The 70,782-nt window shown below is 41.1% G+C and overlaps 1 protein-coding gene and 1 pseudogene across 2 annotated transcripts; one reads left to right on the forward strand and one right to left on the reverse strand.

The window, feature by feature from the left end:
- Nucleotides 1-3,906: 3,906 nt before the first annotated feature.
- On the forward strand, nucleotides 3,907-9,072 carry TMEM215 (transmembrane protein 215). 2 transcript variants are annotated; one of them, XM_040481454.1, is made up of 2 exons: nucleotides 3,907-5,417; nucleotides 5,701-9,072. In XM_040481454.1, the coding sequence occupies exon 2, from the start codon at nucleotides 5,759-5,761 to the stop codon at nucleotides 6,464-6,466; it is 708 nt and encodes a 235-aa protein (XP_040337388.1). In that variant the 5' UTR covers nucleotides 3,907-5,417; nucleotides 5,701-5,758; the 3' UTR covers nucleotides 6,467-9,072. The 2 variants fall into 2 exon arrangements, with proteins under 2 accessions (XP_040337388.1, XP_040337389.1); XM_040481455.1 differs by lacking the exon at nucleotides 3,907-5,417 and adding an exon at nucleotides 5,431-5,590.
- Nucleotides 9,073-15,295: 6,223 nt separating this feature from the next.
- Nucleotides 15,296-60,213, reverse strand: LOC121034563 (microtubule-associated proteins 1A/1B light chain 3B-like; annotated as a pseudogene).
- Between the last annotated feature and the right edge of the window lie 10,569 nt (nucleotides 60,214-70,782).

Genomic DNA, 70,782 nt, shown 5'->3' on the forward strand with positions numbered 1-70,782 from the left:
TAGCCCTTTTCATATCTGACGTAGCAACAGAGTTGATGCAATCATTGCCCCTTCCTTGAAATGTTTTCTTCGTTTTTGTTTCTTGGACATCTCTTCATTTTCTCTCCTCACTGGTCAATTCTTCATAGTCTCTTGCTAGTTTGCTAGTTCCTCCTTATCTCCCCACCCTCAAAAAGTTGATGTTCCTTAGTAATTAGTATATGGACTTCTCAAACCTATCAATGTTTGATCCCTAAGTTATCTCATTAGCTCCAGGGCTTTAGATGCTAGCCATATCCCAGCAGCTCCAGAAATTATCTCCAGCTCAGATTTCTCTCCCAAAATCCAGACTTGCACACCAACTCTATCAACATTGTCAAGTTCGACATATCAGGTTAACATGTCCAAATCCAAGTTCTTGATTTCCCACTTCAAATCTCAAGTATTGGAATCATCCTTGATTGCTCAGTTTCCCTCACATCCCAAATCTATCAGTAAATACTGTCAGCTTAGGTTAAGATACATCCAGAATCTGACCCACTTCTTGCCACGTGCTATGACCCTGGTCTGAGTCACTATCATCTCTCACCTGGACAGATGTAAAGTATCCCAACCGGTCTCCCTGCTCTTGAACTGCCTTAAGTCTATTTTCTATGCACAGCTAAGGAGCCTGTCAAACAGTTGGGACTTCTCCTTCCTTTCCCCAAAACATCCAACCAGGCCTGTTTCTAACGTGTGTGAGTTTCTAGGCAAAAATAAAGTGAATGCTGCCTTTCTCTTCCCATCCCTGGTTCTATTCTAAACCATGAAAGGGCTGACAGGCAGAGTCTAGACATCCCATCTTGCATACCAGAGCTTTATCCATACTCAAAACACAGTGGTCCCTTAGCTATCCCACAGGCCTAGGGATGTGCACACCTTCACAACACTTGGGAGGATGGACTTAGCAAAGAACTATGCACAAGCTCTGGAAGCAAGTATAGACTGTTTGGGCAGGGGATTCTAGGTTTCCAGGTACCTATCACATGGTCTAGAAAGGGCAGGAAGGTGTGCAGGTATGGCACATCACTTTGGTCTATAAAGAAGGGCATAGCTAGAGGAGCCAAGGGAGTATCCACTACAGTGAAGGCCCAGTGCAGGGCCTCTAGCTGAGTTGCGTGGATTCAATGAATGGGGAATGTCCTAAATAGAGGCTACCTTATCAGCCTGGATCCCAGAGTGAAGACAACATGGAGCAAGGCTGCAGCTGACCCATCATAAACATGCAGTATGAGAATACAGCCCTTGAGGTCTGGAAGTCTTTCGTTGCCACGGCACAATCTATCCTGTCCTGCTAATACACCCATCTCAACTCTGTGAATGTGAGTTCTATAAAGGCAGACCATATCCTGTTTGACTTGTATCCACAGCACAGTGCCAAGCACATAATAGATACTCAAGTAATACTGCATAGACACAACCTTTCTGGATTTCACCTGAACGATAAAGGGGGTTAGAGTAGATATTTTACAAAGTATCTTCAAATTCCAGCATCCCATGATTTCTATAATTTCAGAAATAAAAGGTTCTGTATTTCCTTCTCAAATACCCACATGCCAAAGCCTCATTCTAACCTGAATTTCCTTTCTTTTCTGATGAAAAGCTTTTGTACATAGCTGTATATGGTTACAGCATTACAAGAACTGCTTAAGGCTTTAAAATCCTAGTCCAATCAGCCTGTACAGGCAAGGAATTAAATACTAGGAATGCTGTTTCTGGCTCTGACTATTGTGACCCTGAGTGATGTCACACACACACACACACACACACACACACACACACACACTCACTTTTGCTGCTGGGCTTGGGCAAGTATACCTGCTGTTCAAAGACCATCTGAAATTACCTCTAAGAAGGAACTGCTTCAAGAATCAGGCTTATAACTAAACAGTAATTGAAGTTTCCTGTGGTTTTATGCATGGCTCTTATCTAATGCTTAAGTAGATAAACTGCATGGCTTAAAAGTCAGAATGGAATTAGATGATTGTACAAGTGAATAGAGGTCTCTGTTCAGCAACATTGCTTATTTAAAATCCAACTTGGGGGGAGGGGCACCTGGGTGGTTCAGTTAGTTGAGCATCTGACTTTCGGCTCAGGTCATGATCTCACGGCTTATGGGTTCGAGACCCACGTCAGGTTCTGTGCTGACAGCTCAGAGCTTGAAGCCTGCTTGGGATTCTGTGTCTCCTTCTCTCTCTGCCCCTCCCCTGCTCATGCTATGTCTCTCAAAAATAAATAAATGTTAAAATAAAAAATAAAAAAAGTAAAATCCAACTGGCTTCCAGCACTATTGTCAGAGCACCTACACAACAAAGACATCAGTCCGACCCTGCAGAAGTGACTCTCAGAGAAGCATGGATTGGTAGAGCTGAAACGAACCTCAGCTAGCCCCTCATCCAAAGCCTTTGTTTCACAGGAAATTAAAACCCAGGGAGGTAAAGTGATTTGCGTCAGGCCACAGGTAGAAGAGGAGAAGATCAAGGGATTTAGGAGGTAAGACTATGATGACTTGGGTGACTTACAGGGTGCAGGTTGTTAGGGAGAGGAAGGAAGAGAGGACAGGTGCAAACATCTCAGCTGGGGTCAAATGAGAACAAGCAAGTTTCAAGGAAATTCGATGAGCTCAACTGGGGTCATGTTGAGTTTGAGGTGTCTGTGTACCATATAGACAGATATCAAGCAGACAGCTAGGTATTACAAATCTGAAACTTAAGAAAAAGGACAAAGTTAATGAGATAAATTTAGGGGTTGTCATCCTATCCACTTGGTGTTTAAAACTATTATAAAGTGGGAAAAGAAGTCAGGAAGGAAGCAACAGGGACATAGCCAGCAGAAGATCAGCATCCCAGGACTTTGTTAAAAATAAAAATAAATAAAATAAAGATGACATTACCAAGTAGCTGATGAATGAGTGGCCAAGAGGATAGAAGGGAAATTGGGATAGAATGGTGTCAGTAAAGGCAAGACAAGAAAGGGTTTCAAGAAGGTAAGTGTTCAATAACTGTGGCACACCCCGCAAGATGCTCCTTAATTAATATTCATTCTCCTCTTTTTCCTTGCAAACGAAATCCTTATTGTTTTTCAGAGTAGCAGTGAACCTGGTTAAAAATTAAACTGTGATCTCCCAAGCTCTTTTGCGTCTAGAGGTGGCCCATATGACATCCCTCTGGCCAAGGGATATAAGCAGATGTCTATCTACTTGGTAAGGCTGTCAAGAAAAAGTGATACAAATGGTCAAACAGTTGGCATCTCACTCTAACCCTTTGCCGTTTCCCCTTTCTTTCCCAAAATAATGATTCTATATCCACAGATACAGCAGCTATCGAATGAACATGAGTACAAAAGACACACACAATAGATGACATGGAAAATTATGAGTCTGATTCCTGATCTACTCAGCTGAATGAGTGAGAAACATGGGAGTCAACGCTGACTCCTACTACCATCTTACTTCCTCGGATCCAAGACACTTGACTCTCCCCTTAACTATGCTTCAAATTCACTTTCTTCTAACCTCCTCTAGTCCCACATTGTTCAGCCCCCTATCATGCCTTGCCTGGCTGACTGCACTGTCCTCCTGGGAGGTCTCCCTGCTTCTACCCTTACCCCTTGCAACCTGCCCTCTAATCGGCTGTCACCATGTCAAAAATGGAATACTTTTGTGTTGATCCTTGCTGAACATATTTCCATGGTTCTCATCGCCTACTGGGTAAAACTGAAGGTCCTTAGCCCCACAGTTAGGCCCTTTATGATTTGGCTCATGCCTTACATTGATTATGACATAATATGTAAATATATATTTCAACCACGTTGTGAATAAGGACCACTTACCAAGCATGTGCTAAGAGTTTTACATTTTCTTAGTCCTCATGATGCTTCCCCACATATTTGGTAGTACTATTCTCATTTTGCAGATGAGTCCACTGACTGTCAGGAAGGTTAAGTCACTTTCCCAAGAACACACAGCTTGTTTAAGCAGGGGAAGGCCTGGATGTCACAGCTCTTTCAAAGTTCTTTCCACCGCAGTGCCTTGACATGAAAGAGTATACACCCTTCTCTTTTCTCTTCCTTACTTACTATTCCCCGTCTAGCTTAAATGAACATCCTTGTTGAAGAACCACAGCCAAACCAGTCTTGCCACTGGGGCCAGAAGAATCCATCCCCCCCACTGCAGTGGGAACAGACAGGCAGCTTCAGCAAGGGAGGAGAGAATCCCCCAAAGCTGGAGCTGCAGGACGGACTGTTCGGCCTGACCTACCCAGTCAAGGCCCCTACTTCTCCTCGCTAGCTAGGTGTCAGGTGCCACTCGCAGGGATAGGGATCCGGGGTCAGAGAGCCCTTCTTCCTCAGCCCAGACAGCCTGGCTGGCACCACCGCAGTGTTGGAGTAGGATCCCAGCTCCAAAACCACTCCCACCAGGGTCCAGAGCTGGAAGACCAGGGGGAAAGGCTCTGCTGACTCCCCAGAAGTCTCGAGCAAGACCTGACACCCACTCCTCACCACTGTGTCAGCCTGGGCGTCCTGTGGGCTCCGGCGGCGGCGCAGCCCGCGCTGCTGCTGGAGCGCCTTTGCACGCCGCTGCCGCCCAGCGCCCGGACCCAGAGCAGCCCGCGGGCGGCGGGACCCTGGAGGAGTGCAGCCCTCTGAGCCCCGAGAGCCTCAGCCTCGAGGTTGAGAGACGGGCAGTCGGAGAACCTCTTGGGAGCTGCTGTCAGTCGGGTTGGATCACCTAGATTTGTGATTCGATAAAGATCCAGGTCCCCGAGGGATATCTCCAGCTAGCATCTCTGGCCCTCGGACGGTGAACTCGGAGTCCAGGCTGCCCCGTGGGCAAACCGACTGGAGTTCCGTTCTCCGGCCCCGCGACAGCCTCGCACCCCCCGGCCCTCCCCAAGCACGGAGGCCTTTGCAGCCGTCCGGCTCAGCCCTCCTGGGCAGCGGCGGAACGGACTCCAGCTGCTCCAACCGCCCCGACTGGGCTCTGGGCGACCTCGTCTGCCCGGGTGGCTCTCCCTGGGGTCTGAACCCCTCGCGCCCCCGCGCGTCCTTCTTTGTTTCTGAGCTTGCTCTGAAAGTGATGTAACGAGGCCAGACTCGCGCGCCGTTTTCCCTCTTTTCGCAGACTAAGTCCTTCCTCCCTCCAGCACCCGATGCTCTGCGCGCAGAGTCGGGCGCTGGGCTGTGCTGTCACTCCATTCCCAGAGCTCTGGAGACCGACGGGCACTGTTGGGAGAGACGCACTCTCACGTCCCACCTCCTGGATGCAGAGTCAGTGGGGAAAGCTAGGCTTTCCTTCCAGAAACAAGGGAGAGAGCCGAGGGGACAGCTGTTGTGGAGGTTTCTAAGGAGACTCAGACTGGCTTCTTTCCCTGCTCCTGGGAGACGGCAGGAAACCTCAGGTATCTCAGTGACCCCAGTGGGTGGATGTTTATATGAAAGAGACAGAAGCTGCAATAATAAGAGACAGATAGACTTAGAAAACGAGAGAGAGCAAGAGAGCATGCAACAGAAACAGAGGAAGAAATAGAGACCCAGAGACTGCGATTGACAGACAAGTGGAGAGAGACAAAGAGTATGAGAGATAGAGAGTTGGTGGGTGGGAAATTGACAGTTTTCTTTTCTTTTCTGTTTTTGGTTTTTTGTTTTTTGTTTTTTAACCCACTGTGGTTTTGCCTCTGACAGAAGGGAGGACCGCTGCTCCCTAGCCAGCAAGCAGCCCCCAACCTGGATGGAGTGAAAGATGCGGCCTGATGACATTAACCCAAGGACTGGGCTAGTGGTAGCCCTGGTCAGTGTCTTTCTGGTCTTTGGCTTCATGTTCACCGTCTCTGGGATGAAAGGAGAGACTCTGGGAAACATACCCCTCCTGGCCATCGGGCCAGCCATCTGCCTGCCAGGCATTGCAGCCATTGCCCTGGCCAGGAAAACTGAGGGATGCACTAAGTGGCCGGAAAATGAGCTGCTGTGGGCCCGCAAGTTGCCCTGCTTCCGGAAACCCAGGGACAAGGAGGTGGTGGAACTGCTGAGGACCCCTTCAGACCTGGAGTCAGGCAAGGGAAGCTCAGATGAGCTGGCTAAGAAGGTGGGCCTCAGAGGAAAGCCTCCCCGCCAGGGGCAGACCGAGGTGCCTGTGGCCAGTTCCATCACCACCCCCACACCCACGGAAGAAGGAGAATGCCAGAGCCTGGTCCACAGTGGGCATCAGGAAGAGACATCCAGATACCTGGACGGCTACTGTCCCTCAGGCAGTTCCTTAGCCTACAGTGCCTTGGATGCCAAATGCTCAGCCTGGGACAGATCTGAGTGCCCTGAGCCTGAGGACAGCATCTTCTTTGTGCCCCAGGACAGTATCATCGTTTGCTCCTACAAGCAGAACAGTCCCTATGACAGATACTGTTGTTACATCAATCAGAGTCAAGGCAGGTGGGACCACGAGACAATAGTCTGAGCTTTGCATACAAGAGTCGCTTTGTTGATAGAAACGTGGCTACACTCAGCTTCCAGGGGAAGGAAACTGCCCTGTTCCAACAGCCTTCACAGTTAGAAATTGACTTGGTATGTGATGGATATGCAAACCTGGGGTTCCGGAGAGCCATGTAAATAGGCATGTTGGGGACATATTTTAGGGAAGGGTGATAAGGGTTAAGGACACTGGAAGAGGCATCTGGTAGGAGAGGAAGCAATTCCAGTTGCTTTTTAACAACTAAATCATGCTGGATGTTTTGTAAACATCCAGAAAGTGGATGTTTCTGGTAACCCAGAAAGTGCTACCCAGCACCTGCTAAAAGGAAGAAAAATCTAGAGTGGGCTGCAGATATCAGCCATGAAACGATACACGGGCTTGCCATAGGGAAACTGAGCTGCTTTCAGTCTGAATAAATTGAAAGACAAAACAATTTAGTGCTTCATTATATGAAATGATTTTTCTCTGGTGAAAGCTCTTCACACTTAATATTTATTTGCTGAAGGAAAAAAAGTCAAGATAGAAAAGCTACATCCCTCTTTAGGTGGGGTGGATTTTGGAGAAAGGGGAGTTAAAAACAGTTGAATTATGTAATTGAGTTTTATGACATTATCCTCTGACAAGATCAGAGATTTCAAATAAAGTAAAATAAGTGTGAACCGCTAAGTAAAAAAACTAACAATTTTAGATGGCTATGTTAGTTCTCAAACTCTTCATTTAAATTGATTTACTGGGTCTTTATCTTAAGTGTTTTTTAACATTTACTATCATTCATGTATAATTTCCTCATCAGGTGCAAAATGACTTGACATAATATTTTCATAGATTAGAATTGTGTTCATCAAGTCAAAATGGGCTTTACATATGTATACAAGTGTCTTTAACCTTTCTGGGAGATATGTACTGGTAATTACTATTCTTATATGCCTTTTAAAACCTGGAAACTATGAAGTCAATACATTAGTCTTGAACTTTACGCAGAATTTACATAAAATGCCATGGTTAAACTTCTGGAAGTGTCATTATTTGTACATTTATTCAACATTCACAAAGACTATAAATGCCAATGAAACAAGAATTAATATACTAGATTTAACTAAAGCTCAGTTTTTATGAAGTTCATCTAATCAGTGAACATTGCATGACAAAGGTCTGTTTTATTTTACACTTAATTTTTTGCTACTGAGGAAAAAAAAATCACAATAGGATCCTAACATGTATTTTCTATTTCACTTGCATAATTGTAATAGACAAGAGGGCAATCAGCCAGAATACTATTTAGTCCCTGTTGAAATTATGTAGAGAAATCGTGGTATATTTCATCTTGAATATCAGAATATTTTACATCTTTCAAAGAACGATGATTTATTTTTAATGATCAGATAGTTTAAGCGACTTTCTCCTAAAAGGGAAATTGAGGACAAAAATTCTGGACAAAACTCTTTTGTGTATTTCAGGTCCAATTCTGCAAGTCTTTAAGTGTAGCAATTATTCAGTCTTAAGAATCATGGCTTTAAAAATCACAATTTCCAAATCAAGTGCAGCATCAAAAGTATATAATTTTTTTTTTTAAGTAGGGCTTAAATGTCAGAAAATGAGATGTGTGATCCTGGGCAAATTTTGTCTTCTTGTACTTCAGTTCCTGCTCCTCAGAAATCAAGGAGGAGTGGGACCGACTTACACTAGAGTGTGTCTGTCACTCCTTCCCAGTTTGAATATTCTGTGGCATTATGTCAATGACACTTTATATAATGCCAGGAAATGAGTTACAGCAAAATTCATGCCAAAGTTATGCAATTCATGATAAAAATTGTATGACATGGATTGAATTCTTGCTACTACTTAAAAGAATTTTGTAGATGTATGAAAGCAGATTTGTTTTATTACCAAATATTATTTATTCAACAAATACATTTCTGGAAACAAAATGAAGATGTTAATTAAGGGTAAAATTTTTTCAATATTGGTATAGCCCCAAATAATGTAATGCATACCTTTGCACTAAATGTAATTTACTTTGGATTTGGCATGGAGGGAAAAGAGTTTCCTAAAATCACAATACATCTTAATAATTCTAGTGCATTTTGAAAGATGGAAATCATGTTTCAATGAAGGTGAAAATTATTGGATAACTGTCTTAGGAATAAAAACTTCTAATTTGCTTGTTTTTTGTGGACACCTTTAGAGATGAAGAGATAGCAAGACATTGGAGAGAGATGTTCACAGACACTCAGCAAATCCTACACAGGGTCTGAAAAGAGATGATTATAGTGTTACGTATGGCTTAAGGAGTGGAAAAGTTACTTTTTGATTTCTTGGAATCAGCACAAACTCCTTGATATCACATACACATTCCAATGTCCACATCCAAAGTCAATTACTAGTTTAGAAATCTAAGATATTTTATCACATTTTCAAGTTCTTTTTCAGAAGAAACTTCCTTCAGTCTTCATCTTCTATCCACCTACTTAGGACACAGAAGGTATCTAAATATGCATTTGAGGGCATTTTCTGCAATGCTAAAACAATGGTTTGCAAATGTTAACTGGGTGACTGAACTTTGACCAGAGAGAATAAAATGTGTGATTGTGTGTGTGATTTATTTTTAACGTCTTCTATTAAGCAACCTTCTCCTAATATACAGCAAGGTAGCCTAGTGCCCCAAACCAATACCTGTTAAGTAGTATTCAGGAAAAACAGCCATTCTATTGAAAAGATTTGGAAGAAAAGGAAAGCAAGGTGAGAAAAGTGTCTGAGCTTGTTAGAGGAAACACAGCAGCTCATTCCAGTCAACTGTTTCAGCAAACTGTTAATATTAACTCAATAGACATGAGGATTGTTCCCTGTTCCCTTCAAGAGCTTTCAGAAAGACATAAATGTAAGTATGCACCAGTTATTTTTTTCACTCGTTGTTAATCCAAATAGTCATTTCAACTTGATTTAAATAGGCATTTTATTTTTGAAATGTTTTCTATTGACTTTTTCTTGTTCGACACTCTTATCTATTATGCACATGGGTTCTTTTTCCAAAATGTTTCTTGAATTTAAGTGTGAATTCAGCCAAGATACCCAAGCTGGAGCACGTTTAGACAACCGTTTCAAGATTTAGTTTCTATTACAATCACAGCAAACAAAATCCAGATATGGTGAAGCTGAGACTCTCTTCCAAACCCTACTAACCAGCTTCTTTGAAAATGTTTCCAATACTCAGTGGGTCTTATAACCCACTGAGCTGGCACATGTAGGGAAGGAAGATTCATTCTTTTAAATGTTTTGCACTTTTGTAATATCCAACCTCTATTTATTTATTGATATCTCCCCTCTGGACCTATAGCACCATTTACTTGGTGAATTCACTGTTACTATTACTTTATAACGTTAGAGGAAAAATAAATGTTCTTAATCCACAGCTCCACTATCCTAATAGAACTACTGTATTTCCATTTTATCATATTATCTTCTAGGACTCCCCTATATGCACCTTATGTATTATAATTGTGTGTTTTTCTTTTCTATTTGATTTATATCCTAAGTATGTTTTCATGTTTCTATGCAGTGTTCCTGATTACCATTTAACAATTGCATATTATGCCGTTTTTGAGAAGTACCATAATTTAACATGCCATTTCTTATTGCTAGCCAGATAGCATGCTTTATGGATGGTTTTGTATGTTTTTTTTTTTCCTATTTTTGGTAACACAACTACATTATTTGTACTTTTCCCAAAGAAGTCTACAGTCGAAAAGCTGCCTCCTTATAGATGAGAGTGAGGGGACAGAAATGTGTACAAGGATCAAACACTTGACATTGTTGGTTTTCTCTTGACTCATGGGCAAGACATAGGGCAAGAGACAAAATAATGCTTCTATAAAAAGGTCCCCCCATTGGGACCAGAGTCAGTATTTTTAAGAATGAGATGAGATGGGGCACCTGGGTGGCTCAGTCAGTTGAGCATCCAACTTCAGCTCAGGTCATGATCTTGTGGTCCATGAGTTAAAGCCCCACGTCCAGCTCTGTGCTGACAGCTCAGAACCTGGAGCCTGTTTCAGATTCTGTGTCTCCCTCCTTCTCTCTGTCTCTCTCTTTTGCTCTCTCTCTCTTCTCAAAAATAAATATACATTAAAAAAAATTAGAAAAAAAAAAAAAAAAGAATGAGATGAGATGGAGCCCATATTGTTAAGGGTAAGACGGGACATTTTCCCAGTTAAGATGCTGCTAGTGCATATCTCAAAATCAGATTACAATGGTGTCCATCTTCAAGAGCATAATGTTGAACAGGTAAAATAAAAACTAAATATATACAATAATTAGTTTGTAATATTTCAACAGCATATCTTTAAAGTATCTTACCATATATTTTATAATATATTTAACATGTGTGTATATATATATATATATATATATTGCTATCTATTAGTGACTTGCAAGTGAACTGGAATTTCAGGAATTCAATAGACTACTCATGAGTTTTCTGTTTCAATTCCTCAATGGAAAAATTGAACTGAAGACGGAGATATGGACAAGTGCTTGGCTCAAGCAGGTACCTCAATAAAGGACTAAATTCCATTCAGCCTCTTGTCTAGGTAATATGAAATCATGGAAACACCACTAAGTCAGACTTTGATTTCTCACCACCTACCACAGGTTCCTTACTCCATGAACACCCAAAAGAAAAATGTTTATACATGATGCTGTCCAGATACTCACAAACAGGTGGACATTGAAATAAGATCTCCACAATCTTTTGCAAGTTATTCCTGAGCCTGACCCTTCTTAGAGACCCTTTCTTTATTTTTCCCTCTACTTCTCCTCCTGACTGCATGTTAGAACCTGCAGACTTGGTATCCTCAACGACAGTGCAAGGCTTTACATGCTTTATCCATCACAAAGTACAGTGTTACAGAATGGACCAGTTACAAAACAGGACATAAGGCTATTAAAACATCTCTTGTGCTGCTCTTTGAAAAATCTATCCCAAGAAAGTTAAATACAACAAATGTTTTTGCAATTAATCACTTTCTTACTCTCTGTGGTAATAAATTATTATATATGAGACAACCCTTCGGGCTGAGGCCAGACCACATCTGTTTAGAAAAAATAGACTTTGGAACATCACCTGCCTGTAATTCAACATGAAAAGTGTGAACACACCTTCGGACCAACTCAAAAAGGCCACCTGCCCCTATGCTCTTCCCTCCCACTTCTGATACTCTGTGGCAGCTTCTTGGCTATGCCTTGATTTTGCCCTGCAGCTGACCATCCTGAGCCTTTGCCCAGTCCTTTCCTCTGCCTCAAACGTCCACCCTTTCCTCACCCTTCTGCTGTTTAACACCCTAACATCCTTCAAAGGGCAGCGGCCACATCTTCCACAATCTTTTAGATGTTCCCACCTAGAACTAATAATTCTACTGTTCTCTGGTGTGACATTACCTGCACCATTATCATTGCACATATTAGCTGAGTGTGTGTTTGTCTCTCCAACTACAGTGTGAGTTCTTTGAGGGCAGGGGTCACACTTTATTCATCTTTCCACTCCACCCTCCCCACACACACTTTGCCCTGCTCAATGAAAACTCTAAATTGCACCACTTGGGTCACTCTCACAGCCTTCCTTCTTCCCTATTCTCGCAGGGGAAAAAAAAAATCTACCTTCTTGATTTGAACTAAATTAAATTTAATATAGTCAGCAAAAACATGGGTTAAAATAGGCTTCTGTGGGTTGGGACCCTAACTTTTATTTAGCATATTGTTTCTTTGGGAAAACCACATCTTACATAACAAAGAGAAGAAAGAAATAAACCATTCCAGAATATTTTCTCCTCCCTCCATGCCTGACCTAACTCCCACTCCCTGTCTCCCTCCATGAGTCAGTGACCATACTACACATGCAACAAGAACTAGTGGTTCTAGAAGCACCTGACAACCAAGCTTTTGAATTCCTGACCAGAAAGAAGGTGAATCAATGTACTCGGGTTAATTCTGTAAGTAGGTCAACAAAATATAATTCCCCAGCCTGGCTATTGTCCTTCTATTATGCTTCCATCCAATAATCCTTAACAGGACTTTCTAGGCCACCTGGGTATTCTTTCAGGACACTCTCAGGGGGCTGAGTTGCAGACCCTCACTCCCCACCCTCAGTGAAGCTTTTCTTCTCCACAAAGACTGTGAGATGCTCAGAGACTGGTTTGTTGTTTAGAGAAGGCTCTGGTTTGTTCTGGAACAAGATGATGGCACTGCTCAGCAATTCCCCTGAGTAATAGTGAGGCCATTCTTAATAAACTTCCAACTCATATAACTTATCCTGTGAATTTCCCAAACTATCTGACTGGGTAAAAGTGGCATTTAATCTGAGTAAGTCTTTTTCTTGACCATGGCGATTATCCTTCAGCAACAGCAAAAAGGATCTCATTTGAGTATGAGTAGGGAAGGGTATAGCAAAAGAAGAATGTGTCTGTATGGAACTGTCAGCACAGGGAGAAGAGCCAACAATCCCTCATTAAGCCAGTCACTGTTGTGACATACTCCCCTGACATCACCACCTTAGCATCTCAAACTTAGCACCAAATGCTAGAAAATGGACTGAGAGGATAAACCAAACAGAAAAAATGTTTTAAAACTGAAAAGAATAAAAGGAAAATACTAGAGAATTTTGATACATTTTTTTAAATGGCTAAGAAGAGAAATATAAACAATTTAAGAGTATCTTCCAATAAGGGCAAAATTTAGCTAAAAATATCTTACTGGCTGGACAGAGTCAAAAGGAATGTAAAACAGCATCCACTAAATAAGATCAAACTGGCTTAAAAATTATTCAGTAGAGGGGTGCCTAGGTGGTTCAGTGGCTTATGCATCCTACTCTTGATCTCAGCTTAGGTCCTGATCAGGTGGTGAGTTCAAGCCCCAAGTTGGGCTTGAGCCTACTTTAAAAAAAAAAAAAAATTACTCAAAAGACTAAAAAGCACAATAAAAACTAGAAAGTTAAAGGAGTATAAGTAAATACTATTAGGAGAAGTATTCAAAGTTAAATCATTTAAATGCATAAATTCAACAAAAATGTCCCACTGAAAGAACAGGGTGTGAGATATGAGCAGTAATACCAAGACCAGGACCGACAGCCCATCAGTGTGTACCTGGCAGAGGCAAGGACAGACAAGGAACAGGGCTAGGCTGAGTTCTCCTCCCTGGAGATTCCCATCCCCCAAAAGGCTCTCACCCTTCAGGTAGGAAAAACATGGAGCCCAGAATTGTTGCTCCCCCACAAGCCTAAAGTCCCTCCAAAGCTCACCGCTCACCCTCCTGTGTTAGAATAGAGGCCAGCAGCAAACACTATGAAGGGCAATGTGCAATCATGGCCTCATGGAGGTCCTAACACAGGAGAAGAGTCATTGATTACACCTTTGTCAGCCTTGCCTGGTCTCTGTCCTCTGTATCCCCTCTTTCCACAAGCAGCCTAGCATGCATTCCTTCACTCAACAAGTCCTGGTTAAGCAGTGCTGGGTGTTGTGCTGGTCTGAGATACCACAACGAATAGACAAAGCTCCTGTTTTTATGGAGCTCACAGCCTAGCAGGGGGAGGCTACTGAGTAAAACAATGCGCCAGGGTGGCTCAGTTGGTTAAGTGTCCAACTTCAGCATAGTCTCACAGTTTGTGAGTTCCAGCCCCACATGGGGCTCTCTGCTGTCAACTCAGAGTCAGCTTTGGATCCTCTGTCCCCCTTTCTCTCTGCCCTTCCCCTGCTCGCACTTTATCTCTCTCTCCCTCTCTCTCAAAAATAAACGTTTAAAAATTAAAAAAAAAAAAAAAAAGGGACAGAGCTTCCATACCCTCTCAGATCACACCACTCTCACTGAATCTCAGCCTGTTCATCAACCTGAAAAGTCTCCTGGTCCAACCTCTTGGGTTTTTATAGAGAGGCCTCATCATATAGGCATAATTGATCAAATCATTGGCCACTGGTGACTGACTCAATCTCCAGCCCCACTCCCCTCCCCAGAGATCAGTGGGTGGGACTGAAATTTCCAACCCTCTAATCAAGAGGTTGATTCCCCTGGCAACCAGCCCCCATCTGGTGACCCAGGGGTTTTCCAAAAGTCACCTCACTGACATAACAAAAGACACCTTCATGGTGGTCACCACCTAGGAAATTTCTACAGTTTTAGGAGCTTTATGCCAGAAACTGGACAAAGACCAAATACACATTCCTTAATATGAATCACAATATCACAGTGTCATGGGAGAAAATGTCTGATATGAGACCTGAAGAATGCGTAGGAAGTAGCTGACTAAAGAGGGAAGAAAGTGTTCCAAGCCAAGAAAACACTGTTTATGAAGGCAAAGAAAGAAGAGAAAGCACAACACATATTTATTTGGAGAAATGCACAACATCATTAGATGGCTGGAGAGGGGGCCAGTTAGAGAAGGGCCAAGCCATGCCCTGAGCCTCTCCCCCCATCACATTTAGGCTTTGCTAGGCCAAGAGACCCTGTACCAGACTGTCAGAGATGGAAGGAAGCTTAGAAATAATCCCATTGGCCTCTTATTATACAGAGGAAGAAGGCCTGGCCAGCCTGCCTGTCTGCAGCACAACCATAAGGAAGGAAGATTAGACTCATCTTGACTAGAGTCCACAGGTTTAACAGAATTCTACTTTAAGAAGAATTGATTCAACAAGCAACTGTTTGATTTGGTTGCATTTCAGGGGCAAGGTTCCTTTCCACTTGGAGACAAATAACTAATCAAATTAAGCAGTCCACCTTTCAAACAATTGTTTTGCTCTTAGATGCACTAAAATAATTTGGAGCTCTTTTTTTTTATTATTGGCAACTTAGAATGCAAAGTATTTTATCTTCAAACTTCTAAATTTGAAAAAAAAAACACCCTCGGTTAAATAATAGTTTTCCAAAGCTGAATGTGCTCATTTGGAGCTCCGTTTTCCTGCCTGCAGTACAAAACAACTTCCTACAACTCCTAGGCAGGAACACTACTGTCTTGACGATCTGTGGTTGGATGAACGGATCAATCTCAGTTGGTAAAATCCCTTTTTTCCTTAGTAAGGGCTGAAAAAAATTCTATAACAGATGTACTTTTCTAGTCTTACACAGACACTTTGATTCCAAATGTCTCCTGAGTGTATACCATATACAGGAATCTATCTTCATCCTCCTCACTTTCATATACTTCAGAAATGTGCGTGGACACACTCACCACACTGTGTCCATTCACTAACAGGAAGAATGCTGTGCCTCCTAAAGATCTTGATGAGCTCACTCATGTTGACGTGATCAGGTACAAGAAACTTGGTTTTGTCCAGGACAGGAAGTAGCTCTCACCCTTGTACTGTTCTATTATCACTGGGATTTTCATAGGATGCGGGGGCTCTCGGATAAGTTGGACATCTTCTATTCTTTGTTGGAAGGTGTGGTGCTGCTTGAAGATCTTCTCCGAAGGCATGGTGAGGAAGGTGAGGCAGAGAGGCAAGGTCCCGTCTGTTCCAGGCAGCTGTGGGAGTGGCGGAGGCTCCGACTGTGTCTAAAATAATTTAGAGCTTGTGAAGCACCTGGCTGGTTCAGTCAGTTAAGCATCCGACCTTGGCTCAGGTCATGATCTCACTGTTTGTGGGTTGGAGCCCCACATTGGGCTCTGTGCTGACAGCTCAGAGCCCAGAGCCTGCTTCCAATTCTGTGTCTCCCTCCCCTGCCCTCTCTCTCTGCTCCCACACTTGCTCTCTGTCTCTCTCAAAAATAAATAAATACATAACATTAAAAAAAAAATAATGAAATAAAATAATTTAGAGCTCTTAAGTGATATTAAGAGATATTAAGTGAAAATATTTGATATAAACAGCTAAAATCACCATTACTGTGATACTTATAATTATTACAGACAGCTTGATATAAGGGAAAACTTTTTTCCATCATGGAGTAGCCAACAATGATTGTGAAATTAACTGGATATATATCTCTGTGGTCAACATTTTCTGTGTTTCAAAATGTCCCTAATTTCTCCCTTACTTCAGCTGCCTGGAACTCATGTCTCTTGTACAGATATATCTATTCCTGCACAGAAACATCTATCATTCTCAAAGAGTGTCCCGTGCTATGTTAGTTCCTTTATATGTGAATATATGTTACACAATAAAAAATTTTAACACTCAAATAAGTTTGGGAATTACTGGGCTAAACCAAGATAAACATATTTTTTTTTAACAGTATGTATCCCCAACATCCAGAACAGGACCTAGTACAGAGTATGCACTAAATAAGTACTTGTTGAATTAATAAATGTAGAATTCCATAAAGCCATTTATTTATTCACATGCTTTGTGATATACAAGAAGGGAACTGAGTTTGCAGCATTCTGTAGGGCTGTCCTCAGGACTAGCCTTGTGAAATCTTGCCCTAATCTCTAAATCTAGAAGCACTAATCATGAAAAAGAAGACAAATTTTCAGAAATCAAAATAAAGAGTCAAAGGAAAGAGAAGGAAGTTACATAATCTCCAGAATTACCCTCATGTTCATGGCCCTTGCCATTTACCCAAGAACAGTCCTCTAACAAACTACTCTTCCCTTAGCAGGGAGAATTTGGGTGACCAGAGCAAAGATATATCTGCCAGACATATTTTGCCTCCAGACGCTAATTTCCTAGGTATCCAAGTTTTGCTCAAAAAAGGTTGCCAGGTCCTGCCTTCAACTCAGAAATTAAATTAGTCCTAGATACCAGAAATTGGTGAGGAGTGTTTATAAGAGTTCTAAGAAGCTTTATGATACAGAAGAAGTAAGTTATGGCACCAGCAACCCATGGGAAATTGGAATCCCTGCCTTCCCTAGTCCCATCCCCATAAGACTAGCATTCTCAGCCTCATTCAAGACCTGAGAAAATATCATCAAGGTAGTCCAGTGGTTACCAAACTCTAAGATACATCAGAATCACCTATAGGGACTGTTAAAATACAGATTGCTGGAACTCACCCCCAGAGTCTCTGATTCAGTGGAATTTACATTACTGTGAAATTCTCAGATGATGCCAATGGTGATGGTTCCTGGTTGCTTCCTCACCACTACTTGAGCTTTCAATTGGTTTTATAGCCATAAGTTTAGTATAGACCCATGGGACCAATCATGCAGTAGCATTTGGATCTAATGACTGGTGTATAATAGGCACTCAGTAAATAATTTGAATTAATAAATAATTATTTGTCTAATCCCTAAGATCTACTTTTAGAAAGTGTTCCCCCCCTTCCTTGATGAAACTGGAGCCCAATTTGCTCAACTGGACTCATGACCCTTTCTGCCTGCCTCCAAGTCCTACAGAGACCATGTGCCCCAAAACCAGACCTTTTGACTAGTGACAAGGGATATGATGTCCCTCTTTAGACTCCTGGCCTGCCTGGTAAAAGCCAATTCCATCATGATCTAGTTTGTTCCAACCATTCCTGGTTGATTCCTCTCCCTGCCAGGCCACTCCTGAGCTCCCCGGCAGGATACTTCACAGCTGTGTTGGGACATGGGACAGGTATCTGAACCAGGTTCCAATGATGACTTTGAAATAGAGACTTCACAAGAGATCTTGAAAGCCTGCCCAATCAGCTAGAATAAACAGTGGTTTACTTTATTATTTTCTTTTGTACTATTTTAGCCATGCTGTAAGTGCACAGACCCCAATGGCTAATTTTATTCTTCCCTACCTGTGACTGAGATACGTGAACTGTGTAGAAGAGAAAAATATACTATGCCCTTGAAAGAGCAATATACTTGGGCTTTGATAGATTATGGGAAAAGTGAATTCCAAGAAAAAAGATTTTTCTAAGAAATTCATAAATAAAAATTAAAATCTGTTGTTTATCACTATTCAAACATTTTAATATTCTCCACAATCCTGTGTCACTGAGGAAGTCCAGGTAACCACTTATGTATAAACACCTGATAGAATGGCCCATCTGTGCTAAACCACAGCCTTCCCACTCCTTTTCTGATGCAGCTTCTACCACTGTTTCCCTTGGAAACCGAAGAAGCAGCTGTCTGCAAAAACATCTCTCTCCCTCCTCACTCATCAGTCCAAAGGACTAGCAGCTTGTTTTCTTGCTCATTGAAAACATCTGATGTTAGGGGATGGCAATACAAAAGAAATTACCACAGTGGGTCAGACACATTGTGCATTCTGTCTAGTATTCTTTCTTAGATAGTTTCATATTCCTCTTCATTTTATGTGATACACCATCAATTTCTTCTCTGTGTTGTAATAATTTGTGTACACCTTCTCTACAAGATCTCAGGTTATTTAAAGTCCAGGGAGGACATAAACCTTCTGTTTGGCATTCACTACATATTTATTAATATATATAATAATAGCATATAATTATAACCTGATTATAATCCAATGACGAAAGTTCTAGCATCCACTGAGGATTCCTGCCTAATTGACTATTACCATAATGGCTGTTAAATATTCACTTTTATTCATTCATTATACTTTTCTCAGTTGGAATTCTACTCTCAGAAAGAACTTTTCCTTCTCCATTTATTTGTTCACTTACTTACTTATAAACAAATATGGACTCATGGATTATTACTTTATGCAATGAGTTCTAATCTGTTTCTATCAATTTTTAATTATCAAATTGTCATGGATTATTTCATGCATGGGTTATAATCTGTTACTATCATTGTTTAAAGCTCAAATTGTCCCAGATTTGGCCAGGGGGAAATTCCTTGAAGCTTGCTCGTGTCCCTGTGGCATATCTCCATCCTATTTCAAACACTACTTCCTATCTCATGATGTTTCCATAAAACACTTATTAATTACAAAAAGAGAAACAGTAATTATACAGTAGATAAGCCTGGTAGACATAATCTTAACTAGTGACCAAAGTTCATATCACCAGCAATGGTGCCTCCTGATACTCTGCAGTGAGAAGGACAAATCATTACTTTGATGGTATTTCTGCCAAAAAATGAATAACCCCAATCTGATCATAAGGAGACATCAGAAAAATCTACCAACGGACATTCTACAAAAGAACTGGCCAGTACTCTTCAAAAATGTCAAGTTCATGAAAGACTAAGAAATGGTCTTGGATTAAAGACTAGAGACATGATACCAAATGCAATGTGTGATCCTGGATAGGGTACTAGATCAGAGGGAAAAAAACAGCTGTTAAATATTATTGGGAAACTTAGAAAAATTTTAATAAAGTTTGGAGATAATAGTATTATATCCATGTTAATTTTCTGATTTTGATAATTGTATTATGGTCATTCAAAAGAATGTTTCATTCTTAGGGATTTAGACACTGAAGTGCTAGAGGGAAAGAAGTATCATGCCTGCACATTACTCCCAAAAGGTTCAGAAGACTAATAAGGCAGATGTGGCAACCTGGTTGAAGGGTACATGGGAAAGTGGGTGAAAGTATGTTGGTATTTTTTGTGCTGCTCTTGCAACTTTTCAGTATGCTTGAAATTATTTCAAAACTAAAAGTTATAAAAACTGAGTTACATAAAAGTCAACACTACCATTTACTTATTTTTTATTCATTTATACTTCACTACATTCTATAGAGGATTAAAGGCAATTTATAACTCTTTCTATCCAACAGGATTTTTTTTTGTCAATTAACTGTCTTCAGCTGAGTTCCCCTAGAAGCAGACCAGAGCCAAGTATTTGAGTACAAATAGTTGATTTGGGACATGATCCTAAAAAGCATCTTATCTTGCAAGAAATGTAAAAGAAATTCTTCAGAGAGAAGGAAAATGATTAGGATCTTGGTTAGGAACTTGGATGTACATAAAGGAACTTAGATCTAATAAAGAAAGGAAGAACATTAGAGAAGGAATAAGTGAAGATCAAATAAAAAACTTTCTTATTCTTACTCTTAATTGCTCTAACAAATAACAATTTATTCAAAATAACAATATCAATAATGTACTTGATTATTATAACCCATAGTTAAGAAAAATGAATGACAACAATGACACAAAGGACAAGAGAGAGAAATTAGGAATATTTTGTTATAAGGTACTTGCACTGCGAGTGAAGTGGTGTAGTGTTATTAGAAAGTAGGCTTGGGTAAGTCATAAATGTGTGTTGCAAACTCTAGGCCAACCACTAAAAATCTTGTTGTTGTTGTTTTTTAAAGTATAACCAATATGCTAAGAGAAAGGAGAAAAATGAAAATGCTCAGTTAAAACTACAAATGGCAGGAGTGCCTGACTGGCTCTGTTGGTTGAGTGTCCAACTCTTGATTTCAGCTCAGGTCATGATCTCATGGTTCGTGAGTTTGAACCCCGCATCAGGCTCCGTGCTAATGGCACAGAGCCAGCCTGGGATTCTCTCTCCCTCTGTCTCTGCCCCTTCCCCCTCTCAAAATAAATAAACTTTAAAAAATAAAAAAATAAAAATAAAACCACAAATGGCAGAAAAAGTGTGGAAGACAGAATTAGGAATAAAGAATGAGAGCAACAAATAGAAAACAGTAACAAATATGGTAGATATTAATCCAACTATATCAATAACCACTTTATTTTTTTTTTTTTTGATTTTTTTTTTAAATTTTTTTTTTTCAACGTTTATTTATTTTTTGGGACAGAGAGAGACAGAGCATGAACGGGGGAGGGGCAGAGAGAGAGGGAGACACAGAATCGGAAACAGGCTCCAGGCTCTGAGCCATCAGCCCAGAGCCCGACGCGGGGCTCGAACTCACGGACCGCGAGATCGTGACCTGGCTGAAGTCGGACGCTTAACCGACTGCGCCACCCAGGCGCCCCCAATAACCACTTTAAACAATGGCCTAAACACACCAATTAAAAGACAAAGATAGGCAAAGTGGATCAGAAAATAAGATTCAACTATATGTTGTGTATAAAAAATCCACTATAAATACAAAGTAGATTAAAAGTAGAGGAATAGAGAAAAATATACCATGCTAACACTAATCAAAAGAAAACTGGAGGGGCACCTGGGTAGCTCAGTCAGTTGAGCATCTGACTTCAGCTCACGTCATGATCTCGAAGTTTGTGAGTTCAGGCCCCGCGTCAGACTCTGAGCTGACAGCTCAGAACCTGGAGCCTGCTTCAGATTCTGTGTCTCCCTCTCTCTGTCTCTCCCCCACTCACACTTTGTCTCTCTCTCTCTCAAAAATAAAGATTTAAAAATTTTTTTTCTAAAAAGACAGCTGGAGTAACTATATTAATTTCAGACAGAGCAGACTTCAGAGCAAAGGAAATTTTCAGGGTAAAGAGGGTTCTATGAACTGAATTGTGTCCTCCCAAATTTGTATGTTGACTCCCTATGCCCCAATTTGACTACATTTGGGAATAGGGCTTATAAGGAGGGAAGTAAAGCTAAATGAAGTCCTAATAGTGGGTCACTGATATAGTAGGATTAGTGTCCTAAGAAGAGACACAGAGAGCTTGTTCTCTCTTTCTCCAAATGTGCTCAAAGAAGAGAGCAAGTGAGCACCCAGTAAGATGGCAGCCACCTACAAGCCAGAAAGAGAGGCCCTACCAGAAACTAACCATGCGGGCACCCTTATCTCAGACTCCCAGCCTGATATAAAAACTGAGAAAATGAGTGTCTGTTGTTTAAGCCAACTGGTCAATGGTATTTCATTATGGCAGCCCATACTAAGACAGGGAGACATTACATAATGATAAAGGGATCAATTCACCAAGGAGATACAGCAACCTTTGATGTGGATGCAACTAACAACATAGTGCAAAATACATGAGTTGAAAACCAACAGAACTGCAAGGAGAAATAGTTGGAGACATGAATACCCTTCTATCAAAAAGAGGCAGATCCAGCAGGCAGAATATTTCAGATGTGAAAAAGGGGTTATCACTACAGATCCCATGAGCATTAAAAGGATAGTAAATGAATACTGTGAACAACTCTATCACAAATTTGATAATTGGAATGAAAAGGACCAATTCCTTGAAAGACACAATTTGCCAAAACTCACATAAGAAGAAATAGACAATCTGAATAGGCCAATATCTATTAAATAAATTGAATCAATGATTAATAACCTTCCAAAATTGAAAGCACCAGATCCACATGGGTTCACTGATAAGTTCTTACCAACATTTAGGAAAGGAATTAAACCAATTCTCTACAATCTCTTTCTGATGGGAGGGAATGTTTCCTAAATCATTCTATGACTCAGAATTACCATAATACCAAAACCAGACAAAGACTTCAAAAGGAAAGAAAACTATAGACCAATATCTCTCACGAACATAGATGCAAAAATCCTTGACAAAATATTAGCAAATCTAATCCAACAACATATAAAAAGAATCGCACAACACAACCAAGTGGTATTTACCCCAGGTAGGCATAGTTGCTTCAACATTCAAAAAGCAATTAATGTAATCCTTCATATCAACAAGCTAAAGAAGAAAAATCAGGTGATCATATTAAAAGGTACAGAGAGGCACCTGGGTGATACAGTGGATTGAGCGTCTTACTCTTGGTTTTGCCTCAGCTCATGATCCCAGGGTCGTGGGGTCGAGCCCCTAGTCTGGTTTCACACTGAACATGAAAACTCTCTCCCTCTGCCCCTCCCCCTTTCCTCCACTTGTGCCTCTCTCTTTCTCTAAAGTAAATAAAAAAAAAAAAATTAAAATTAAAAAAAAGAAATCTAAAACACTGACCACACCAAATGCTGAGAAGGTTGTGGAGCAATAGAAACTCTCATTTGTTGTTGATAGAAATTCAAAATGGTACAGCACTTTGGAAAATAGTTTGCGGATTTCCTACAAAACTAACATACTCTTACTATATTGCACTCCTTGGTATTTACTTGAAAAAGTTGAAATGTATGACCCAAAAACCTATGCGCAGATATTTGTAACAACTTTATTCATAATTGCCAAAACTCGGAAGCAATCAGGATATACTTCAGTGGGTGAATGGAAAAATAAACTGTGGTACATCTAGACTATGGCATATTATTCAGCGCTAAAAAGAAATGAGCTATCAAACCATGAAAATACATGGAAGAATCTTAAATGCACATCACTAAGTGAAAGAAGTCATTCTGAAAAGACTACATACTGTCTGATTCCAACTATACAATATTCTGGAGAAGGCAAAACTATAGATATAGACAGTAAAAGGATCAGTCTTTGCTAGGGGTTAGGAGGAAAGAAGGATGAATAGATGAAACATAGAGGATTTTTAGGGCAGTGAAGCTACTCTGCATGATGCTTTAATGAAAGATACATGTCATTATACATTTGTCCAAACCCATAGAAGGTACGACAGCAAAAGTGGACCCTAAGGTAAACTACAGACTCTGGGTTATATAATAATGTGTCAGTATAGGTTCATCAACTGTAACAAGTGTACCACTTTGGTGGGGGATGCTGATAATGCAGGAGGTTATGTATGTGTAGGGGCGGAGGTATATGGGAAATCTGTGTACCTTCTGCTCAATTTTGCTGGGAACCTAAAACTGCTCTAAAAAATAAAGTTCAAAAAAAAATAAATAAAATGTTTAAAAAACAAAGTCTATTTAAAAGGAAAAGGAAATTACCTTTTTTTAGCTAAATGGAGATTATTACAAAGCATTTCTCTCCTCCAAAAGCTAATAAGAATCCATACAACTCTAGAAAGTGTATCATACATAATGAGTTCTCAAGTTGGAATCCACGACCAAACTCCATAAAAGTGTGTGTGTGTGTGTGTGTGTGTGTGTGTGTGTGTGTGTGTGTGTGTTCATATACATGCATCTTTTCCTCTGGAAAAAAATTCCAAAACTTTCATGCTTAGTCACTTAATGTTTAATTACTATCCCCTTCCCAAAATCTTAAGGATCTCAACCTATGACAGTCAGCTCTGAGTACATGCTTCTGACACCTTCATCCTTTCTCCAGTGGCTGATATAGATGGCAAATAGTGCAGTCACTAGGTCCTTCACCAGCCTCACACAAGATGCCAATCTGTAGGTTGCCTGCCATACTCAAAAGTCAGCTGATTATCCCCAACAGAAAATCAGCTCATATCCCTTCACAGGTTCTGTCAATCTAGAAACATCCCCAGCAGAAGAAACATATTATGACACTCAGGAGTAGCATCTTCACAGTATCTTATATAGCCAGTTAGATATTGTTCCCCCAGGAGAAATAAGGAAGCAGAGAATAATGTATAGCATATCTTCATAATTATCAATATTGTTACAGCTATCACTGTCTCTCCTTAAACTGCTTGAACTTCCCATCTGATGTCTAACTGGAAACTATTTTTTGTAACATTTCTTTATTTTGGGGGGAGGGAGGGAGAGAAAGGGAGAGAGAGAGATCATGAGTGGGGCAGGGGCAGAGAGAGGGAAACACAGAATCCAAAGCCGGCTCCAGGCTCTGAGCTGTCTGCACAGAGCCCGACACAGGGCTCAAAATCACAATCCACAAGATCATGACCTGAGCCAAAGTCAGATGCTTAAGTGACTGAGCCACCAGGCACCCCTGAAAACTATTTTTTAACCCACATATCTCAATAAACTTGCATGGCTTCCTCTTCCTGCTACAAAGTAAATATGGATTAAAGAAAATTCTGAGGGAAAATCACAGTTCTCTCCTACTCTCCGCCTTGGAACGGGCATCCACTTTCTTCCCAACATGTGTCACCAGACCTCCTAACCCCACAGCCCTGGGTCAACACTTCCAGCATTTGTGGAAATTTCAGTTCTCTTGTTACCTTTAATGTCTCCATTCTCTTCATGCTTCCTCATCCGACCAATCCTCAAATCCTCTCCATTTTCCCACAACAACAATTCTCACATCTGGTTATTCCTTTCTACTAGCCCTTGCATGGCCCAATAATGCTGACATTTGCCAACCCCATTAGTTTACACTTATCACTTGCCCTGATAATAATTGATATTCCTCTTTTACTCAGAAATAAAATACTAATTGATTCATGTGTACTTCAGTGAGGTATGGGAACTCTAACACAATTCTATGAGATAAACATTATCTCCCTTCTCAAAAGAGATGGATGGTGAAGCTCCCTATACAAAAATTGTAAATTATTAGGACCAGCAGAGATAAGATGATTAGAAAAAGAGATGTGCAGAATTCTAGGTAGAACCCCTCATGAGTTTCCTTAGGTGCTGGCTTCATATTAATATATGGCAGGGGGTCTGAATGGGCCCCAGAACATCTGCCAGTTAACAACCCTCCAATACTGGCACATTTAGACAGACAAGGCATAAACCTTGGTGAAGACAGGATACAGCCCAGAAGTCCATTTGATTTTGACTTGGGTCAGGCTTCCAAAACATTGACAAGCCCTCTACCCAACTTGACCAGTGGTCTGTATATAAGTGAGGGGTTAGAACTATTTCATTCTATATTAAAACTTGATGACAAAAGGTACACTCTTCTCAATAAACCCACATTGGCTAACTAAAGTGCTTATGTCTTTGTTGGAGTTAACCCAGCTCCATGAGGTAGTGGCATTTGTTCCTGCTGATCTGAGCCTCAGGTTGGCAGTAACATACTATTTGATTAATGAAAGATTAGGGAACAAATTAAGCACACTTAGTACAGTTTTACAGGGAAAAATATTTTTTCAGAAAAAAAAATATTTCAGGGGTGCCTGGGTGGCTCAGCCGGTTAAGCAGCTGACTTTGGCTCAGGTCTTGATCTCACCGTTCATGAGTTTGAGCCCTGCATCAGGCTCTGTGCTGACAGCTCAGAGCCTGGAGCCTGCTTCGGATTCTGTGTCTCCCTCTCTCTCTCTGACTACCCCCCTCACCCCGTTCACACTCTGTCTGTCTCTCTCTCAAAAATAAACAAACATTAAAAAAAAACCTTTTAATACTTATTTTATATGGTATACATATTATATCCTGTATTCTTATATTAAGTAAGCCAGAGAAAAGAAAATGTCAGCACAGAGCCTCATGCAGGGCTCAAATTCACAAACTGTGAGATCATGACCTGAGTTGAAGTCAGCGGCTTAACCGACTGAGCCATCCAGGCGCCCCCCCCCCCCAAAATATGTATTAATCAACTATTTATGTTACAGGTAAAGCTTCCGGTAAACAGTAGGCTATTAATAGTTAATTTTGGGGAGAGTCAAAAGTTATGCTCAAATTTTTTACTGTGTTGGGGCTTCAGCACCTACTGTTGTTCAAGGTCAGTGCCTGCTGTTGACTATCTGGCAAGGTGACCAAAACTGAGTATTTAGTAGGAAGTAACTCTGGTGGTGGTGTTGGGTTCAAACAAAGGTGGTGTTGGGTTCAGGTTTCATGGAGGGGCTGGTGTTTTAAGAAATTGAACCAACAGAGCTAAGGAGAGTATAGTGACTGAAGGGAAGGGCAAAGGCAAAGGTGTGACTCCCAGGAAGCAAGGGCAGGTGTTCTGGAAACAATGAGCCATTTTGTTCCATCGGATGTACAGTGAGCAAGCAGTGAGAAAGGTATGTGGAGAGGAATGTAGGGTCCACCATACTATGGTACTAAAGAGTATGCACTCCCAGGGCCATACTGCATGGGTTCAAGTCCCCACTCTGCTTCTTATTAGGTTTGTGACTTTAAGGATAAATTCTCTGTACCTCAGTTTCTTAAGCTGTAAAATAGGGAGAATAATAGTGGCCTGCTTCAGAGGGTTGTGAGAATGAAATCAATTAATATGTGTAAACTGCTTAGAACAATGCATGGCACATAGCAAATGCAGCACTTTATTACCATGGAGGGTCTAAGATGCTAGAGTAAAGTGTCTGTATTCAATTAGGACAAAGAGCTAGGGGAGCTTCTCTGAGGTCAGGAGTGACAAGATTAGAACCAGATTTTAAGTCTGGCAAGCTATAAGGGATGGAACAAAGTGGAGGTGGAGAAGTGGGTGTGGGAGGTAAACACAGTGTAAGCCAGGGCTCTGGGCTGTGAAAGAGGGACCTCTATCCCTGAAGATAAATGTGGTGGTTTTGAGGGGGTCCCAGAGCATGTGAATAGGTGCATTCCTTCTGATTCCTCCTCCTTATTCAAATTGCCTAATTAAAATGTAGAGGAAGTTGAAAAGGATTTAATACCTATGGCAAGAAACTCTACCAGCCTGAACCAAAAGCTAGAAAGCAACTCTCAGTATATCAAAAGGAAAACTGACCTCTAAAAGCTTCTAGTTTTCCTTCTGTATCCTGAACTAAGACTAAGACTGAAAGGAAACCAACGATCTTGTTTAAAAGGACGTACAGGGGCGCCTGGGTGGCTCAGTCGGTTAAGCGTCTGACTTCAGCTCAGGTCACGATCTCGCGGTCCGGGAGTTCGAGCCCCGCGTCGGGCTCTGGGCTGATGGCTCAGAGCCTGGAGCCTGCTTCCGATTCTGTGTCTCCCTCTCTCTCTGCCCCTCCCCCGTTCATGCTCTGTCTCTCTCTGTCTCAAAAATAAATAAACGTTAAAAAAATTTTTTAAATAAAAAAATAAAAAATAAATAAATAAAAGGATGTACAATTCTTTTTTTTTTTAATATTTATTTATTTTTGAGACAGGGAGAGACAGCATGAACGGGGGAGGGTCAGAGAAAGAGGGAGACACAGAATCTGAAACAGGCTCCAGGCTCTGAGCTGTCTGTCAGCACAGAGCCTGATGCGGGGCTCAAACTCACAGACCGCGAGATCATGACCTGAGCCGAAGTCGGATGCTTAACCGACTGAGCCACCCAGGAGCCCCAAAAGGATGTACAATTCTTAATAAGGACAGACAAACACTTTCCTCTTTGGAAGTCATTGAAGATTGATTGCTAAAAATCCCCTTCTATGGGGCTTGCCCCCAAACCTAGGTTCTCACTATGTGTTACTTCTAAGAGATAAAACAATGGTGATCCCTATTAAAATGCAAAAGAGATCACTTTTCCTATCCAAATTTAATATCTCAACAAGAATAATTCATTCAATTAACAATAAGCCAGTCACTAATGAGTTTCCACAGAATAGTTGGGTTTGACTAGGAGCATGGAGAGGGATATGATCTAGAACTCTGGATGAGAGAGTGGCCATGAGTGGGAGGCAAGGAAAAGTACACGGTGGGGAAGGAGTGGGGTAGGGACCACATTAAAAAAGGAAGCAGGTATAGAAAAGGAGTAAAGGGGCTTAGGGAATAAATTTGCCAATCTCAAAATCTTGAAGATCAGCCCTGAGCATGCTTAATGAAACCAACATCTACCACCCAAACAGTATAACCTTGATCCTCACTGCCACCGGACTTGGTGCTCTCTCCTTCTGCCTGCATGTACACCCCTACCCTCTCTTCACTCATTCCCCACCCCCCAAAAAAAGGAAAGAGAAAAAGAAACAGAGAGAAATAAACCATTTTCAATTTTAATTCTCTGTGGTTTCAGATGATCTGAAGTGTGTAGATGTCTCCCTTCCCTTTGGCCCAAGATGCCACTAAAATTCTAAAACTGTAAGCCCCTCTATGTTTCATGAAAAGACTGTGATGGGCTACATGGCTAGAAAGAGTCAAAAACCACATGTATAACAGAGAAATTACTTTAAGCTGAGTTATAGAGATATTTGTTGTTAATGATTCCAGGAATTAAATTAAAAGAGTTTCACTCTGGTCCTTAAATAGGGACAGAAGTGCCACAGACGTCTTTGGGGACTGCAGCAAATGTCTTTCCTTCCAGCCAGTAGGTGACCATTCCCCCTTTCCCCTGGGGAGGAAAAACACAAATGTTTCATTAGGGAAGAAATAGCCAGCTCAGATGGAAAGAAGCCATCCAGTGATAGACTGACCAACTCATTGGACATGACAGAGCACATTTTCAGCCAGGCCAGGGAACCCTGGAGTCCCTGGGGACTGGCATCCCCAAAAGACTGTTCTTTAATTGGCTCCCCACATTGATGCAGAGAGCACTCCCTGCATTCAGGGCAGAGACAACTGCTTCTTGGGCACCATGACACGCTGGCTGACTAATGAGTCACGGTCACCCGCACAAACTCACTGAGGCTGCTACGGCTAACAAATCCCACGTGTGCTGCCATCCCAGGAGGAGAGAGACAACTTGAGCTCTGCAGCTACTTGGCCCTTCCAGCATAGCTAAAAGAAGATGATAACCCAGTAACTCTGAGGACTGTCATCTTCTTTTTAGACGGTCACTAAGCAGATAGTATCCCCATGTGAAAAATTAGTGTCCTTCCATCAACTGCAGATCAATTATACCTTCCCAACCCAGGGGTCAGAGCCCCAGCCTCTCATTTACATGAAAACTGGTCTTCAGAAGCTTTCATTCAAGATTCACATTTATAGACTCTGCAAAAGAAACGTTATCTGCCTATATTTGCTGATCAAATCCAACTGAACTAATCGTGATTCACTTCAATAGAGAAACACTCATGTAGGCAATACTCTGTGCAAAATTAATTTCAGAGATAAGCCACAGGAATGAGTTGCTTTTCCTTGGGCTTTTCCATGTGGGTTACCATGGCATTCCTTCTGAATATAATCATAGTTAAATATACAAAACTACCACAGAAACTATTTGGACAATGTCTGGAGGAAACCACCCACAAATAATGCACATACATCTCACATTATTGTATAGCAGGTTAAATTTTGTGATTTTCTAAGTCACACAATCGTTATTCTTGTGACTCTCCATCTGGGGATGCTGGAGGAGAGTAAAGTGTCTCAGGTCACACCACAGCTGATGTGAACAGATAACAAATCTGGCTCTGGTGAAGTATCCCTTCCCCAGGCTCATCTCCCCCATGGATGGAGTCAAGGATTTGGGGACTGAAAATCTTTCTCCCCCTTAAGCTAGCCCCACCTTCTGCCCCAGGTATAACCATAGCTAAACTAATTTCAATGACTTTAATACAATTAATTTCATTGCCTTTTCTAGGAATAAATTCTTTTTTTAAATATAACATTGCTTAGAAGGGAAGTATCCTGCCTGGGAGTATCTCAGTGGGAATAAGTTCATGAATGGACTTCTATTATAAAGAGGAATCCCAGGCAATAGAAGAGGACTGAGTCTAGTGGCAGGGACCGAGAAGGAGGCTGAAATCAGGGGAAAGGACCTGGAAAGGAAATGTGTGAAAAACCAGACATAGTTTGGCTGTTTCACAATTTTGGCAAAGATATCTCACTCTCTCCAATTTAACCCCAAAGGAGTGTCCCAAGAAAGGTCTGATCAGCTCATAATGGGTCAGGAATGAAGAAAACATCTACTGTATGAGCCAAAAGAAACATATGTGGCCCTTAAGTAGCTGCACAATCCAAAAACCTAGTATCTTGATCAAAAGTCAAAGGATTTCCAAGTTTGTTTGCGACTTTTCCCCCTATGGCAGGGACAGCATGTGCAATGTTGCAAATTCTACCAATGAGTTTACTGACAGTAGTGACTGACAGGGTGTTAATGACTAGTTTCCTTGTAGTGCTCCCCTTACCCATATGCCTCTATAGATACAAGTAGCTGATAGCTACCTTGACTTGAAAATTCCCACAGCACACCAGCATATCATCTCCAGTTTGTTCCAGGGGTTGGTATGCACCTGAACTACAGTGGATTTTCAGAGGTAAAGGACAGAAGAGGAAGTAACACAGTTACATTAACCCAGTCAACATTGCCTGCTTTTGCTTTGCCCTAAAAAATCAAGCAACTCTAAAGCTTGACTAAGGAAATTCAACTCCAAGAATCACCCACCAAAGAGGTGCCTCAGGGCACATCCCAGCAAACATCCTGAAATGCTTCACATAGTATCTTACACCTGACTAGCTTTTCCCACAGTAGTTATGTGGCAGGGGCTGCTGACCTGGGAAAACCTTGCCTATTCTAGACGAAACTTGATGTCTACTCTTTTTGGACAGTTATCCAGGAATATCTGCCCTTTATCTCATCATACCTCCTTCTAGCAGCCAGCTTTTGACTACCTGAGGTGGGTGCTCAGATCAAGAATAAAGATATAAAATTCCCTGAAAACCCTGTCATCTAACGATTCCTTACATCCAAAATGGTAGGAATTTACCTTATCAGGTGCATTCCAAATCATGATTTATTTATTTTTTTTTTTTTGGTCACAACCTATACTATTATTGAGTTAACATTTTTCTTTGAATGGATTCACTTAATTGGTTTTTTTTTAACTTTTATTTTTTTATTATGACATTTATTGTTGGTTTCCATATAACACCCAGTGCTCATCCCAACAGATGTCCTCCTCAATGCCCATCACCCTCCCTCCTACCCCCCCATCAACCTTCTGTTTATTCTCAGTTTTTTTTCCAGTATATGAAATTTATTGTCAAATTGGTTTCCATACAACACCCAGTGCTCATCCCAAAAGGTGCCCTCCTCAATACCCATCACCCACCCTCCCCTCCCTCCCACACCCCATCAATCCTCAGTTTGTTCTCAGTTTTTAAGAGTCTCTTATGCTTTGGCTCTCTCCCACTCTAACCTCTTTTTTTTTTTTTCTTCCCCTCCCCCATGGGTTTCTGTTAAGTTTCTCAGGATCCACACAAGAGTGAAAACATAAGGTATCTGTCTTTCTCTGTATGGCTTATTTCACGTAGCATCACACTCTCCAGTTCCATCCACGTTGCTACAAAGGGCCATATTTCGTTCTTTCTCATTGCCATGTAGTACTCCATTGTGTATATAAACCACAATTTCTTTATCCATTCATCAGCTGATGGACATTTAGGCTCTTTCCATAATTTGGCTACTGTTGAGAGTGCTGCTATGAACATTGGGGTACAAGTGCCCCTATGCATCAGTACTCCTGTATCCCTTGGGTAAATTCCTAGCAGTGCTATTGCTGGGTCATAGGGTAGGTCTATTTTTAATTTTCTGAGGAACCTCCACACTGTTTTCCAGAGTGTCTGCACCAATTTGCACTTAAATATTTTAATGAAGAGGCGCAAGGGTTTATAGAGTTAAAAGCAGCCCAGTACAAAAATGAATCCTCTTTCTCCTTGACTTAATCAGAATGGCTGTGAGAAAAACTGAAACTTTCTCATGATAACTTTCTCATGATGTGATTTAACTATATTTAAATCCTTGTCCTTTGACCACCTAAGATCACCTAGTAGAATGACCCCACAGGTGGAGATGAGGGCTATAAGGAAAGCCCATGGACCTCCCCCATACCTCTACACACACACACACACATAACCACACACACACCACCTTCTACACACATATCACCAAGGAGGAGCTCTGATTCAAGTGCTCCAAACTGGGCCACAGCAGTCAATAGAGGCTGGAACTTTAGATGGTTAAACCAAAGGGGTTACATCTAGATATGAAGTGACCCCTTTTCTAGATCTCTCACAGATTGTTTCTGCTCCCTCTCTTCTCTCCCACTGTACCAAGTGGTCATATAGGCCAGAGGCTGCCTCCCATTTATCGGGACCCACATTTACCCTTGGTCTTCGTAAACAAACAAAAAAACAGGGAGAACCTAGAGAGGTCATGGAGAGGACACGGAGGCCAGACTGATCGAGGCTTTACAAAAAAGGATTCTGTTCCCATTTGTGGTCTTTTGGGATCTTCTCTTACCTACAGTCTTAGAATCCTGTACTGGGGGAAAGGATCCAAGGAGGCCTCACTATGCCTTTACCTCATCTAAGCCTTGAGCTATGGGACAAAGGAGTCCTCCTGGCTCAGAAGTGGTTCTCCTCAGTCAGTAGGATCTAGACATCATTGTTTTCCTCTGACTCAGTCAACCCTAAACTCTGATAATGAGTTATAATACTGAGTGGCCCCAACTTGTGTTTTTATTACCCTGCCCACCTGATTAAGTTTCATTAAGCTGGAAGAGAAGCAAAATTTAGATAATGCCAACCAGAATAATTGGTCCCTGAATAATTGTGTTAATTGTGCAACCCAATCATGAATAAATAAAAATAATGAAAACTTTCCATAAAGCAGATCATAAACTTGAAACAGCACTTATTGTTTTTTATTTTTACATTAAAACTCCCTTTTGAAGCCCCATAACTGTGCAAAATATTAATAATTATTATCATTTGTTGGCATTTGTGCCAAGATTTTAATAGCATCTCTAAGAGGTAAATAGACTTTCCCCCCATTTTATAGATTAGATAACTGAGGCTAAGGATGTTAAAAGCATGCCCAAGAGAACACAGTTTATAAATTTCAAAGCCAGGATCCAAAAGCTAATGCATTAAACACTTCAATAATATTATCCTAAATCCTAAATTACCTCCCCCCATAAAGACAAGTCATGGGAAGTAGAAAATGAAGTCGTTGAAATGCTACAGTCTGTATAGAGTAGAGAATACATTTTCCTAAAAGGAAGGCTTTATTTTAAGCTTTTACTAACCCAGTAGAAGATTGGAAAGAAGGTTTTTAGTAGAATTCTAATCTTTTGCTACAGAGTCTTTTAAAGAGCCTCCATGAATAAAGGAAAGTGGTTTGGAAAAGAACGCAGGCCCTTGAGTATCCTTCTTCTTCTTCTTTTTTCTTTTCTTTTCTTTTCTTTTCTTTTCTTTTCTTTTCTTTTCTTTCTTTCTTTCTTTCTTTCTTTCTTTCTTTCTTTCTTTCTTTCCTTCCTTCCTTCCTTCCTTCCTTCCTTCCTTCCTTCCTTCCTTCCTTTCTTTCTTTTAGAAACTGGAATAACCTGAGTGGTAATGCATCGTAACATTCCAACTGGAAAATTTCCAATTGGTGTTTGTCTTTTTACCAAGTTGGCCTTAAATAAACTTCCCCTTGGGGCGCCTGGGTGGCTCAGTCGGTTAAGTGGCCGACTTTGGCTCAGGTCGTGATCTCGTGGTCTGTGAGTTCGAGCCCCGCGTCGGGCTCTGTGCTCACAGCTCAGAGCCTGGAGCCTGTTTCAGATTCTGTGTCTCCCTCTCTCTGACCCTCCCCCATTCATGCTCTGTCTCTCTCTGTCTCAAAAATAAATAAACGTTAAAAAAAAAAATTAAAAAAAAAAAAAACTTCCCCTCAGCTTGATTAAACTTTAGATAGGCTTCTACCTGACCTCCCTTTTCTTAAAGGATTTACTTTAGAAAACTTGTAATTATAAATTCTTTCTCTGAGAAGATGCACATCTTCTCACAGCCTCTTGCCACTTATACAACCCAGGGAAGTCTTTATCATGGACCTGGGAGCCATTACTTTGAAATGTAATCATCCAGAAAGATAATGCCCCTATCTCCTAGTCTTTGTGGGAGAGTTGGAGTCTAACTTCCTTGAGCACCAACTAGCAAACACCATCACATTGAACCAACTTCCCTTCGAACACCCTCAGTACTCCTACATTAACTCATCCCAGAACTAAAAACTCTCCCCCTTTTGTTTCAGCAGAGTTGAGTTCTCTCTCTCTCTCTACAGTCATTTTGATTAAAGTCTTCCTTGTCTGTCTAACTCCATCTGGTGCAATTTTCTTTGACATTTTTGATTCACAATAACCTATGCTAACCCATCCTTTCTACATTGGCAATGGCTTTGCACTTGCAGTGACCCAGGGACTGCAGTTTCTCTTATAAGATAAGGAGCTAGAAGTGAGTGCTTGGTGGTTATTACAGGTACTATACATTATAGACCCTTGTCTTCCACTTCCTTGTGACCAGCTGTTGCAGAGACTGTAATGAAAGCATCCCAACATAGGAAAAAGCACCACATTCAGCTTTGGCCAGACATCCACCCCACCCCAACACCATCACCAGGACTTTCTACTCATTGGAGGATCACTTGGTTTGATATGCAAACACCCTCTGCACTGAACTCAAATACAACATACCTGGAAATGTTTGGGACCCTACTATCTTTAAGACCATGAAAAACATACAGATCACAATCAGCTCACTAAAACAACAACCTTACATTTCACAAAATTTCCATCCAACTTGCATTGGCTTCTGTACACCCCAGTGAACATTCTCTACCCCCTAAGTCCCACTCCACCCCATTGAGCTACACTGATTATCATTTGAGCAGTTGTGACATCAATGTACTGAACTAGACGCATTTAGATTTAACATGGAAAGTTAAAAGGAAAGAGTTTCAAAGAGTTGTTTTACAAGGCAGCAGGCAAAGGAATTACCATGTAACTTGATGTGTAAGAAAACACACTAATTAATCCCTTAGAAAATGTGCCAATGGGGGTATCTCACCTTGGCTGGTTAACTCCATTCAAGAGGCTGTGTTCACAGTTGTCTCCAAATAGACAATAATTAGGCATTTTGATGCCAACAACTCCATCAACCACTGGCCCTGGTCAGAGAAAATTTATGAACTCAAAATACATAAGCATATGAAGCAGGTTGTAAGTCTAAAGTAAGAAAACATGAAGCTACCACTTGATGTATATCTATTATGTATCAAGTGCTTTGCACTCTCATTTTATTTGCTCATCCTAACAACCTTGAGAGGTAAGCATTATCATCCCCATTTTAACGTTTATTTATTTTTGGGACAGAGAGAGACAGAGCATGAATGGGGGAGGGGCAGAGAGAGAGGGAGACACAGAATCGGAAACAGGCTCCAGGCTCTGAGCCATCAGCCCAGAGCCTGACGCGGGGCTCGAACTCACGGACCGGACCGCGAGATCGTGACCTGGCTGAAGTCGGACGCTCAACCGACTGCGCCACCCAGGCGCCCCTATCATCCCCATTTTAAATCGCACAGCTTGTAGAAGTTAGAGCTAAGACTAAAACTAGTGTCTATTTAATTCCAAAGTCTTTTCTCTTTCCACTATACAACACTATACTTAATTGGGGGGGGGGGGGGGTAATTAATAACCTTCAATTCTTGTTCCTTTGTTCCTAAAAGAAATGCAGCCATTTGTTTAGCATTCAGAGGATTTGCTTTATGGTTCAGAGAGCAAACATCTTACAGTAAGTATTGAGATAGAAATTGAAGGAGACTGTGCTGACAAGTTAAGGTGTTTGGTTTAGATATGGAGAATCTGATGTCCATGTAGGACATCCAAATGGAGGTGACTCAGGGACACTTGTCAATACTGGTCTCTAGCTCAGGAGAAAGGTTGGGGTAAAGGTAATGATTTAAAAGTTTTCATCAGCAAAGACTTGTTTGTAAACCATGGAAGTGGACAAAACTGCCCAAGGACAATGCAAAAACTGAAAAGACAAGAAGATTGAGGACAAAGCTCTGGAGTCACGAGACGAGAAGAAATGAGTGAAGAAACCTGGGGAAGGGGCATTCAGAAAGGTGGGAGTAAGGAAAAGCAAGTTGTAAGCAGAAAAAGGGGAAAGATGGTGACAATGCTCAGTAGAGTCCCCTGCCTCAACCAGATCAAGTGAAGTGAGAATTAGATAATGCTGCAGGACAAAGAATAATTTAAATGGTTTGAGGGGTTCCAGAAAGCTGGAGATGGTAGAAACAGTCAATGGAGATGATGACTCTAAGGAATCCAGAGTTGTAATAATAATGGCTAATATTTACAGACTGCTTACTAGAACCCAAGTGAGGTATACAGTACCTGATAGCAACTCCTTGGGAAAAGTACTATTACTATCTCTATTTGATGGATAAGGAAAATGAGGCACAAGGAAGTGAAGGAACTTGCCCAGGACCTCAAATCTAGTAGGTAACATCAGGATTTGAATCCAGGCAATCTGATTTCAGACCCCAACTTTCCAGTCCTCAGGCTAAATTTCCTCTCTTCGTAGAAGAAAAAAGAAAAGACTAAAGTTAAGTAAAGAGGGGTGCCAAGACAAATTTCCTATATATGTTTGATTTTGGATGGAAAGGTTTTGAGTATGTTTCTATACTGAGAAAATGGATCAGCGGAGAAAACCTAAAGATCCTAGAAAGAAAAGAAAATCAATGGTACAAGCCCCCATAAGAAGGCAGGATCAGAAGCAATTTCTTACCTATTATTAATTCCTCACATCCTTAGTGAATGCAAATATGTCAGACTCTGCTTGGCTTTAGGGATTCAGTGGTGAACTACAGAGATGGTGCTCTCACCCCAGGAAGCTTCCAGCCTAGCAGTAGGAAGACAGGTAGAAAAAACAAGGAAACAGTCCAACAACATAAACCGTAGTATGTATCATGAACGAAGCAAATGGGGTGCTGGGGCAGAAAACAACCTCCAATAGACAGTGACATTTGAACTGAAACCTGAAGTTTGGAAAAGAGGTAGACTTCTGAAGATTGGAGAGTAGAAGTGAAGGTGCAGAGCAAGGAGGAGAACAGAATGAAGTGCCATAAAAGACACGGCAAATCACCTGGGTGGTTTTTTTAAAAATATAATTTATTGTCAAATTGGCTAACATACAGTGTGTACAGTGTGTTTCACCTGGGTGGTTTTTTAAAAAATACTTGACCAAGAAATCAGAATGTCTAGTCAGACAGAGAAATGACATCATCATATTTACATTTTTAAACAATTAAGAAAACTAAATGGGACAGGGGAAGGAATCAGCTTTATAGGGGTGAGAGGGCAGCTCTTTTTTTAAAACAGGAAAGAAGGAAAGAAATACTTTTATAGACAAGTTTAAAGGTGAAAGGGAGAGTTCACATCTAAGGACTTCTATTGCCTCTGAAAAAGGAAAGATCTAGTCCTCCCTGCAGTGACTGAAGGGCATGGGGATGGGGCTCAAAGAAGAGATGAGAAGTCAGTAAACAGCCAACAATGGGAATTTGGAAAGGAAGGTATCTGGGAAAAAAGACCTCAAGGGTAGCACTGAGAAACTTAGAAGATGCTGGAAACCAGCTCTTTCCGTGGAGCCATTGTCATTGGACAAGGTTATATAAGAGTCTCCACTGTGCAGAAGAGAGTGGAAACTGTTAGACTAACAGAGATGTGAACTGTACAGCAAGTACAGAAGAAAAACCAGGCAGTTGAGAATTCTTGGTAAGAAACCATCTTAGAGATTGACCATGGATCTAAGGCTGTATCAGAAAGTAAGCCAGGCAATGAGAAAGAATGAAATATGGCCCTTTGTAGCAACATGGATGGAACTGGAGAGTGTTATGCTAAGTGAAATAAGCCATACAGAGAAAGACAGATCCCATATGTTTTCACTCTTATGTGGTTCCTGAGAAACTTAACAGAAACCCATGGGGGAGGGGAAGGAAAAAAAAAAAAAAAAGAGGTTAGAGTGGGAGAAAGCCAAAGCATAAGAGACTCTTAAAAACTGAGAACAAACTGAGGGTTGATGGGGGGTGGGAGGAATGGGAGGGTGGGTGATGGGTATTCAGGAGGGCACCTTTTGGGATGAGCACTGGGTGTTGTAGGGAAACCAATTTGACAATAAATTTCATATATTGGGAAAAAAGCAATAAAAAAAGATGAAAAGTAAAAAAAAAAAAAAAAAAAAAAAGAAAGAAAGAAAGTAAGCCAGGAAAGCTGGTTAGACTGGAACAGTTACACTGGAGCCTTGATGCAGCTGAAGAACAAAGAGATTTAGTGAGGGGAGAGAGGAGGGTTGTAGTATGTGGACGCTAATGGGATTTCATAAAAAAAGCAGCTTCAAGCAATGACAAGGTCTGGGCTGTGATTATAAAGCAGCATTGGCAGCATCCAGTGTGCCCATTGCCCTCTTCAGGGAGCCTTGCAAATAGACAGGCTTTTGTGTATGGACATTATCTAGATTCCACATTAGAAGCCACCACTCTACAACCACCAAGTATTAGAGCATTATTGTGAAGGGATGCTGGGGAGATGGCTTCAGGTCATATGTTTGATGGTTGGCTGGCACCTTCCCTACAGCACTTAAACCCTGAATACACTTACTGACCATATTATCCCAGCAGGTGGAAAAGTTCTATTTAAGAACAATTTCCACCATTATGTCATCAAGAAACTAAAATCACTGTCTCAATTCAAAATACCACTGTTGCTGACACCCAGTTCTTACAACCCTCGTTATTTCTCAATCTTGGATGAAATGCCTGTCAAGATCTCGGTTAGCCTAATGCAAGATTATTATTCATGGGTGGTGGTTGATTTTTCCAATCAACTAGAGGGTTAGCTGTGAGATTCAGCCAAAACCCCAGGGACAGCTTTGGAGAAATGAGGGTGAGAAATATGAACTGAAGCTCCAGGCACCAGCTGTGAAACGCTGAGCAGAGAGGAGTTAAGATCACTGGCTCAGTGGTCAGCTCTGGCATCCAACTCCATCTCGACTTGCCAGCTGAGTGGATAAATCTCACTCTGAGTGTCCTCTTTTGTAGAGTGGGCTAATAATATCCACTTTGCCTGCTTTGTTACAAAGACTGAACAAGATTGAGTACGTAAAGTACTAAGCACAGGGTTTGGTACACAGTACCATACAATTCATTAAATGGTCATTAAATGGTAGTTGTTAGGAACACCTGGGTGGCTCAGTCACTTAGGTGTCCAACTCTTGATTTCGGCTCAGGTCACAAACTCATGGTTCATAAGATCCAGCCCCGAGTTGGGCTTGTGATGACAGCTTAGAGCCTGCTTAGGATTCTCTCTCTGCCCCTCCCTGGTGTGCACACATGCACACACACACAAATACTCTCTCTGTGTCTCTCTCTCTCAAAATAAATAATATTTAAAAATAAAAAAATAAAAAATAAATGGTATTTGTTCTTCTTATTATTATTATATTACTAAATTGTCAAATTGTATGTTTGGGACAATGAATCACTTCCAAGCCATTGCTAAGGGGTTCTAAAGCAATATATATATATATATATATATATATATATATATATATATATATATAAAGCCATATATATATAGCAGTATGCCAGTAAACCCATTAGGGACAGGGTGAGGAGGAGAGTAGAGCCCTGATTTATAATGGTTACCAATTTTCATGGTATAAATACATCCACCATGATTAACTTCAAGCTACCAATGTGACATCACCAAAAGCACATTTGGCTTTCAGGAATCAATACGCCACTGGACATTTATCCGAGAATGTCACTCAAGAGTTCTTGGGAATTCATTTGTTAATACACACACACACACACACACACACACATCAAACACCCAATCTAGGGGTGCCTAGGTGGCTCAGTCAGTTGAGTCTGCCTCTTGACTTCAGCTCAGGTCATGATCTCATAGTTCATGGGTTCAAGCCCACATCAGTGTCTGCATTGGTAGTACAGACCCTGCTTAGGATTCTCTCTTCCTCTCTCTGCACCCCCCCCAACTTGTGTGCTCTGTCTCTCTCTCTCAAAATAAATAAACTTAAAAAAAAAAACCTAGTCTACTCTATTATGGGCCAAGCATCTACTGTAGAAAGGGGATTTTAAAAAATGAACAGAGACATGGCTCTTCCTTCCTTGAAGATTATAATCTAGGAGGGGAATGGACAGTTAAACAGCCATTACAACACTGTAAGGGAGGAGCCATGTGGGGAGAGCAGTATGACAAGGAAGGCCAGGGAGGACACCTCACATCAGAGATTTCTCCTAGTCAATAGGATAAGCAGAAGCCAGCCAGGTAAAGTGAGAGCCAGGAAAGTGTTGAATGGAGGAAGAGGCACAATGGCCTAGAGGTCTAAGAAAGCAGAAATTACGAGGAGGTTAGTATGGGTGGGCCTGGCATAGAGGATGGAGACCGGCTGGAGAGGCTAACCCCCGACCAGGCTATCCTGGGCCTTGTAAACCATGTTAGTAGAGACAGCACAGAGTTTTAAGGAAAAGAGCAAGATGGTTGGATTTGATTTTTGTTACAGTTTCTCTGATACAAATTTATATAATTAAATATATATATATATATATATATATATATATATATATATATAAAGAAAATAAAGGTAAAGGTCAACCTAGTTACAGTATTGATAAAGGAGTGGTGAGGAGGGGTGGACGAACTAGAGGAAGAGGATCCTACTTGGAGGCTATTGCTATAATCTGGGCAAGAGATGATGGTGACCTTCCCCAGAGTCTTATCAGGATGGGGAAAGGGGGAGAGATCTGAAAGATGGTTGGGAGATAGAGTCACAGAACCTGGTGACTGATAGGAGAGGGATGTAAAGGAGAAGGAGTCAAGAATGATTTTCAGGTCTCTGAGTTCAGCCACCAGGTAGATAGGGGTGCCATTCTCTGAAAACCAGAGGAAGAAGAGCAGTTCTGGAAGAGGAAAAGTATGGGGTTCAGTATTGGACATGTTGAGGTGCAGGTGCCTGAGGGAGTGGGATAATCCCCCTGGAGTTCAGGAGAGAAATCTGAGCTAGTGATTAAACCATCACAGCCTCTAGCATATAGGTCACAGCATAAGCCAGGGGAGTAAGTTGAGATCATCCATGGAGGTGTGTAGTTAGAAGAGAAGGAGGCTTAGAACTCTGAGAGTCATCAGTATTAAGCCCCCAGAAGAAGAAACACCAAAGGAGCCTGAGAATGAGCAATCAGAGAAGTCAAAGGAAAACTAGGTAAATGAAGAAGGAAGAATCAATCAACAAAGTCAATGATACTGAAAGATCAAGACCAGAAGTCCTGGGAAATATCTTTGGCAATCCCTGATGACCTTGGCAAAATTCCTATCAGAGGTGTGATAGGGATGAATGCCAAATTTCAGGGGTCAATAGAGGAAGGATGTGTAGGTAGCAAGTGTAGACAGTCCTTCAAGAAGATTGATGATGAAGGGTGCAAAGAGCTTGGACCATAGCTGGATAGGAATGTGGGGTTTGATGGAGGGTTGTTTTACTTTGTTTTAAGTTTAGAGAGACATAAGCATGTTTAAAGGCTGGTAGGGAAAAGCCATCAGAGAGAGGAGGCCAAGGGAGCAGGAAAAGGATATAATGTCGGCCAGGCTATGCCTGAAATGGACCACAGGCTTCCAGTCACCTCTGGGGTAGGAACTAAACCCTAAGGGTCTCAGAGCACGCCAGAGTTCACCATCCCAGTGAGGAGGAAAGGGAAGAGAAGGAAAGGGGTGTGGGCACTAAGGAAAATTTGTAAGTTCAACAAATGGGGCCATACCAGTTTGTGAGCTCCTAGTACCAAGCCCCATTTCTAGTGAAAGCACCACCACTTGGGGGAAATGTGATTAAAACTTATTTTAAGTTATTCTATGAAACAAGCTTTTGGTTTTTGACCAAAATAAATCTTTAGATCCTTTAAATACTTAGAAAGGAGTCCAAGCTGGCAGCCTTTAAGTCCAATTCAGCTGGTAGACAAATATTTTGCCTGAATAGCATAACATAATTCAAGAAATTTCACATAAAAATTTAGACTCCTGAATTCTCTCAAAAACTTGAAATGTAGAAGTGCCAGGACCACGTGGCATCCATCAGATGACCTAAGTGGTTGCTGCCACATTGAAAAGGGGCAAACACTCCCCAGGCTGTCCAAGTCTCAGCTGGCCTCTTTCCTTTCCTGCCCAGCCCATACAGGAGGACACTTCCCCTCTGGCACCAAGTTGGGTTAGATGGCTCTGTCATCTGTTTCAGCTCTGCTTTATTTGGGGGCACCTTCTATGTGCAGGACAGAGAGCTAAGGCACCAGGGATACAATAGCAACTGTGACACTATCTCTGCTCATGGAGCATGGAAGCTGGAAGGCTGGCGGACCCTTAATCTGAACAATATGAGGCTGCTGGCACTTTTTGACAGTACAGATTTAACTTTGCATTTAGAAAATATTCCAGCTGTCTGCTCGTCCCACACACCCACTGATGAACAAAAGCACATTCAGAACGGATGCTCAACTAGCTATAGAAATTTTGACATGAATTTCCTGGAGTTGACATTGTATTGTAGTGCACTGCTTTAGGAGTGAGGCCAGACCACTGACTGAAGAGGGCAGGGGAGAATAGCGTAATACCAGAGAATTTAAAAGAGCATTGGAATGTTTTTGGCAATGGCAGTCTCACTGCATTCCTTCCTTTTTCTTTACAAGTTGAAGTCATTTTCAATATTGTGCCAATATCTGACCTTGTCTTTGCCAGATTCAACTGAAGAGAGATTAAAGCAAAAGAACAGGTATGACCCATAGGGCTCAGAAGATTTATTTGTTTTGCTAAAACTCTTGCAGCTGATCTTTTGGCCAATGTAAGCGTGTCTGCCTGCCTGTGTCCCTTGAGGGTACTATTTTAAGGAGAAGGTGCTCCTTGGAACAGAAGAGCTTTTTCATTATTGAACTTTCCCCTATTCCTGCTGCAGAGAGTGGGGAAAATAAATTTGATATAGTTTTAATGTAGACTGAAAAAGACATTTCACACATAAGTAAGACCTTTATTTTTTGCAGTAGAATTAATTTTCATTGAATAAGAAACAAAGATGAAAACAGCTGACACCCCAAGGAATTTCATATAATAAGACTAAATTAAAATATTCCTGTTTTGAGAACTAGTACTAATCAAAGAATCTGAAGGGGAGTGGAGTAAAGATAGAAGAGGTCAAGTTGTTCTGAGTTTCAGCTCAAACAACTATAGGATTTAGAAAGGAGACCACACAGACTACTCTGTTGACCCAGTGGATCCTCCTTCATCTCACCCTTCCAAATCAAGACAGCAGCATTGCTCAGTGTGTTATGGATTGTGAACTTTGTGTTTGCCTGTGACAGATCTGGATTTGAACCCCAGCTCTGCCCCTTACTGGCTGGGTAACCTTGTATATTCAGTAGCTGGTAACATTTTTACTTATATGTGTCTAGGCTGCAGTTTCCTCATTTATCAAACAAGGATATTAATACACATTTCAGGGGCGCCTGGGTGGCGCAGTCGGTTGAGCGTCCGACTTCAGCCAGGTCACGATCTCGCGGTCCGGGAGTTCGAGCCCCACGTCGGGCTCTGGGCTGATGGCTCAGAGCCTGGAGCCTGTTTCCGATTCTGTGTCTCCCTCTCTCTCTGCCCCTCCCCCGTTCATGCTCTGTCTCTCTCTGTCCCAAAAATAAATAAAAACGTTGAAAAAAAAATACACATTTCAGAGGGTTGTGGTGACAATGGAATGAGAAGCCTTGCAAAAAATGGCTTTTCCATAGCAAGCATTCAGTAAGGGGCACCAAGATACAGACTGGCCTTCTCAGCACACGGTCAAATAATATTGGGAACCTCTTTATGATGTCAGTAATCAAAATTTGACATCTGAATTCTGATATTCTTAGCCTAATTTTCAAATTACCCAGGAACCCATTATGTAAATCTAAAGAACCACTACAAAAGGTAAACAGGGTTGGGTAGGTGGGGATACATAGACTAAGGGACAAAGGAGTTAAAAGACAGCTGTGGAGGGAGAATTACTTTTCATTGTTTATACCATTTTGCATGGTTGTAAATTTTTACAGATTTATTGAGGTATGCTTTATATACACTGAAATTCTCCCATTTTCAGGTACATAGTTTAATGAATTTGGGTAATGTATATAATAATGTAATCATGTAACTACTAAACCAAGATATACAACAGTTCTAACACCCTACAAATTTCCTTTTGCTCCTTCCCAGTCAACCCCACCTTCTACCAGGGCCCCAGGGAACCACTCATCTGCTCTCTGTCACGATTGTTTTGTGTTTTCTAGAATGTCATACAAATAAAACCATATAGTAATTAGCATTTGACCTTTATGTTTAGTATCTGTTTAATTCACTCATGTTATTGCATGAATTAATATTTTATTCCTTTTTATTGCTGAGTAATAATTTATAGTATAGATATAACACAATTTATTTATCCATTCACCAGTTGATGGATATTTGGGTTGTTTCTAGTTCAGAGCTATTATAAATAACCATGTTGTTAACACTTGCAGACAAACCTTAGTATCCTTTAAATTTTGTCCTAAATGCATGTATTCCCATTTTCAAATTAGGGTTTGGGAAGAATCACTTCTTTAAGTAACTGGAACCCAGAATAAATGAATATCATTACAGTTTGAATCACCAAGACTTATGTAGCTTCTCTCCACGTGCAATACTCAATTGTATTTTTATGTACTATCTTCTAATGTACTATATATATAAATATACAAGAACTATTTGGCTTTCTCTAAGCAGTACATCTACTTGATTTCCCCAGCAGACAAGATCAATCAAATCACTATCATGATGTAGAATGCTTCACTGTAGCCTGAAGGATGTTTGATTTTCTTTAAAAAAATAATCTTTTACAGCTACAGGCAATAAAACATAGGGGATGGAAACACATGCATTTGGAACAAAAGTATATATAAATTCAAATACAGCCAAAACTAATCTCAGGAGATAAAAGTCAGATAAGTGGTTACCTCTAGCAGGGGTCAGTGGTATTGACAGATATAAGGAGGCAGAGGTGGGAGAAAGATATGATCGAGTCTTAGGATGCTGCAGCTGTTCTCTGTCTTCATCTGGGAGCTGGTTCCATGAATGTATGCATAAATAAAAATTCATCAAACTATGTGATTAACATTAGCACATGTTGCTATATGTATGTTTACCTCAATAAAAAAAAAAAAGGAAAAAGTGGGATGCTTGAGTGGCTCAGTTGGTTAAGCGTCTGACTCTTGATTTCAGCTCAGGCATGGTCTCACAGTTTGTGAGATCAAGCCCCACGATGGCTCTGGGATGACAGTGTGGAGCCTGCTTGGGATTCTCTCTCTCTATCTCTCTCTCTCTGCCCCTCCCCTGCTCACTCTCTCTCTCTCAAAGTAAACAAATAAACTTTTTTTAAGTAAAAAGCAAATAATAATAATTTTTCAACCTTGAGTCAAATGAGGTTATATAAATGTATGGCTGCTGGCATTATACCTAGCACATAATAAATGGTGCTTAATAAATGTTTCTCATCTACTTCCCTTGCTTTTATTTCCAAGGGAAATGTTTGGCAGAATGTAAACATTACAGTCATGGAGTTTAAATATTATTATTTTTTCCTGAATAGATGGGTCATTGTCTCCCCTGAAAACTGATACATAATGGGGTATGGGAGGAAGTACAGGGTAAGCTCTTCAACATCCTATCTTCCTAACCTGAGTGGATCCCATCACACATTTTTAGCTGGACATTGGGTCTGTGTGGAATTTCAAAGGTTTTACACACAACAACCTGGTCTAGGGCTGTGCTTACTACTTCCCCAGTGTGGAGGATCCCAGTGGGCATGGGCACCTCAGATACTACCCTCTCTGAAAACACATGAAATAATGACAAACTGAGTTAACTAAAGCATACTGAGTTTTTAAGGCTACTAATAGAGGCTTGCCATCTCAAACCTTTACGTGGACCTTCCTTGTAGCTTGGAAAGTTCATGTAGGGCACAGGGTCCAGAAAAATTCCCAGAAATGGGTCTTTAAGAGCAAAAGTCACCAAGCTTGTGTGGACTGGACATGAACTGATCCAAAAAATATTTCTGGTCCACAATGTGAATAGATTGCCTCTTGGCAACTGTTGGTCAATGCTTCTTATATTCAAGTAGCATTGGTTTTCTCTGTCTCTCTGAAATAGCCTTGTCCTCTCATACTCAGTTTCACAACAAACAAGAGAAATAGTTTGGGTCAACCAGCCATAGTTGAGTTAATTGTTTATATCTACCTTTCACACCAAGAACAGGAACTCAGGGAAAAAGCTACAGAGGGCCATGAGAAATAATGAAATGATGTATCAAACATTAATTCTTAGACTTCCACAAGACCATTTATACCATCAGAAGGGTACTTATGGAATAGCAGCCCAGTAGCTTGGAAGAGTCAGTGGAGCTTCCAAAGATATAGAAAACTCATAAAGATCAAGTGCTAGGCTCAACGTGAATAAAGTAGATTTCCTGGATCAAAGATGAATGACCTCTCTTGAAAAAGCTGACCTTCTTTAGAGAAATGTGACCAAATCTCAGAAGCTCCAAACAGTATAATCTATAAGTGGATCTCTCTTCTGGGGGAATTAGAGATTCCTCCAAGAGATGAGGATGGAGAAGTTGGAGGAGAGAAGGTTGATAAAGAAGGGTCAGGGGAGCCTGGGTGGCGCAGTCGGTTAAGCGTCCGACTTCAGCCAGGTCACGATCTCGCGGTCCGTGAGTTCGAGCCCCGCGTCAGGCTCTGGGCTGATGGTTCAGAGCCTGGGGCCTGTTTCCGATTCTGTGTCTCCCTCTCTCTCTGCCCCTCCCCCGTTCATGCTCTGTCTCTCTCTGTCCCAAAAATAAATAAGTAAACGTTGAAAAAAAATAAAATAAAATAAAATGGGGACTGTAATATCCCCATTAAAAAAAAAAAAAAAAAAAAAGAAGGGTCAGTAGGATCAGAACATGGTGGAATCATTAATAGGCATTGATATAATAAAGAATGAGAACTTAGACATTGACATTTAATGTATGATTGTTCTGCTCTGCTGGAGAGAATAGCTGACTGTTTAGAATTTTAATTTAAGAGGTGATGCTAAACGATGTTTTTAACCTTTTCTAACATTATTGTTTGAATAGCTAAGGAGACACTCTCTGCTCAGCACACCCACTTTATTTCTGCCTGGATGTTGAGGTGCTGCTTCCAGATACCATTCAGTAGACACACATATACACACACACACATGGTTGTCATGACAATCGAGGCATGGTCTAAAGAAAAACACATCGAGACCATATCTGGATGAAGCCAGTAATTCAGACATTTTGGTAAAGCCTTTTTGTTTTGATGGGAGTGAGGGAATTTGTCCACACAGCAACAACAACAACAACAACAACATCAACAAAAGAAAAACCCTCCATCTGTCTACCCAGAAGACAGTGGTCCTGCCTAACTAAGTGCTACTCCTGGGATCTTGTGATTAATTAATTAATTAAGGCATCAATTATTTTTCAAAAGGGCTCTCTGAATGGGGCTTGTCTGCCTCTTCTAGGTCCTTACCCACCAGGGGTCATAAGGACTAAGCTACAGTAAAAATAACCACTGAACCAGACTAGCACAAAGTTCTGGTTTCCAGGAAACATTTTTGGTCATTTTGTTTTGGGGAAAACATTAAGGTCCACAAGTGTCAATCTACCACTTGTTTTTTCACTTGCAAACATTCTGAAGCTCAATTTGAATTTGATTATCTTAGGATCTAATGATTCACTTAGGTAGCAACATATCTAAATTGGAGCCCAAGTAATCAGAAATAATGAGAAACAGCTAATAATGGTGCCTGATTTCATTGAATGCCTTAGATACCAGGAAAATAATTATTATTAATAAGCAATTACTTTATGGTGGGCAGTTGGGCTCAGGGAAGTCTATAAATATAAGCCAGCCTACAGGGCCACACAAGACAAACAACCAACTAGTTAGACGAATGGGTGATTAGGAAAGTTTGGGGCAAACAGTTTCAGGGGGCAAGTAAGACTTGAGCTGAGCCTCATAAAAAGCATAACATTTAAGCACACAGGAAGTAAAGAACTAGTACAGTAAAGGAAGTAAAGGGAAGTAAAAAAAAAACCTGCAGGAAAGAGTGGGATGGTTTGGGTGTTACGTTGTTTGGCCAACCATGTGCCACAGAAGAGCAATGGGAAATAAGGCTGTGTAGTGAAGAATTAACCTTACCCAAAAAGAGGTCTGGCCTTTGCCCTCAGCTACTAGGAGTTGATCTCTAGGCCTCTGGAATGTCTTGCCTAATAGGTGAGTCTTTGTTGTTTGGGAGCTTTGGCCACTGACAGTCTAATAAGATTTGTGATGGAGCCCCCGGGGCATGCAGTATGTCCTGACCTCCATTGGAAATGAGACTAAAGATATTAGCCAACCTCTAGGAGTACTTGGAGACTGAAAGCCACACAAGCAGTATGTGATGGAGCCCCAGTAAAAACTCTGGACACCAAGTTTGAAGTAAGCTTCCCTGGCTAGCAATACGTTGTGTGTATTATCACATATGGTTATGGGAGGAGGTGCTGCCGTCCATGACTCAATGGGGAGAGAATGCAGGAAGTTCTGCCATTGAACCACTCTTGGACTCTGCTCTATGTGTCTCTTCCTTGGCTGATTTTAATTTGTATCTTTTTTGCTAGAATAAGGCTATAACAGTAAGTATAACATTCCTGAGTTTTGTAGTCATCCCAGCAAATTATCAAAACTGAGGGTAGTTATGGGGACCCTCAGATATATAGCAAGCTAGTTTGAAATGCAGGTGGTCCTGAGACCACCAAACTTGTACCTGATATCTGAAGTAACAACAGTCTTGTGGGAATTATGCCCTCAAGCTGTACAGTTGGTGAAACTCAGGGCAAAGGCTGAAGAATTTAGTTATGTGCAGCATTGCCCGCAAGCTTGCAGTTTTGACACATGCTGTAGGCAATTAAGTTCTTGAACAAGAGAACATGATAAGCAAAGTATAGTTTCATCTCACAGTAGTGCAAAAGACAGAGGCAAAGAGACTAGTGAGGGGACTCTTTCTTGTTCAGATGTAGGAAGATGAAGGTCTGGACCAGGGCTGAGGCTAAGAAAGGGAAATGGAATAATAACACTTATTGAGAGCATATGCTGCACCAGGCATCATGAATACTTCATACACAATTTTTTGGTGTGTGTGTGTGTGTGTGTGTGTGTGTGTGTGTTGAGAAAGAGAGAGCAAGTGGTGGAGGGGCAGGGGGAAAGGGAGAAAGAGAATCTTAAGCAGGCTCTATGCCCAGCGTGGAACCCAACACAGGGCTTGATCTCACAACCATGAGATCATGACCCGAGCTGAAATCAAGAGATGGACACTTAATGGACTGAGCCACACAAGCGTCCCCACTTTTTCTCTTAATGTTCATGGTCCCTGCTTTATTTTCATTTGGTCACAGACGCTTTAAAACATACTCACAATACCCAAACATCTAGAATTAGAAGGGCATGAAACAAGGGGTTTACAGGTTGAAAGAATATCCTGGGCTTCAGAACAAAACAATACCAATCGACTACTGAAAATTCCTTTGATGAACACGCAAAGATGTTTTGTTTTCAATGGGAAAGATTTAAGAACAAGAGTCAAGCTTCTTGCGCTCCCTGAGGCAGGGCACCTGGGTGGCTCAGTCAGTTAAGTGTCCGACTCTGGCTCAGGTCATGATCTCGCGGTTTGTGAGTTTGAGCCCCATCTTAAACCATCTTAAAAGGTAGACACAATATTATTTCCATTTTACAGTTGAAAAAACCGATGCACAGAGAGATTAATTTGCCCCCAGTCACCCAGCCAGCAAGTGGCAGAGCTGAGATTTAAAACGAGCTCAGGGGCGCCTGGGTGGCGCAGTCGGTTAGGCGTCCGACTTCGGCCAGGTCACGATCTCGCGGTCCGTGAGTTCGAGCCCCGCGTCGGGCTCTGGGCTGATGGCTCGGAGCCTGGAGCCTGTTTCTGATTCTGTGTCTCCCTCTCTCTCTGCCCCGTTCATGCTCTGTCTCTCTCTGTCCCAAAAATAAATAAAAAACGTTGAAAAAAAATTAAATAAATAAATAAATAAATAAATAAAAATAAAAAAAATAAAACGAGCTCAAATCTGACTGCAGAGCCTGACTCATAACCATTCTATCAAATGAGCTCTACCTCATGTAAGACATTATGTTAAAAGGATCAACAGTATTTGCTGGCCAACTGGATATAAGAGAAAAAAAGTCAGGAAAAATACAGGGTGACTTCAGAGTTTAGCACATTGATAAAAGAAAAGGCCCCTACAGCCCAATTCTTCTATTTCATCATGAGCAAAAACGGCATGAAGAGATCCAGGTCATGGCCCCAAATGTGCCACTAACAAGAGGCACATTGACTTGGCTAAAGTCAATTTTCCTAGGCCTCCAGTTCTTCAGTTGGAGTAAACCCCTAAATTCTCTGCCAGCCACGAGAAGAAGCATAGCAGCTTCTTCTGAATGGCCAGCAGCATGAGCTCTAGAATCAAACAGATTTGGGTCCTGGCTTTTGCTAGCTATGTGACCTTGGGCACGTAACTGAGCCTCAGCATTCTCATCTGGGAAATGGGGATTATAATATATAGGTCATAGGGATGTTGTGAGGATATTTACTGTAATAAAATAATCCATGTGGGGGCACCTGGGTGGCTCAGTCAGTTAAGTGTCCGACTCTGGCTCAGGTCATGATCTCGCGGTTTGTGAGTTTGAGCCCCACATGGGGCTCTGTGCTGACAGCTCAGAGTGTGGAGCCTGCTTTCGATTCTGTGTCTTCCTCTCTCTCTCTCTCTCTCTCTCTGCCCCTCCTCTGCTCGAACTCTTTCTCTCTCTCTCTCTCTCTCTCTCTCTCTCTCAAAAATAATAAACATTTAAAAAATAATGAAAAATTTAAAAATAATAAAATAAAATAAAATAATCCATGTGAAGCCCTTAGCATAATGCCTGGCATATGGTTAAGCATTAGATACATGTGGTTTTACTGTTAGTATTCCAGCTCTAACATGTTGTGAGATAATGCAGAATTTATTAGCCCCAAGACCACCATTCCAAATAATTCCACTGGCCAAACTCAAAGGTGAATAATTTGTCAATCCTTATTAATAAATATATGAGAGAATCTAATACTTTTAAGCTACCCTTATGTAGATGTATATTCTGTATTCTACTGTGTGGCATTCACTGCTGTCTGGTGCTGGGGTAATACATGCGATAAGCATACAAGTTCACGCTGACACATAACCAAATAGAAAATATCATTGTATGAAGATTCAGCATCACATCAGACCTTGATCAACACACAAATGAATCAGCACCTCTCTAAAGCAGAACAGAGCAGAACCTAGATTCCTAAATACTTAATCCATTTTTTTTATCAACTCCAAGCAAAATCGACTTCAAATTCAGCCTAAAGATTATTTCCACTTTCTCTTTTTTTTCTTGAGTAGGGCCATCAGAGATAGTATTATGACCTCACTCACATTTCTGTATAATGAGCTTACCCTTGGTGAATGAAGGAAAATCCTTTAAATATAGGGATTAGTGAAAATCAGCATCCCTGCTTACTAAGTATCTAGTGCCCCATATTTACCCATAAACAGATCTGTTAAATATCCTCATCATTTACTGGGAGTATGTTTGGGTCTAAACACTTGCTCATTGATTCTGAATTAGAGGTACAGGGAAGAGAAGCCCAACCAGAGATAAAATTAAATGCAAAGCAAATGTGAGTTAATGGCATAGACTTGTATGAAAACAGCTTTAATTCCGTAATGCAGTGTTTTACAGTAATGAAAAAAAACCAATTGTACGAGCATAAGAGTTTCATCAACATTAACTCCATAATGCAGTATTTTTCAGTAATGAGTGGAAATAAAAGGCATGTGTGAGTCACAGTGAAGCATGCAGTGAACTACATGAGCTGTAGGCCAAGTAATGAAGGTAAAATGGGAAAAGCATCACTCTTTCTGCAGTGTGGTTACTGATCTCAGTCTATTTATCACTAGACTATAAGTTCCCTGAGGGTAGAAGTCCTGTCTTCATGTTCAGCCTTATAACCTCCAGAACTGCAGTCTAACATGGAGTCTGGCACATACTGGATTCTCAACAATTATGAACTGAATAGATGAATTGTACATATTTTTTAATGAGAAATATTTTAAAATTTATTTTCAGTTTGTCTGATGGCTAACGAAACATTTCATTGTTCTTGTTTCAATTTGTACAATTAAAATTGAAATTTGAAATTGTAATGATTATTGATATCACTGTATCTAATTACTATTCCATATTTGATACCCCCTTTAAAGATTCTCCTCCTTCCCTCACTAGCGAAGGGGAAAGGGGAAATACCAGTGTGAACAAATGGGGGATTAGAGGTCAATGAGCTAGGTGCCTGAGAGTCTGACCCCAAAAATAAAACTATAAAACCAGTTTGTTTCCATTATTATTGAATAAAAATGGTTCTTGAACCAAATCAATAGACATTTTCTAGGTGTCCACTATGAAAAAGTCAAAGGCACAATGGAGGCTACTAAGATTTGCTTCCTAGGAGATTATGACTCAGGAAAGTTAGAATTTTTATATAAACTATTCACTTCCATTAATTCCTAGCTTTGTTCCACTGCAATTTAATATCGTTCTATGTCTAAGGGACTGCCCATTCATCAACAGCTACTCACACACAATTCTGATTGTCCCTATTTTGTAGACATCATAATGATCTATAATTGTATCAAAGGTAGTGTGCAGCTTGTTCAGGAACAAGTGTATCCACTTGTCCAGTGCAGCCTGTCCACTCCCTTATACTGAGGGCTGGTGCTAGAAAGCTGAGTGAAGCCCACAATGCCACAGAAAGGGGCAGTGAGGTAGAAAAAAGTTAAATCAGGCAAAATAATTGGCAAGACCTGATTAAGCAATGGTACCTCCTTATTCAGCACAATTTTGTGAAGCTCTCAGAATTCTAAGCCAGGGAGACTGGATAGTGATGGGCCAGTTAATTGCTTTAGAAAATATTCTTAGTTGCTTTTGATATGTCTGGTTGGTTTTTTGTTTTGTTTTGGTTTAGGGGAGACTTTTGCTTTTGTTTTTTGTGTTGCTTGGCGTTGCTTCAGACTGTGTTGGTATATTCAAAGCTAGGGCAGCTTGTTTGATTGGAACACCATCCCCTAACATCTGGACTCTCCCTGTTTCTGTTGATCAAGTGAATGGGTTTACATAACAAGAGATTTACAAGGATTGAGAAGGCTGTGCAAAACTCATTTAGAGAAGTCCCAGGCTGAGGTTAATTTGCTTGCCAGTTATCCTCATTCCTACATGCATTCTAGATCTTTCATTTCTTGGATGTCAGGGGTGTTTTCATTTCTTCAGATAAATTACTTTGAGTTTATACCAGATTCTTTGCTAGAAAGAGGCTTTCTGCCTCTGCCTCCCACTCCCCACCCCAGAAGAGCATCTTCAGTAGTGACAGGGCATGACTCTAAGCCTTTCTGAAATCTCTGCTCACTTTCTCCATCTGTAAAACACAGAGGATCCCTTGGCCACCAGTTAGGGACTGACTGCTTTGACTGCCTGCACCAAACTGCTCTTGTGCAAAATGTTTAGAATGTTTCAACCTTAAAATTTACAACTTTGACTTAAGGGTTTTTCATTATACTTTCAAAGCTTGACCCCAGGCAAGATGACCTCAGTTCTGCCTCATTGCTGATGTGGCCACTGTATCCTTCAATATGGAAGGGAAGAACATTATATATATATATATATATATATATATATATATATATATATGGCCTATTTACTTCAGATTTTAAAACACATTCCCTAAGATGAAGAAGTATATCTTTCTAAAGCAATTTCCTGCTGTTTTTGCTAAACTGGATGTCTTTTAGTTCTAAGAAACTGATTTAAGTTAAAAAAAGAAAAGTGGTGGGGGTGGAGGGACTTAACCAAATCACAGCAACATACCGTATTAACAGCATGCCTAAGTGCTAAGCTCACTGCCACTTTACTCAAACACCTGCATTTTCTTCTTTTGTGGATATGAATTGCTCTCCACCTACTAAAAGTCATGCACAACTTGTGTAATACTGTACATTGCTCCATCTTTCTGCCTTTTGAGTTGAAATCCTAACTCCAGGTATGCTAATTTACCTGAAAAAGATGGACGCACCCGGGTTACTCTGAGTCTGGCAAGGTTGGCTTTGTCTTAGGTCATCAGCAACTTGTTCTGGTAATGTGCCTGTTTTCAGCTATGAATTAGAACAGTTAATTATCCTCAAAGGAAAGGACACACAGAGCCCAATCTTCCTGTCTGGACCTTCCTTTGTCACCACTCACACTCTCTGTTGTTCTGTGCTCCATATACAGAGGAGGGTATTGTTTGCATTGTTTGGCTGGCTTTGAAGGATTTACACCAAGCCAGGCACATTCCCTAACCTGGAGCCCTTGGAGCTCCTGGAGCCCCTGGTACCAGTGTGGAGATGAGGTCATGGGTGCTGTGAGGGACAGAGAAACCAGGAGAGTTAATTGGAGGAACGGAAGTTCTGCCTGTGATCTCATTCACACTCAGCTTTACTCAATTGGTCATTGAGATCGATGCCTCCCCTAACTAGAGACACTCTTATGGGATCCTGGACCTGTCAAGGTGAGTTAAGCAGGCCCAGCTGCTACCTTGCAGGGATTTGCAATTTAGCTGGTACAAGCAGTGAGTATTGTTAGAGAGCTCTAGGACTTTGAACTTTGGGTGGGATTGGGGGATGGGGGTGTTCAGGAAGATCAGGCTATTACCTTCGTCACAAGGAGTTTGGTGTCACATGGACAATTTACCCTGACTCCTCCAGGTTTGGGAGATTAAAAAATCTAACATTACTTGAATCTTTAAGCTGTTGGAAGAAACAACCAACTAAGATATCCATTCTGGCTACAGGGTAGAAATAATCGAGTGATTTACTAGGCAAATTTAGTGCTCATTTCACTTGCAGAAAGCTTGGGACCCCCCCCGGAGGGATAAAGGATGAATATTTATTGGAGGCTAATAATAGTGGTGGAATCAAATCTGTATTTTTTCAGTGAAAGAAATAGGGTGATATTTTTGTATTTCCCTCAGGAATTCTGTGTCAATCGTCCATTTTTGATACATATTCACAATCTACCCTGGTAATATGGTAAATACTTATAAATGCAGCATGACCTAGCTATATTGTTATTTCTTGTATTCGTTGTTAATTGAGGAATACAACATGCAGTCAGGCAATCAATACAGAGTACCTCCCATGACCCAGGCACTGGGCTAGGTACTGGGGACCCAAAGATGAACAAAATTCCATCCCCACACATAAGTAATCCTGCTAGAATAAGGTACTGTTTGTATTGTGTGTCTGGCCATAAGCCTGCCCCTATTTTTACTTTCTATTTTATCTTTTACTTTTCTGCCTCACTGTCCCACTCTACTGATCCCCATGCTGTCCCTCCAACTCCAAGAACGTGCCTGCCTATGTGCCTCCTGTTTCCTCTATCCCCAGATGCCCATCACTTCATTCAGGGTTCTGACTACACCACAGAAAACTGCAGTCCCCTTCAGTCTCTCATTCCCCACCTGGCTTTATTTTTCTTCTAGCATTTATCACCACCTGATACATCATATAACATTTGTTACTTTGTACATTTTCTACCTTCCTCTACTAGACTATGAGCTCCACACAAGCAGAGACTCCATCTTACGCACTGCTGTATTACCTACCTAGTACAATGCCTAGCACATAGTAAATAATAAGTATTGATTCAATCTCTAAATGAAAAGAGTCAGCAAAATGGGATCCAGAACCCAAATGAAGAGGTTGGCCTTGGAAAAACAAACAACACAGCCCTTCCTCTGAGAAAAGAAGAAACAAGGTAAAGACGGGCCTTTAATTGATAAGTTTAGTAATAGTTGGAAATGGGGGGACATTGGTCAATTTCACACTTTAGAGCCTATAACTGGGGAAGAGGGATAGTAGAACAAGGTGATCCACCTGGATCAGGTGGATGAAAGGACAGATGAAATTAAGAAGGAATGTAAAGTGGGGCACCTGGGTGGCTCAGTAGGTTAAGCCTCCAACTTCATCAGGTCATGATCAGATCATGATCTCGAGGTCTGTGAGTTCGAGCCCCACGTCGGGTTCTGGGCTGACAGCTCAGAGCCTGGAGCCTGTTTCCGATTCTGTGTCTCCCTCTCTCTCAGACCCTCCCCCGTTCATGCTCTGTCTCTCTCTGTCTCAAAAATAAATAAACGTTAAAAAAATTTTTTTAAAAAAAGAAGGAATGTAAATAAAATAGTAAAAGTTAGGAATTGCCTTCAAGGCAGTTAAGGATAAGTAAAAAGACTGCAACACAGCTGTAATGTAGGTAGCCCAGGACATCCAGGTCAATGGCTAGAACTTACACACCTGGATCTCAAGACAGATGGAGAGTTAAAACTCTGGGACTAGGAATCATCGGCATACAGGTATGGTGGCAGCTGGGAGTGGGAGCTATATCACAAAGGGTTTAGAACAAGTGAAAAGCACGCCAAGGATAGACTCCAGTAAACTACAAACATTCAATGTGTGTGTGAAGGTTGCAATGCTGCTGAAAGACTGAGAGGGAGCGGGGTGGGCAGTAGGAGGTGAAGAGGAAAGAGGGAGTAGGGAAATCCAGTAAGGAAAGAGCTTCAGAAAGAAGGGAGGAGTAGGTGGTGTAAATGCTGGAAAGAGGTCAGAGGAAGAACCAATTACTCCAATTAGCTATTAAAGAATTATGGGTTTGGCAATTATCTTGCTGCTAGGTGTTTACTGATTCCATTGCATTAAAACAATGCTTAGTTTACTTTTTAAACTGCTAAGTCAGTAGTTTCCAAGCAGCACTGCACATTAGAATCCACCAGTGAGCTTTTAAAATACTAATGCCTGAGTTTTCCTCCTGAATAATTACAGCAGAATGTCCAAGAGGTGGGGCCCAGGCATTAGTTTATTATGAAAGCCCCAGAGGATTATAATATGCAGCCACGATTGAGAAGGGCTGTGCTAGAGGGAACTGAGCTTTCCACAGATAACCACATGGGGAACCTCCATGTTTGGTACATATTGGGCAACCAGTAGGATAGAGGACAGAAAACTTTGGTCCTTGAGGTAATGAGAACAATATGTTGGGATGATGGTGGACCTTGCCCAGGTACCTAAACTAGGGGATATTAATGGTCACCCTCTCTGCCAGTTATTTGCTTCCTTGGTTTGGCAGATCCCTCAAATAAAGATCCTAGTCTATTCACATCATCATCACCATCATCATTATATCTATCAATCTCTTTATCATACCAGGCACTTGCTAAGAGCATTATATGCATTAACTCACTTAATATGACACTCCTGTGAAGCTGGTACAGTTTTTAAACCCTATTTCATGGGACAAAGAAACTGAAGCTCATAAAGTGACTTTCCCAAGGATCATGAAGCTTGGAAAATGCAGAGCTGGGACACTAATCCACTTCTGTCTAACTCCAGAGCTGAAGCTCTGAACCACGTCTACCTCATACTGCATTACTGGAGTTGGAATCCTCTACCTGCCCGAGTACCTCCCTTGCAACTTCTGAGGAGGACTGCTCTCTCAACCCCACTTCCCCCTAGGCTGGACACTTCCTTGCAAGATTCATGCACAGCTGCCCAAGATCCAGTATGGACATTTAACCCTTTCCTTGGTATTACAGGTAAAAATTTGTCTTCTACCTTCAATGCACATTTACTTCTGTTAAAGACACTTAGAGTTACCAAAATCCTAGTGCAAATGAAAACTGACCCTTAAAAATCCATGCAAGCAGAACACAGAATTCAAAATCAAAGATGTAAAAGTGTGATTTCCTTGCCTTCAGCAATTAGTTCTCAAGAAAGAGAAACAAGTTAAATAGAAATGCATGAGCTAATCAAATCAGCTTTTATTACTGACATTGTATTTCAATTAGGCATTACTTACTATAGAGCAAGTGGTGGTTTTTTTGTTTATCACACATTAGGTCTTGGATCCTTTCTGCCATAAGTACTTCCATATTCACTGTACTTCTCCATTTAAGCATCCACCATAAAGAGAAGTTATTTCATGGGAATACTTTGCTCCCTGTGTATTAATCTCTGACTCTTTGAAAGCACCTAGAAGGCAGGGGGATTTCCACAGGGGGTTCTTCACTTATAATTATCATCCCCTTAGGATCCAGTAACCACACCAGCTATGAAAGGGTGCACCAGTGAGATCTGCCCTTGGTGCTGTGATAAATAGATACCTAAACAGGTGCAATTAGCGAGGACTGGGAAGTGACCCAAACTTGCCAAAGACATCGTCAATTCTATCAGACTTTGTTAGGAAATTCATCTTTTCTAAAAGCTTGTTCAAAGGTGGGTCTTTGAGATGGGTTGTTTTCTTGTACCTCCTAATCAACTCTAGTGATCAAGAGTAACAGTCATGCAGTGATTTACTGATATTCTGAAAAGAACTGCAGAATTGAACAATTTAGAATCATCTATTCCCAGGTTTACCCATCTTTGTTAATGTTAGGAAGATTAGCAGCCAGGAAGATTTAACTGAGGTTTACATTCAGTAGCATGAACTACTAAATTTATACATGTGAATTTTGTAAATTTTACAAATATGAACTTTGATGATAAAATTCAATATACTTTTTCAGATCACATACCAAACTCGTTCTTACAGGGGAACCATCCCAGTTCTGATATGCAACCTGTGTCTACCCCCTTGTATCCACTGATGTAGTAGATACATTTTTATTTTTAAAGATAAGGAAACTAAAGCCCAGATATACTAGGATGCCAGAGGCTTGGAGTTTCAATAACGCTGTGGCTTGGGCTAGATCAGACTCTGTAACATCACTGGCAGAACATTTCCATTCCACCACTGTCCTGTGAAAACTTTCAAAGTCACAATTCTCATTTTTTGTTTTAGTAAAGTATTTACACAAATTATCATAAACCCATATACATGTCTAAATCCCAAAGTGATAGGTATTGTGGCTCCATAGCTGTACCTGTGGATGGGGCATGCTGCATATGAACACGCTTGCCGTGTTTTCATCATCATATGTATCACTTTGTCATAGTGTTTTTAATGGCACCAGAAGTCTACAGAAATACAATTGAGCTGCCATCTCAGGATTCTGCTCTCTCTTCTCTCCCCACATCTCCCTATAAGGTTTCCTCTGCATCTATAGCTACATTACAGCCTTAGATAGTGGTGGGCCCCAAATTTCCATCTCCATATAAGCATCTGTTCCAAGTTCCCAACACATATTCCAATTGCCTACTGTATCATCTCTATTTGGAAGTAGACTGGGAAAAGCCAGAAAAATGCCAAGAAGTTGTTACGTGATGCAATAGATTACTCATTGATATATCTCTTTCCAAGACATAACATGGACTCGTGCTTAGTTGATGTGATGGCTTCAGATGATGATCAAGTCCCCTTTCTCTCCTCACCCCTTACCTCTGCATACTCTGAAGGGCAAAGACAGCGATTCTCAGGCTTCCCTGTAATTAGCTCCTCAAGAGACACTGGAATGCCTAACAGAAGAAGCCTCTTCCTTCTGTGGGAGGAGAGAATTGAAGAAAAATAAAAACAACCTAGCGTTAGAAATAATCAAAACAGAAGCATGTGCCACACTCTGTAGAGGAAAATATAATTTAACCCTCTGAAAATTACCCTCACTTTCACAGATTTATTTATTCATTCATTCAACTAATATTTACTGAGTACCTACCATGTACCAACCATGTTCTAGGCACTTGGAATATAGCAGGGAGCAGAGCAGACAAAGACTCTGCCCTCAAGGAACATATATCCAGAGGTAAAAGATAGCAATCCACCAAATATATGTAATTTGTCAGTTTGTGATAAGACAGCAGAAGAGTCTAGGCAAATGAATCTTTATCAGTGATGGACCATGGAATCTAAGCCAGGTGAGGAGGAAATGGGGTATGAGAGAAAGTGAAGTACAGTGAGATCATGAGATCAGTGGATTGGATGTCCCAACTAGTACACTGGTAGAGTTGGGAAACTAAAGGGAATTCACTAAAAAAAATATGGGGTGGAGGTCAAAGAGTAAGATATTGACATGGAGATTATGGAAGGGATCCAGTTATAGGTAATGATATAGAAATGGGCAGCTGAAGCAGGTGAAGAATATAAGATCATGGGAGAAGATGAAGGTCAAAGAACTGACAGAGTAGGACACATCTTCCTAATGGATACTAAGGTCACCCAAATTCTAATGGAAATAGGATTGAAGAGAGAGGAACAGAGAGCCCAGGACTGAACCTGTGTCCTTCTACCAGAGAACTATATGGGAATAAGAGAGCAAGCTTGAGCCTTAAACAGGTTTATCAATCTCTCTGGTCTCAGTTGCCTCCTCTGAAAATGAATTGGCACAAATAAATAATCTATAAGGTGACTTCCACCTAATAGCTCCAGTTTGGGACAAACTGAGATGGTTGATTCAACCCGTTGGCCTCCATCTGACAAGTAAAAAGGGTCAAATTAACTCGTGTACCAATTCATCTGTTAAACAATATTTGGAATTACACGGTGAGTTATTCATTCCTTATAAGATCTAGTCTTGAGCCCTTATTAACTGCCCTAATTAATCATGAAGGAAAGAAAATTCAATTTTGCCACCAATACCTGTCTCTCTCTTCATTCTATTATGTCATTCCCACCATTTAAGAGCTGCTTCTTTCTGATCAAGTGTGACTTTCTCCACCAAAGAGCCCATCCTAGTCATCCAGTCATTCCCAGTGCTCCCCAACATGGGGCGACCGGCTCTAACAATGCTGCTTAGGCCCTTTATCCCCCTTTGCCCTGCACAACCCACACCCTCTCTCCCTCACACACATCTTCGGCTCACTTCTGCAGAGGACAGTGACATCAGCCTAGCCCCTGGCATAGACAAGTTCCATATATGGTTAGTGCTCATTATAGAAAAGACCTTGCTCATTTGCACTTGTCTAAGAGAGTCCACTTTTAGATATTTATGAATCTAGTGACTAGTATGAGCCAATTCCCATGAAGAACAGTAGTTTGTTGTTTGGTTTCGTTTTTAGTCTCTGTAGGATTACACTTAAATTGCATGGTTGTTGTTGAAAATTAGCTTACTTACACATATATCAAAGCTGGGTAGTAATGAGATAATTGGGGGAAATGGGAATAGTGTATGAAGTCAAGCGGTGTAGTTATTGGTATAAAGTAAATTCTCCATTACCATCAAAATTTCATGATCCCTCTGATCTGAGAATTGAGGCAGATTTTCTCATTATATACTATAATCTTTCCCTCTGCTCTTCTTTCCGTTTATTTAAACATACCAAGAACAGTCAGTAATGTTCGATCATTTTGGTTGAAATTCCCTTGTCCTTTGATTTGTTAAACAGCATTCAGAATAACATGAAACTATTGGTCAATATATACAATTCCCAAGGGTTTTACATTTAAAATTGTGAAATGAAAAATAATTTCAAGGAACCATGCCCCACCCTCATTCATCTCCTATTTCTCTTATAGACTGTATCTTTATGACAGTTTTAATCTCTGCTGAAAATATGTATAATTTTTTTGATCTATTGGAATTTATAAACCTGGAGGGAAATTTTTTAAAAGAAATAAACAAATCTAGGGTGAGAAGAATTTATTTAAGGACTCAACATCCTGGAGAACAAAATCCACACTCAACATCATTATGATTGGAATATGGTCAAATGAAACAAATCCCAGAGGATCCCTGTGTTCCAGATGCAGCCAGAGTATTTTTAGTTCTGCTGTCCTTCAACTCAATATGCCTAGATTTGGATAGGGAAACTCACCCTAATATCCAGAACACTTTACAGTATGGAATTTTTGTTCAGTGCGTTTTCAAAACCATAAGCTATTCAAACATAGATAGATAGATAGATAGATAGATAGATAGATAGATAGATAGATAGACAGTATTCATCTTATTCTTTCTTATATATATGAGCAAATCAGACACAACATTGTTCTCTGCTAGGGTAGGATACACTGTTCATTGCTGAGCAATGGAGAAGCAAATTCCCTGATTGTTCACTTGAAAATATGTTCAGTAGAATCTTACCCAAGCTTGGGTCACTTCATGAGGCAATCAAAATGATGGCATACCTGCAAAAAGACACACAGGTCATTTTGATGTGAAATCCCTCATCTAGAGCAAATTAAAAATCCACACAGATTGCAGAGCCACTGTTTTCAGGGACAGTGGGGATAATATTTCAGATAAGCTCAGCTATACCCATATTTGTGAATGCTATGAGGTCATAATTATCCAGAAAATGGTGAATATTTCTTCCAAATAAATCTGATTCACATGTACATATCACGTTTTAAAATAAATGTAAATGTTCATAGACTTATCTAAAATTAACAGACAAGAAGTTATGTGTTATGCTATTTACATTGCTGATATCCACGAGTCTATTGATATCAACCTTTTGTTAGTTATACTTAGTAAGAGATATATTAGAAATACTATTCCCAATTACTCATATGCCTGTTAATTTTCACTATGGTATTATATAATCACATAAAAGTGCTTCCTTCTAGTACTTTTTTCTTTTTTTGAGAGAAAGAGAGAAGGACAGTACAAGCCACGGAGGGGCAGAGAGTGGGGGACAGGGGATCCAAAGCAGGCTCTGTGCTGACAGCAGAGATCATGACCTGAGATCATGACCTGGGCCAAAGTCAGACGCTTAACCAACTGAGCCATCCAGGTGCCCCTTCTTCTAGTACTTTTAAAGTTTCAGTTTTCATACGGAAAATTAAAGCTAACCCCAAATTAATTTTGGTTAAAGGTGTGCACTGGGGGTCTAATACTATTTTTGCCAAATGGTTAGACAGTCATCCTGAATCCTTTATTCCAACAATCTCCCCTTTCTTCACTTATTTGAAACTCCAGGGGCGCCTGGGTGGCGCAGTCGGTTAAGCGTCCGACTTCAGCCAGGTCATGATCTCGCGGTCTGTGAGTTTGAGCCCCGCGTCAGGCTCTGGGCTGATGGCTCAGAGCCTGGAGCCTGTTTCCGATTCTGTGTCTCCCTCTCTCTCTGCCCCTCCCCCGTTCATGCTCTGTCTCTCTCTGTCCCAAAAATAAATAAACGTTGAAAAAAAAAATTAAAAATAAAAAAAAAGAAACTCCATTTTTTTTTTCATATACTAAATTATCTTATTTACTTTGGCCCATTTCAGGACTACCTACTTATCTTTCTTGTCTCATTTCTCACCACTCCTACCACTCACCTCTGCCCTCATCTCAGAGCTCTGGCCATACTAACCTATTAACAATCCTAGATGGGACCATCTTCTCTTAGATTTTACACACACACTCTTCCCTCTCTTTGCAATTACCTCTGTTGGCCCTTTTTCCTAGCAAACTTGTACTCCTTCTCAGCTCATCTCCACATGGCCCATTCCCCATACCCAATCTGGACTAGATGCTACTCCCATGCACATGACACTCTTAAGACTTCTATCAACTGTTCTATAACTCGGCTTATTTGTCTTTCCCACCAGAACAAGATGTTCTTGAAGGCAGGGAATATTTCTTATTTATTTTTGTAGCCTTAAGTGTCCAGCACAGTAGTTGTTAGGTAAATTAATTAGACCTAGAATGTGCCTACTACTTGGAAAGACTCCTTGCTCTTGCTTGTAGATGTACTCTTTAGATACGAAACAGGATTTTCTACTAGCATCTCCAGCTACATCTTTTCTAGCACCATTGGATGCACCTAGTTCAAAATCCTTCCTACCCCTCCCTGTCTAGATATAATGACCCACCCATTCCCATCCATGCCCCAAGACATAACATAAATCCTCCTTCAAGATAATGCATTCAGATGACAGTAGATCCTTGGGAATAATGATGGAAATAGGGTTTGTTGTAGAATTTCACTAGTTTATGTTTCCTACCACTCAAATGCCTGGCTCTTACTGGAAACTCCAGTTGACAGGAATGTCATTGTTGAGCAGAACATCCACCAACCTTCCCTTTGGGCAGTATTTTGTCACAATAACCATATCTGGCACTGTAATGCAGACGTCAATGAATCTGCAAACATTTGGATGATCTAATTCTCTGGGAAAATCAATAACACAAACCAGAAAGGATTTATCTGGAACATGGTCTCCTAATTCCCACTTTAAAATCTGATCTAGTATTTCTGAGCACATAAAAGAACAAATATCCTCCTGGATTTAGTGTTGTATACAAATAAAGCTTGCAAATCCACCTGTTGTGATGCAAAATTAAGTATTTAGAAAAAATATATACCATCATCATCACAATTCATTCTGGGCCAGGTACTGTACCTTTAATATCTCTAATCTGCACAACAACCCTGACTGTTAGGTATGATTATCTCCATTCTAAAGGAGGAAACTGAGGCTCGGAGAAATTAAGTAAATTGGCCAAGGTCCCCCATATAGATAAGAGACCAGATGCTAAGCCTGATTCTGCAATTTCCAAAATTCATTCATGGTTTTTTAACATTGCCATAGTGTATTCCAATAGAAAATACAAAAACAAAGAGAAAATTCTCAAATTGAGGAAAGTTTTGTTTTTCCCAAAAACGTTGCTTTGGAAACAAAGGCAATTTTCTCAAGCCAGGTAGTCACAAACTTTTCAGTCTTCCCACACCTGTCTCTCATACATTTGTTTCTCTTTAAGTTGGAGTCCCCAACCCCCCACTCCTGGAGAGGAAGAAGGTTCTCCCCAAATCCCAGTTGTGGCTGGCATTTCTGTGTGGTTAATTACTACATTTGCACCATCAGCACAGAGGCACACGTGCTGCTTTGCATAAACCAAGGATTGACATACAGATGTTCCGTGGGGAGTTTTCCAAACATAACATTTTTCTCCAAAATTTCACCATCTTTCCAGCTTAAAGTTTGTTTCCCCAATCATTAATCCTTGGATTAGATCACAAATGAAACATCTTCTAAGGGATAGCACGAGAACATTACTTTTCAAAACTGATACTGTTGAGGAGAGGAATATTTAGACTTGTATAAGCTGGTAGCTGAAGGGACTTCCATCCCCTTTCCCCTCTTTTAGGAGGATTGAATAGAATGTTGTAGACTTTCCCACCCCTGATTCACTTTCCACTAACTGAGTGGACTATCTGATGGTGGGCAGCATTACTGGTGGGCAGCATTACTGTATCAAAGACCACTGTTCCATTTCTGCTCCACATGGCAAGCACCTCTGGGCAGTCCTTCGTAGGTGGGTCAAGTCTGCCACTCATCTTGTTCAACCCCTTGACGGGGTGAATGTAGCAGGCTTTTGATCCTGCTATGCAGATGCTTAGATAAGTGACTTTATATCTTCTCTGCAGGCCTTTGCTCGCTGACTCACTCTGTCATGTGGCTGAGTACGTGAATCTAACGACTGAGATTTGGGCTGAGTGGTAGACCATGCACTTCAACTTCACACCAGAGTCAGGTTCTCCAATCCAGATTTTGCCAAAGTTTACTGTGGGTATCAGAAGCTTGTCTACCTATGAAACAAGTGGTACTTGTCCCTCTGACTCTCATTCCTTATGTGTGTTCCCCATTAGTCAGAATCAGAAAGAGAAGAACAGGTGAATAGCAACCTGAACATCTAACAATTGAGAGTTCTCAGAAACCAGGTTCTGAAAATATCCTCTATCAACATAAGAATGGCCCCAAGTCAAGGGTACATAGGAAACCCTGTTTCCTGCAAGATGCAAGATGAGATATTTTTAAAGAATGACAGTGTACTAAAACAACGATGGTGTACTAAAAGAAGATCACTTTTGCACTGCTTTATAGTTCACAATTTGCTTTTTATATACATATAAGAAGTCAGTGATGCTTTGGTTTGTTGAACCTGGCAAGCCACAGAGCCCCTTGCAAAGGTGAAACATTAGGACTTGATCAGTATGTGAATGCCAGATGTGCAGGCTACTTTGTACGGAAAAGATGAGTTTCACTGTCAGGACTGTTCTGCAAAACTGCCAATGTCATCCCAACCCAGTGTCTCCCCATGTGATCCCTACTTTTCTTTATTTGAAGAGGGAAACAAAGACAAACATATTTTCCCATTAGTCTTGGGAGTAAGAAAAGGGGAAAAAGCAGTGTGCCTATTCCCCTAACTTCTCCTGAATCTAAAGTCAACTATACACAGTAGGGAGGAGTGGCAGGGATTAAAAAGAAGCTAAGTTACTGAGGGGAAATGCAATCATGACTTTTGCAAATTGACTAAATTTCTGGCATAACCTGTTGACAAGATAAGACCTTAAAGACACCAGGGTGGCTCAGTCTGTTGACCTTCTGACTCTTGATTTCAGCTCAGCTTGTGATCCCAGGGTTGTGGGATCAAGCCCCATGTCAGGCTCTGCACTGAGCATGGAATGTGATTAAGATTCTTTTTCTCTCTCTCCCTCTGCCCCTCTTCCCCACTAGTTCACTCTCAAAAACTAAATAAATAAAATAAGTCCTTAGATATGTTAAAAATAATGAAGGCTTTTTAAATAATAAAAGCTATTCCAAAAAACAAATAATGCAGTGAAGAAATGGGCAGAAGACATGAAAAGACACTTTTCCAAAGAACACATCCAGATGGCCAACAGACACATGAAAAAATGCTCAACATCACTCATCATCAGGGAAATACAAATCAAAACCACACTCAGATACCACCTCACACTGATCAGAGTGCCTAAAATTAACAACTCAGGCAACAACAGATGTTGGTGAAGATGTGGAGAAAGAAGAATCCTTTTGAACTAGCTGGTGGGAATGCAAACTGGTACAGCCACGGTACAGCCACTCTGGAAAACAGTATGGAGGTTCCTCAAAAAACTAAAAATAGAACTACCCTATGACCCAGCAATTGCACTACTAGGCATTTATCCAAAGTATGTAGGTGTGCTGTTTTGAAGGGGCGCATGCACCCCCATGTTTATAGCAGCACTATCAACAATAGCCAAAGTCTAGAAAGAGCCCAAATGTCCATCAATGGATGAATGGATAAAGAAGATGTGGTATATGGGGCGCCTGGGTGGCGCAGTCGGTTAAGCGTCCGACTTCAGCCAGGTCACGATCTCGCGGTCCGTGAGTTTGAGCCCCGCGTCAGGCTCTGGGCTGATGGCTCAGAGCCTGGAGCCTGTTTCCGATTCTGTGTCTCCCTCTCTCTCTGCCCCTCCCCCATTCATGCTCTCTCTCTGTCCCAAAAATAAATAAATGTTGAAAAAAAAATTTAAAAAAAAAAAAAAAAAAAGAAGATGTGGTATATATACACAATGGAGTATTACTCGGCACTAAAAAGAATGAATTCTTCCCATTTGCAACAACGTGGATGAAACTAGAGTGTATTATGCTAAGTGAAATTAGTCACAGAAAGACAAATATCATATGACTCCACTCATATGTGAAATTTAAGATACAAAACAGATGTACATAAGGGAGGGAAGCAAAAATAATACCAAAGGGGACAAAAGAGAAGAGACTCTTGGGACGCCTGGGTGGCTCAGTTGGTTGAGTGACCAACTTCGGCTCAGGTCATGATCTCATGATCTATGAGTTTGAGCCCCGCATCAAGCTCTTTGCTGACAGCTCAGAGCCTGGAGCCTGCTTCAGATTCTGTGTCTCCCTCTCTCTCTGTCCCTCCCCCACTCATACTCTGTCTCTCTCTCTAAGACTAAATAGGGGCGCCTGGGTGGCGCAGTCGGTTAAGCGTCCGACTTCAGCCAGGTCACGATCTCGCGGTCCGTGGGTTCGAGCCCCGCGTCAGGCTCTGGGCTGATGGCTCGGAGCCTGGAGCCTGTTTCCGATTCTGTGTCTCCCTCTCTCTCTGCCCCTCCCCCGTTCATGCTCTGTCTCTCCCTGTCCCAAAAATAAATAAACGTTGAAAAAAAAAATTAAGACTAAATAAACATTAAATAAATAAATAAATAAATAAATAAATAAATAAATAAATACAGAAGAGACTCTTAAATACAGAGAACTGAGGGGTGCTGGAGGGGTTTTGGGGTGGAGGGATGGGCTTAATGGGTGACATTAAAGAGGACACTTGGGGGGGGAGCCAAGATGACAGAACAACATGGAAGTTTTTTGTGTGTCTCGCATCCATGAAATACAGCCAGCCCAACACTAAACCATCCTGCACACCTAGAAAACTGATGTGAGGATTAACACAACAATGTGCACAACCTAAGCCAGAGAATTCAGCAGGTACGTGGCACAGAGAGGTGAACTTGGGAAGCGAGAAGCCACAGCAGGCAGGGAGCCGCTTTTGAGGGTGGAGAGAGGACAGAGACGGTGGAGAGAATACAGGAAAAGCACCCCTCCCCAAAAGCAGCTGGAGAGAAAGTGGGAAAATTGGAAACAGCCGCAGGAACTAAACTAAAAAGGGAGAAAGGAGAAAGGAGAGAGTTTAAATTCCATTAAAACTGTAAACAGGGAGAGCACAGAGTCTGCAACTCCGCAGCTCAATACCGGGTGGTGCTCTGGTGGGAAGGGCGAATCCCCAGGAGCACAGTGGGGTCTGGGAGGTTCTTGGGCCACACACAGAAAAGCGGTTCCACTGTTGGAACAACATTTGGTACAGACTGTTGAGGCCCAGCAGACCCCAGAGAACGGCCTCATTTGCTAGTGCTGGAACAAGGTCATCAAGGGTGAAGCCTGGTGCCAGATGTGTGTTGTGATTTTCAAACAATCCCTGAAACGCTGCTGCTACACTATCTCGTAAACTTTCTCGGGCGGGCTGGCACCTGGCCACAGGCTCAGGGCATCAGCAGCAGCAGGGTCCAGCAAGCGTTCCTGGGTGCAGCTGACATTCGGCCATTGATCAGTGAGACCCTCCTGCAGAGGGGCGGAATGGGTCAAAGTCGCAGTCCTTCAGAAGTAAGGAGCCGGGGAAAACAGCCACATCTGAGACAAAACTCAGGAGAGAGGTGCTGCCTGGAGCTTGGTCACAGACAGTGAAAAAATGGGAACTGGACGAAAGCTGAAGACAGAGTATGGGTGCATGACTGCTGATTGGGAAAAGCAGAGTTCCAATACTAGAGACTGGGTACCTGGGTGACACCATGTTCACTGCTCCCGCGCATGAGCATACAGACCTATGAGCACCGCAACAATCCACCCCAGTAGGCTAGCAGCGCCATCTAGTGGAGAATGGAGCCATTACACTAAGCCCCGCCCAACTGGGCCAACCTCACTCTTCAAGAACACAAGTCTCACCACCTGCTTAGTTTATGGACTATAAAGCACTTCATAATCTGACTTCTAGGGGAAAACGAGGTAATTTCAGTCGTATTTCAATCTATCAGCAGGTCCATCTATTCAATTTTTTTTTTCTCTTTTTCACTCCTTTTTTTTTCTTGAATACAGAAAGAGAAAAAATTCATTTTTATTTTCAATTTTTATTAAAAATGTTTTCCTTTACGGGGCGCCTGGGTGGCACAGTCGGTTAAGCGTCCGACTTCAGCCAGGTCACGATCTCGCGGTCCGTGAGTTCGAGCCCCGCGTCAGGCTCTGGGCTGATGGCTCAGAGCCTGGAGCCTGTTTCCGATTCTGTGTCTCCCTCTCTCTCTGCCCCTCCCCCGTTCATGCTCTGTCTCTCTCTGTCCCAAAAAAATAAATAAACGTTGAAAAAAAAATTATAAAAAAAAAAATGTTTTCCTTTAATTTTTGTTTACCCAAGCCAAAACACACCTAGGATCTAGCATCATTTATTCGATTTTTTATGTGTGTGTTTTTAATTTTTTAATTTTAATATTTTTAAAATTTTAATATTTTAATTTTAATTTTTCTACATTATTAATTTCTTTTCTCCCTTCAAAATGATGAAATGAAGGAATTAACCCAAAAGAAAGACCACAAATAAATGACAGCCAGGGATTTAACCAACACAGATACAAGCAAGATGTCTGAACCAGAATTTAGAATCACGATAATAAGAATATTAGTTGGAGTCAAAAATAGACTAGAATCCCTTTCTGTGGAGATAAAAGAAGTAAAACTAGGGGCGCCTGGGTAGCGCAGTCGGTTAAGCGTCCGACTTCAGCCAGGTCACGATCTCGCACTCCGTGAGTTCGAGCCCCGC

Source organism: Herpailurus yagouaroundi, unplaced genomic scaffold (assembly GCF_014898765.1).
Source record: "Herpailurus yagouaroundi ecotype Mexico unplaced genomic scaffold, PumYag 160, whole genome shotgun sequence".
NCBI lineage: Eukaryota > Metazoa > Chordata > Mammalia > Carnivora > Felidae > Herpailurus > Herpailurus yagouaroundi.

Coding starts and splice junctions, on each gene's coding strand:
- TMEM215 (XM_040481454.1), top strand. CDS start 5,759: ATGCGGCCTGATGACATTAACCCAAGGACTGGGCTAGTGGTAGCCCTG.